This window comes from Eleutherodactylus coqui, chromosome 2 (genome assembly GCF_035609145.1).
Source record: "Eleutherodactylus coqui strain aEleCoq1 chromosome 2, aEleCoq1.hap1, whole genome shotgun sequence".
Classification (NCBI taxonomy): Eukaryota; Metazoa; Chordata; class Amphibia; order Anura; family Eleutherodactylidae; genus Eleutherodactylus; species Eleutherodactylus coqui.
The window spans coordinates 328,510,373-328,582,314 of NC_089838.1; the positions used below are offsets into that span (position 1 = coordinate 328,510,373).

At 48.0% G+C, this 71,942-nt stretch overlaps 2 protein-coding genes across 2 annotated transcripts; both read right to left on the minus strand.

Moving 5' to 3' along the window:
- Window positions 1-1,556: 1,556 nt before the first annotated feature.
- Window positions 1,557-25,022, minus strand: WRAP53 (WD repeat containing antisense to TP53). The gene is made up of 11 exons (XM_066593829.1): window positions 24,966-25,022; window positions 19,537-20,556; window positions 18,731-18,829; window positions 15,918-16,026; window positions 12,686-12,774; window positions 12,034-12,124; window positions 11,830-11,962; window positions 3,699-3,907; window positions 2,452-2,555; window positions 2,225-2,359; window positions 1,557-1,953 (listed from the first exon to the last, which is right to left on the minus strand). Exons 2-11 carry the CDS (start codon window positions 20,406-20,408, stop codon window positions 1,782-1,784), a joined length of 2,013 nt encoding a protein of 670 aa, XP_066449926.1. The 5' UTR covers window positions 20,409-20,556; window positions 24,966-25,022; the 3' UTR covers window positions 1,557-1,781.
- A 7,884-nt stretch (window positions 25,023-32,906) lies between these two features.
- TNFSF13 (TNF superfamily member 13) lies at window positions 32,907-57,497 on the minus strand. The gene is made up of 6 exons (XM_066593831.1): window positions 56,852-57,497; window positions 42,359-42,437; window positions 35,920-35,967; window positions 35,185-35,303; window positions 34,946-35,093; window positions 32,907-33,990 (listed from the first exon to the last, which is right to left on the minus strand). The coding sequence occupies exons 1-6, from the start codon at window positions 57,032-57,034 to the stop codon at window positions 33,881-33,883; spliced, it is 687 nt and encodes a 228-aa protein (XP_066449928.1). The 5' UTR covers window positions 57,035-57,497; the 3' UTR covers window positions 32,907-33,880.
- Window positions 57,498-71,942: the final 14,445 nt, after the last annotated feature.

Genomic DNA, 71,942 nt, shown 5'->3' on the forward strand with positions numbered 1-71,942 from the left:
GGGGCAGTATTATAGTAGTTATATTCTTGTACATAGGGGGCAGTATTATAGTGGTTATATTCTTGTACATAGGGGGCAGTATTATAGTAGTTATATTCTTGTACATAGGAGGCAGTATTATAGTAGTTATATTCTTGTACATAGGGCGCAATATTATAGTAGTTATAGTCTTGTATATAGGGGGCAGTATTATAGTAGTTATATTCTTGTACATAGGGGGCAGTATTATAGTAGTTATATTCTTGTACATAGGGGGCAGTATTATAGTGGTTATATTCTTGTACATAGGAGGCAGTATTATAGTAGTTATATTCTTGTACATAGGGCGCAATATTATAGTAGTTATATTCTTGTACATAGGGGGCAGTATTATAGTAGTTATATTCTTGTACATAGGGGGCAGTATTATAGTAGTTATATTCTTGTACATACGGGGCAGTATTATAGTAGTTATATTCTTGTACATAGGGGGCAGTATTATAGTAGTTATATTCTTGTACATAGGGGGCAGTATTATAGTAGTTATATTCTTGTACATAGGGGGCAGTATTATAGTAGTTATATTCTTGTACATAGGGGGCAGTATTATAGTAGTTATATTCTTGTACATACGGGGCAGTATTATAGTAGTTATATTCTTGTACATACGGGGCAGTATTATAGTAGTTATATTCTTGTACATAGGGGGCAGTATTATAGTAGTTATATTCTTGTACATAGGGGGCAGTATTATAGTGGTTATATTCTTGTACATAGGGGGCAGTATTATAGTAGTTATATTCTTGTACATAGGAGGCAGTATTATAGTAGTTATATTCTTGTACATAGGGCGCAATATTATAGTAGTTATAGTCTTGTATATAGGGGGCAGTATTATAGTAGTTATATTCTTGTACATAGGGGGCAGTATTATAGTAGTTATATTCTTGTACATAGGGGGCAGTATTATAGTAGTTGCATTGTTGTACAACATTGCAAGCCATGGAGTGAACAGGTTTAATTGACAAGTAGATTTGTGGTTTTGACTTGTATTGACATCATGTAGTGTAATTTACAAACAACTGGAAGGTGACAACAGCACACACAATTCCTCAAAAACGCCAGAGGAAGGAACCAGGAAGGCAAAATATGCACGCTTCCGTATATTAAGATCTGTGTATGCACTTGTCATTTTACTTGACAAAGACCACAGACACTTGGTGGTTGAAACGTTGTGCTTTTACCTGGGTGGATTAAAGTGTTTTCATTTGCAACTACCTCCTTGGATGCTGCTTCTATTCCACTACATTTTGGTTTATGTATTGTAATTTAGGTGTAAATGAGATGGTGGTGAATACTACCCATGTTGTCCCCTAGTGGTCGGGTTGTATAACACACCGCTCATGTTTTGCTATGTATTTTGTCTGCAGTTCGTTGGTCATGCAGGTACGTAGATGTAGTAATTAGTTGCTGCTTAGATGGTATTTCGGATCTGCAGCTCCTTGCAGGGATTCTCTCCGCCATCACCCCACTCCCCTATTCCCTGCACCCCGATCCCATCAAATATCAGCCTGATAGAACTGCACAGGACCCTTTATTGCCTTCAGGTTGTACACAAGTTATAAAATATATACAGATACCCACAAATGTACAAAATATAAAAGATGCCCAGATGTAGAAACCAGTCTGTAGGGCAAGTGGAGGAAGTCACCCTCCCCATTATACAGGGCGTCGGGTGTATGGGATATGATCCCTGCTGGGTACAACTGTCCATCACAGTCAGGCTGGCACATTCTGCCCCTCTATTTGGCATCACTGCTGCCCCTTCCACACCACCAGAGCTGCAGCGCGTTCTCTCCACGGTTGTCGCGCTTCGCTCGTACTTCCTGCTGGGATTCCTCTCCACTGTCTTCTGACTCCGAGAACCTCCGCTGCCCCGACGCCGTGGCCAGGATGGGTAGAGATGGGTGCAGGCTGTGGGCAGCAACATGAAGATCATTAGCGATTGATGCAAGCAGAGATCTTGACAAAGATAAATAATTTAAACACAAAGAAAGCTGCAATGATCATTTTGTCATTTTTTTTTCTTTATGGCTGAATATGTGAAAAACTAACATTCTGACGCCCCCTGGTGGCCAATGCGTCAGCTTTCCTGAAACTTGGTATTTCATGGAAAATTGCTTTTAAAAACAAGATGCAGAGTAGTTTGTGGGATTTCATTCTGCGCTGACTGACGTTCTCTTACCTGATACCATTTACGCAGTCTTTCTGCGCCCGGAAGTGCAGCGCCGGTGATAGAACGCCTTCCTCCGGGGAAGTTAACATGTCCCAGGCAGACACGACCCCCTGCGTGTCTCCACTGAGCAGGTATCGGCCGGAACTGTGGGGGCGAGGAGAGCGGGAGATATTAAATATATCAGAATAACCCTTTACCGTGATTTGACAGGCGAAAGGGGCAGAGCCAGAACTTACCTTTCCATATCAAAGTACATCCTCTGGTTGGTGGTGACGTCACGCCTTAGAGAGGTAAGCACCTTCCCCGGGTGACGGACGTCCCAGCACAAGATCTCGGGGTCCTGCAAGGGGTGTTTGTTAGTATCTGATCACAGCCATTACTTATTGGGTTTCTTAGATACAGACATCCTTAAAGGGGTGTACCACAACTTTACAACTGCTTGACTCCCGCTCTGTCCTTCCTGGTTGCTGCTGGCCAGGACATGCGATCTCTCCAGCCAATCACTGGCTACAGCAGTTACCTTCCCTAGCCAGTGATTGGCTGCAGCAGTCACATGTCCTGGCCAGCAGCAACCAGGAAGGACAGAGGGGGAGTGAAGCAGTTGTAAAGTTGTGGGACAACTCATTTAGAGTTACTGGCCCTTTAGGCCGCCTGCAGACGGCCGGGTCGGATCCGGCAGCGAGAATTCTCGCTGTGGGACCCGACCCGAGCGCCTGCACAGAGCAGCGCATACTCACCCGCGCCCCGCAGCTCTGGATCTTTCATGTGCCGGATGCCGACGCATGCGCAGATCGGAGCTGGCGGCGGGTGAGTAACGTTTCTGTGCGGAGTTCTCGAGCCCCGCACAGAAATAAGACATGCCGTGGTTTGTTTGCCGCACGAGATTTTGCGTGGCCAAATCGCGGCCGTCTGCAGTGGTTCGCACTGCTGCCCTGCAGTGGCGGGGTCCCAGGATCAAATCCGCATCAAGGTCAGATTCAAACCTAGATCTGCAGCAGTAGCACTCCGTCCTCAATGCAGGCACAGTATTTTGTCCATTTTTGCAAAAAATTGGATGGGGATGATCCTATCCGATTTAGCAAATATTGGCTTTATCATCTTGCCGACCCTGATAAGCAGCACTACCCGCGTCTCCTCCTCCCTGTATACAACCATAGTGACATCAGAAGAAACAGTGCGATGACTGCGCAGGTGCAGCTCTGTTTATTTCAGCGGGACGGATGTAAGTGGCGTACAAGGTGTCGCCTATATCTGGCGCCTCCGTTGACGATGAATGGAGTGACATCGCGCATGCACAACCGCAGCTTCATTCAGTCTATTCCCCACTAGCGGGTGCAGTAAGCCCCCGTTGTCAGGGTGGTGGGGGTCTCAGCAGTGAGACTTCCACCAATCAGACTTTTATCACCCGTCCCACGGGTTTTCTGGTACAACAACTGAGTATTTGGTAAAATCTACATAGTGGTACAATGGGTTAATAAATTACCTTTCTGCCTCCGGAGAAGATGCAGCGGCCGTCTGCAGAGAAGAGCAGGTGGGTGACCCCTCCGATGGGGCCGTGCAGGACGGCCAGCATCACCCCCTCATCGTAGGAGTAGAGGCCCAGACTGCGGGAGTAGGAGCCGCAGGCATAGATGTCCTGAGCCGGGCTGAAGGCCATGCAGGAGATGATCCCCGGCTGCCCCAGCTTCTTCTCTGCAGGAGAACAGGACGGAAACATCATACAGGGCCACAAAGTCATTATACGAGGGCCACAGTCCCACCCCTCAGAGACAGCAGCCAATAACAGAGCCCAGCGATGGATCCCCGCCCCGTGACGTCCCGTAAACCGTGAGGGATTTCAGGCGTAAACACATACATGGTGTAGAGCAGCAACTGAGGAGCGAGCAGAAGGAGGAGGACGGGACATCCAGGCCTTCATGATACAAACCGTATTCAGACCTCAGTCCGCTGCATCACAGGACATGCCCGACCAAGACTGGAGCCTCTGGTGGAAACGCTGCCGGTGATGCAGGGGGCCGAGGTCTAGAATAAAGTGTCATGAAGGCCTGGATGCATCGCCCTCCTCTGCACCACATATCCCGTACGGGAGCTTTTAGATCATGCAGTCTGGATCCTGCGTCAGAGCGCGCAACATTGTTGTTCCCAGGGGGATTGGCCTGCGGTGCCGCTGCTACAATTTAGTTTTTTTTGTATTTCAGGTGTAAACACAGACCAGAGCAGAGGGGCCGGAGCAGCGGCGGGGCCACAGCCCAGAGCAGGGGCGCCGGAACAGCGGCGGGGCCACAGCCCAGAGCAGGGGCGCCGGAGCAGCGGCGGGGCCACAGCCCAGAGCAGGGGCGCCGGAGCAGCGGCGGGGCCACAGCCCAGAGCAGGGGCGCCGGAGCAGCGGCGGGGCCACAGCCCAGAGCAGGGGCGCCGGAGCAGCGGCGGGGCCACAGCCCAGAGCAGGGGCGCCGGAGCAGCGGCGGGGCCACAGCCCAGAGCAGGGGGGCCGGAGCAGCGGCGGGGCCACAGCGGAGCGCGGGGGATACAACAAGTTGTTTGCGTTGTAACTTCCTGTGCACTAACCTGACAGCCTCTTTAACCCCTTCCTGCTCCAGGGTGTAAGTTTACGTCCTGGGAGCGGGATACTTCCCGCAAACCGGGCGTAAACTTACGCCCTGCACTTACAGTGTCGCCGCGGTGACACAGCAGTGACGTCTGCTAACATTGTTAGCGAACAATCACTATGTGCGGGCCAGGGACAAATCACAGTGGTCCCGCCCCAGCGATCGCTGTGATCGGTCAGTGAAGAACTCACTGACCAATCACAGCTCAGCAGCAGAGAGCCTGCTGTTTATAGTGTAGTGAGGTGTGATCAGTAGTGTAGAGAGGTGTGCTTTGTAGTGTGATCGGTAGTGTAGCTGGGATCTGTAGTGCACTGAGTGATCTGTAGTGTAGCTGGGATCTGTAGTGCAGTGAGTGATCTGTAGTGTAGCTGGGATCTGTGGTGCAGTGTGATTAGTATGGTAGTGTAGCGCATTTCGTAGTCCCCCTTCCCGTCATTAGTCAGCGTAGTTCTTTGGCTACCCCGGGATTCAGTTTGGTACTGAAGGGCTCAGAGCGAGGGACATTTTTATGTTTTTTTCCCGGATGATTCTATTGCCCATGTAGGGACCCAAACGAATTTGTATGCCCAGCATTTTATACAGCAGAATCCCACCTCCAGCTACGCAGGACCCGATACGTGGACCCCTGTGGATGCATCAGACATAAAAAAATGTTGGGGTCTTTTTGTTAACCATGGGTCTGGTAAAAAAGCCGACGGGCGTACCGGAGTACTGACATTTTGTATCACACTCCTATGTTCCGCATGGAGATGTCAAGGACACGGTTTGAGATGATCCAAAAGTTTTTACACTATAACGATGATGCAGAGTGCCCCCTAGTGATCATCCCAATTAGGATCGCTTGTATAAAATCAGGCCAGTAGTGGAACATTTTAATTTTAAATTTGCCCAGGTATACACCCCAGAAAAAAATATTGCAGTAGACGAGTCCCTGGTGCACTTCAAGGGGAGGCTAAAATTCTGCCAGTACCTGCCCAGTAAGCGGGCACGGTATGGTGTGAAATTGTACAAGCTGTGCGAAAGTACATCAGGGTACACCCACAAGTTCTGCATTTATGAGGGGCAGGACACCAAGACTGAGCCCCCAGAATGCCCCCCCGTGCTGGGAGTAACAGGGAAAATAGTGTGGGAACTGGTGCACCCACTATTAGACCAGGGTTACCATCTGTACCTGGATAACTTTTATACCAGTGTCCCCCTGTTTCAGTGCCTCGCTGGAACAGTGGCATGTGGTTCCATCCAAAAAAATCATAGAAGCCTCCCTAAGACGCTGCTTGGGCAACTGCTCAGAAGGGGTGAGAGCCGGGCCCAATGCAGCGACAATGTATTGTGCGTTAAATATAAGGACAAGAGGGATGTCCTTATGTTGACGACAATACACGGCCACAGCAGTACCCCCTGCCCAGTACGAGGTACCAGTGCAGAGACCCCCAAACCAGACTGCGTCCTCGACTATAATAAGTACATGGGAGGGGTCGATCTATCAGACCAGGTACTGGAGCCCTATAGAGCCATGCGGAAAACACGGGTGTGGTACAAAAAACTGGCCGTGCACCTCGTACAGATGGCACTGTATAATGCCTACGTGCTGCATCGGGGTGCAGGCCATAGGGGGACATTCCTTCAATTTCAGGAGGAAATCATCAAGGATCTAATATTTGGGGACCAGGAGGTGGGGGAGAGGCCCAGTACTTCTGGAAGCGAGGCCACAAGAATTGTACCAGGGCAGCATTTTCTCAGTGAAATTCCCTCCACTGCGACGAAGGGAAGGCCCCAAAAGAGGTGCAGAGTGTGCTACAAACAGGGGATAAGAAAAGACACCGTATACCAGTGTGAAACGTGCCCCACACAACCCGGCCTCTGTATAAAACATGGTTTTAAGATCTACTACACCTCCCTGATATTGTAATTTTATTATTGCCCTGACGTGTTACCCTGATGTACTTCGCACAGCTTGTACATAAAGCCACATGCTAAGTCCTTCCCTTCTGAGCCCTGCGCCCTAAAAACAGTTTAGATTCACATATGGGGCATTCCCCAGTTGGGTAACATCATGGGGTACTTTATCTCTTTCTGCCCCTGGTAAAAAATAATAATCTGGGCCTAAAGCCGAACATTATGGGAAAAATTAGAATTTTTTGTATTCAACTCAAACTGTTAAAAAAAATTCCTCAAACACCTGCGGGATCAAACCGCTCCCTACACCCCTTACTAAATCCCTGAGGGGACTCGTTTCCAAAATGGGGTCAAGGCGTGAGGGTTTCAAATGTACGGGCACCTCAGGGGCTGCAGACACTACATGGGGGCTGAAAAGGGGTCCAGCAAAATCTGCATTCAAAAACTCAAATAGCGCTCCCTGTCTTCTGAGCCCTGCCATGTGCCTGAGCAACAGTTCACATCCACATATGGGGCAGATGTCTACAAACGGCAGAATCCTGGTAACACATCCCGAGTTTTGTTTCTCTGCCAACTCCTGCTGTTTTATAGAAAAAAATGGTTTTAAATTGAAAATCTCTGATGCACTTTTGTTTAATTCCTGCAAAACATCTAAAGGGTTAATAAACTTCATAAATACTTGAATTCTTTGAAGGGTGCAGTTTTTAAAACGTGGTGATGTATGGGGGTTTTCTGCTACACGGGCTCTTAAAATCCACGTCTAAACGGATTTGGCCCTTTGCTAGTAAATTTGAAAAATGCTAAATTTATATACTTTGTGGAGTCGGAAAAAAATAAAATAACGCTTAAAAATGATTGCAGTACAAAGCAGGCCGGTGGGGAGTGGGGATTAGTAACGAGTTTGGGGCGTTTGACTGTCTGTCTTACAAAAAGAAAAATTCAAAGTTTGAAAATTGTCAATTTTTCCAAATTTTCTGTAAATTTCGATTTTTTTTTCCTAGTTAAAGGGGTTGTCCCGCAGCAGCAAGTGGGGTTCAGCACTTCTGTATGGCCATATTAATGCACTTTGTAATATACATTGTGCATTAATTATGAGCCATACAGAAGTTATAAGAAGTTATTCACTTACCTGCTCCGTTGCTGGCGTCCCCGTCGCCATGGATCCGTCTAAATTCGCTGTCTTCTGGCGTTTTTAGACACGCTTGCGCAGTCCGGTCTTCTCCCTTCTGAATAGGGCCGCTCGTGCCGGAGAGCTGGTCCTCGTAGCTCCGCCCCGTCACGTGTGCCGATTCCAGCCAATCAGGAGGCTGGAATCGGCAATGGACCGCACAGAGCCCACGGTGCACCATGGGAGAACACCCGCGGTGCATCGTGGGTGAAGATCCCGGCGGCCATCTTGGTAAAGGAAGAAAGAAGTCGCCGCAGCGCGGGGATTCGGGTAAGTAATAAACTTTTTTTTTTTTAAACCCATCCCTTGGGTTTGTCTCGCGCCGAACGGGGGGCCTATTGAATAAAAAAAAAAAAAAACGTTTCGGCGTGAGACAACCCCTTTAAGCCAAAGTTTATTGATGCAATTTTTACACTAACGTCAAGTACAAGATGTCACGAAAACAATCTCAGAATCACATCGATACGTAAAAGTGATTAGCACATGAAGTGACAGATGTCAGATTGGTCCTTAAGCCCAAAATAGGCCATGTCATGAAGGGGTTAAGGCGCTGGTGGGAGCAGAGGATGGATTTCAGCAGAATTAGTTAGATTTGCCTCTCAGGACTCCCAGAAAAGCTGGGTGATTGTGTAAGACAAGGGGGGGTTGGGGCTCCCATTGATTTCACAGGGTTTTCAAGACACGGAATACTTGCAGGTCACTGCAGACGGGTCAGAGAATAGAAACCTTGCAAAACGGAGGAAAACTGCAGGCATTCTGGTTTCCTGAAATACCCTTAAAATCAATGCGGACAAAAATATGGAAACGTTTAACCCCTTCGTGATCGGCCCATTTTCTGCCTTAAAGGAGATGCCTCGAGGAAGCAGTGAATTTTTTTTTTTGCCCAGTCCCCCTAATTAAACATACATTACTAATTACCCCTGTAAATGACTTTCCTAGCTGGTTTCTACTTACCGTTCCAGCAACTTATAAAACTTTTTCCCAAGATGGCCGCCAGCTCTTTTCGCATCACTTGCTGTAGCCCGACGTGCGCGCTCCCGAGACGCTGCCAGCTGTGTCTCCATGGCAACCAGACGCCCCGCAGCCGCCGACCGGACCCCTGGAGTGAACACGGCCGACCAGTCACCCACCGCCAGGCAGAAGGTAACCGGCGCAGCCCCCCCCCCCCCCCCCATCACAGCGGCAGCCCCCCCCCGGCCCAGCGCTAGTTCCCCCGGCGCAGCGACAGCCCCCCCCCGGCACAGCGGCAGCCCCCCCATCGCAGCGACAGCCCTCCCCCCCCGTCGCAGCGACAGCCCCCCCCCCCCCCCGGCGCAGCCCGCTCCCGGCGCAGCGGCAGCCCCCCCGGCCCATCACTTGCCGGGACAGCTTCTCCGGACAGCTCGGCAGCTCTGCACCTTCCTCTAACAGAGGAAGGTACAGAATGGCCGCTCCAGCGCGCTCCCGAGCAGTGACAGCTCGTCTGCGCATGCGCAGAAGAGCTGTAGCGGGGAGCACACTGAAGCGGCTCGTGCTGAAAGGAGAAGACCGGACTGCGCAAGCGCGTCTAAAAAAGCAAGCTGCCAGCGAATTTAGACGGAACCATGGAGACGAGGACGCTAGCAACGGAGCAGGTAAGTGGAATAACTTCTGTATGGCTCATATTTAATGCACGATGTATATTACAAAGTGCATTAATATGGCCATACAGAAGTGTATAGACCCACTTGGTTTCGCGAGACAACCCCTTTAAGGACCAAGCGATTCTTATTGTTGCATTGCCAGAGCTCGCCGAGCCATATAAGGGCTGGTTTATATATATTATACACACACTATCATAGTCAGTAGCTTGCTCCCCTAGAAGTTGTCGGGATGCATGAAACTTTGTGTTATTGTTGTACCGCCTCTGTTGTGGGGCTCCTGTGGCCCCCTTGTACGTGCGGCTTAGCATTATCCTGCTGCCTCTTGGAACACATGTGGCTGCAGGATGTCCTGAACATAACGCTGAGCTGTCATTGTCCCTCGTACCACTACTAGGGGTGACCGACTGTCATATGTGATGGCCCCTCAGACCATCACACCAGCAGGGGGCAGTGTGCCGCTCCACAGTAAAGGCAGGATTGAGGCGCCCACCCCGAGGTCTCCAGACACGAACACGGCCGTCGTCAACGCTCAAACTAAACTTTGATTCATCACTGAAGACACCCGGTCCCCCTCCGTAGTGTCCAGTTTCATCATTTTCGACATCACCGCAAGCGGAGGCAATGGTAGGTGTCAGAGGCCGTACATGTAATGGGGGCCGGGAGACCAAAGTCCTTCAGCCAAGCGCTTGGAAATGGTTCCAACAGACACAGGGGTGTAACAATGGCACCACCTGTCTCTGGATGGCGGACAAAGGAACAGTCAGAGCTGCTGGTGCTTGTTGGACGATCAGATGCTCCTCTGTACTGGCGGTCTGTAGGGGGCGTCCTGAGCCCGGCCACCTTGTGTGCCCTCACACATCCACTGGTCCTAACACCCCCTAACAGTCTGGTCAGACGCTCCTCTCTACTGGTGGTCTGTCGAGGGTCCTGAGCCCGGTCACCTTGTGTGCCCTCACACATCCACTAGCCCCGACACCCCCTAACAGTCTGGTCAGCCGCTCCTCTCTACTGGTGGTCTGTAGGGGGTCCTGAGCCCGGTCGTCGGGTGTGCCTCATCCCAACACTTCCTAACAGTCTGGTCAGACTCTCCTCTCTACTGGTGGTCTGTAGGGGGCGTCCTGAGCCCAGTCACCTTGTGTGCCCTCACACATCCACTGGTCCCAACACCCCCTAACAGTCTGGTCAGACAATCTTCTCTACCGGTGGTCTGTAGGGGGCGTCCTGAGCCCAGTCACCTTGTGTGCCCTCACACATCCACTGGTCCCAACACCCCCTAACAGTCTGGTCAGACTCTCCTCTCTACTGGTGGTCTGTAGGGGGCGTCCTGAGCCCGGTTACCTTGTGTGCCCCCATCCACTGGTCCCAACACTTCCTAACAGTCTGGTCAGACGCTCCTTTCTACTGGTGGCCTGTAGGGGGTTCTGAGCCCGGACACCTTGTGTGCCCTCATCCACTGGTCCCAACACCTTCTAACAGTCTGGTCAGATGCTCCTCTCTACTGTTGGTCTGTAGGTGGCATCCTGAGCCCGGTCACCTTGTGTGGCCTCACACATCCACTGGTCCCAACACCCCCTAACAGTCTGGTCAGACGCTTCTCTCTACTGGTGGTCTGTAGGGCGTGTCCTGAGCCCGGTCGCCTTGTGTGCTCCCATCCACTGGTCCCAACACCCCCTAACAGCCCTATCAGACACTCCTCTCTACTGGTGGTCTGTAGGGGGCATCCTGAGCCCGGTCACCTTGTGTGCCCTCACACATCCACTTGTCCAAACACCTCCTAACAGTCTGGTCAGATGCTCCTCTCCACTGGTGGTCTGTAGGGGGGGTCCTGAGCCCGGTCACCTTGTGTGTCCTCACACACCCACTGGTCCTAACAGTCTGGTCAGACGCTCCTCTCTACTGGTGGTCTGTAGGGGGCGTCCTAAGCCCGGTCACCTTGTGTGCCCTCACACACCCACTGGTCCCAACACCTCCTGTTCAGTAATCTATAAAGTGCGAATCTAAAATCTGTGGATGGAATACAAATACAGCGACAGATCACGTGACGCAGATTCTATGTCGGGACATTAGCAGGCAGATGAGCCCCACTAAAAGGAGATAATCCACGTGCAGATCTGCAGCACCACGTGGCAGTAACCACAGATCATGAGGCAAACGCCACACGGATCGCGCACGTGGCCTGAGGGTTTACTCACACATCACGTTTTTTTGCGGCAACTTTCTGAGAACCGCTGCACAAACTGACATGTAAAGTAATACCTGTAGGGGGGTGGGGGTTGGCACAACAACAACAACCTCCCAGAGCTCGCCCCCAATACTTACGGAAAGTGGGGCGACATTCGCAGTCTCTTCCAGGCCGAGAAGTGTCAAAGACTCGAACCATCTTATCGAACCCGCAAAACAGCCGAGAACCGTCCGGCGAGAAACACAGCGAGTGAGCGGCGGTCAACTCGTCCTGAGGAGGAGAAGCGCAATTATAGAAGTCAGCGAGCGCAGAAAGGGCGGTGAGCGGCAGGCGGGACTCACCAGATGGTTGTAGGCGCGGTAAGAAGCCTTGAGGTCTCCGGTGAAGGCGTCCCACATATGGATGGGGTTGTCTCGGCTGCTGCTGGTGACACTGAGGGAGATAATAGAGTCAATGTACTAATACACTGCAACAAACCCCCAGCTGTGCGAGCAGCTCTGAATAAGGACAGCTGTCCAGGCACTAGGTTCACAGAGATCGTGACACGAGGTGTTAATATGGCGCGGTGACATGGACCAGCCTGACAGCGAGCGCCGGTGAGACGGGGACAAAGCAGGCAAGTTAACTTCTTCGCAGTCCCAATAAGTAACCAAAGAACTGATTGAACCGCAGCGTAGGAGAGCGCCACCAACAGGTCACTTACGTTTTTCTTCATTAAAGTCAGTTCGTGGACAACAATATTTCGGCTGCGATCTGCGCCAATATTCTCCAGAACTGGGACCCCCAATTTAACTGCAATTAGACTATAACCCCCAACACACAATCCAGGGGACCCCAAAAACAGAGTTGGAACTGTGATCAACTGTAATGTCCTATCATGTGAAAGCAGCAACCAACCGCTAGGAGCCACAGTGACGAGCACCGATGGGCTATACGACGTGTTATAAAGGAGCACTACAAGTGTATTATATGGTCCCACATACAGACACTTACAAGCAGGAGGCCGGATCACAGGAGCTCATGAGGGGGTACCAGCAATAATCGTAAACCGTGTCCCCCTCGGACATGCGGAGAACCGGAGCCTAAAAGAGAAAAGGGAGGTGAATATATAAGGGCTGAACATGGTATATAAGAGTCTGCTCCTCCCCCTGCAGGGTGATATATACAGAAGGGGGCTATGAGTCTGCTCCTCCCCCTGCAGGGTGATATATACAAAAGGGAGCTATGAGTCTGCTCCTCCCCCTGCAGGGTGATATATACAGAAGGGGGCTATGAGTCTGCTCCTCCTCCTGCAGGGTGATATATACAGAAGGGAGCTATGAGTCTGCTCCTCCCCCTGCAGGGTGATCTATACAGAAGGGAGCTATGAGTCTGCTCCTCCTCCTGCAGGGTGATATATACAGAAGGGGGTTATGAGTCTGCTCCTCCTCCTGCAGGGTGATATATACAGAAGGGAGCTATGAGTCTGCTCCTCCTCCTGCAGGGTGATATATACAGAAGGGAGCTATGAGTCTGCTCCTCCTCCTGCAGGGTGATATATACAGAAGGGAGCTATGAGTCTGCTCCTCCTCCTGCAGGGTGATATATACAGAAGGGAGCTATGAGTCTGCTCCTCCTCCTGCTGGGTGATATATACAGAAGAGAGCTATGAGTCTGCCCCTCCCCCTGCAGGGTGATATATACAGAAGGGGGCTATGATTCTGCTCCTCCCCCTGCAGGGTGATATATACAGAAGGGGGCTATGAGTCTGCTCCTCCCCCTGCAGGGAGATATATACAGAAGGGGGCTATGAGTCTGCTCCTCCTGCAGGGTGATATATACAGAAGGGAGCTATGAGTCTGCTCCTCCTCCTGCAGGGTGATATATACAGAAGGGGCTATGAGTCTGATCCTCCTCCTGCGGGTGATATATACAGAAGGGGGCTATGAGTCTGCCCCTCCCCCTGCAGGGTGATATATACAGAAGGGGGCTATGAGTCTGCCCCTCCCCCTGCAGGGTGATATATACAGAAGGGGGCTATGAGTCTGCTCCTCCTCGTGCAGGGTGATATATACAGAAGGGGGTTATGAGTCTGCTCCTCCCCCTGCAGGGTGATATATACAGAAGGGAGCTATGAGTCTGCTCCTCCTCCTGCAGGGTGATACATACAGAAGGGGGCTATGAGTCTGCTCCTCCCCCTGCAGGGTGATATATATACAGAAGGGAGCTATGAGTCTGCTCCTCCCCCCTGCAGGGTGATATATATAGAAGGGAGCTATGAGTCTGCTCCTCCTCGTGCAGGGTGATATATACAGAAGGGGGCTATGAGCCTGCCCCTCCCCCTGTAGGTTGATATATACAGAAGGGGGCTATGAGTCTGCTCCTCCTCCTGCAGGGTGATATATATATATACAGAAGGGAGCTATGAGTCTGCCCCTCCTCCTGCAGGGTAATATATACAGAAGGGGGCTATGAGCCTGCCCCTCCCCCTGTAGGTTGATATATACAGAAGGGGGCTATGAGTCTGCTCCTCCTCCTGCAGGGTGATATATATATATATACAGAAGGGAGCTATGAGTCTCCTCCTCCTGCAGGGTGATATATACAGAAGGGGGCTATGAGTCTGCTCCTCCCCCTGCAGGGTGATATATACAGAAGGGGGCTATAAGTCTGCCCCTCCTCCTGCAGGGTGATATATACAGAAGGGGGCTATGAGTCTGCTCCTCCTCCTGCAGGGTGATATATACAGAAAGGAGCTATGAGTCTGCGCCTCCTCCTGCAGGGTGATATATACAGAAGGGAGCTATGAGTCTGCTCCTCCTCCGGCAGGGTGATATATACAGAAAGGAGCTATGAGTCTGCTCCTCCTCCTGCAGGGTGATCTATACAGAAGGGAGCTATGAGTCTGCTTCTACTCTGCAGGGTGATATATACAGAAAGGAGCTATGAGTCTGCTCCTCCTCCTGCAGGGTGATATATACAGAAGGGGGCTATGAGTCTGCTCCTCCTCCTGCAGGGTGATATATACAGAAGGGAGCTATGAGTCTGCTCCTCCCCCTGCAGGATGATATATATAGAAGGGAGCTATGAGTCTGCCCCTCCTCCTGCAGGGTAATATATACAGAAGGGGGCTATGAGCCTGCCCCTCCCCCTGTAGGTTGATATATACAGAAGGGGGCTATGAGTCTGCTCCTCCTCCTGCAGGGTGATATATATATACAGAAGGGAGCTATGAGTCTGCTCCTCCTCCTGCAGGGTGATATATACAGAAGGGAGCTATGAGTCTGCCCCTCCTCCTGCAGGGTGATATATACAGAAGGGAGCTAGGAGTCTGCTCCTCCTCCTGCAGGGTGATATATACAGAAAGGAGCTATGAGTCTGCCCCTCCTCCTGCAGGGTGGTATATACAGAATGGGGCTATGAGTCTGCTCCTCCTCCTGCAGGGTGATATATATATACAGAAGGGAGCTATGAGTCTGCTCCTCCTCCTGCAGGGTGATATATACAGAAGGGGGCTATGAGTCTGCCCCTCCTCCTGCAGGGTGACATATACAGAAGGGAGCTATGAGTCTGCTCCTCCTCCTGCAGGGTGATATATACAGAGGGGAGCTATGAGTCTGCTCCTCCTGCTGCAGGGTGATATATACAGAAGGGGGCTATGAGTCTGCCCCTCCTCCTGCAGGGTGATATATACAGAAGGGAGCTATGAGTCTGCTCCTCCTCCTGCAGGGTGATACATACAGAAGGGAGCTATGAGTCTGCTCCTCCTCCTGCAGGGTGATATATACAGAAGGGAGCTATGAGTCTGCTCCTCCCCCTGCAGGGTGATATATACAGAAGGGGGTTATGAGTCTGCTCCTCCTCCTGCAGGGTGATACATACAGAAGGGAGCTATGAGTCTGCTCCTCCTCCTGCAGGGTGATATATACAGAAGGGAGCTATGAGTCTGCTCCTCCCCCTGCAGGGTGATATATACAGAAGGGGGTTATGAGTCTGCTCCTCCTCCTGCAGGGTGATATATACAGAGGGGAGCTATGAGTCTGCAGGGTGATATATACAGAAGGGTCTATGAGTCTGCTCCTCCCCCTGCAGGGTGATATATACGGAAGGTGGCTATGAGGCTGCTCCTCCTCCTGCAGGGTGATCTATACAGAGGGGGGGCATGAGTCTGCTCCTCCTCCTGCAGGGTGATATATACAGAAGGGAGCTATGAGTCTGCTCCTCCCCCTGCAGGGTGTCTCCATACCATTTCCTGCAGTAGGTCCCATTCAGCAGAGTACAGCTCTGGAGGAAGGTTATAAATCCTCAGCAGGTTATCATCACTGTTGGTTAATATGCAGGATCCATCAGGTGCCCTGAGGAAAAGAAAAAAACAATTTAAACTTTATTAGTTCTTTAAAAAAAAAGCGCAAACTATTAAGGAAATTGAAGAGTTGGTGCTCAGAGGCTCCACCCACTGCACTTTTACTATCAAGTCAGGTGGGCAGGGCAAAGATGGTGATGAGGGATTATCAAAATAGACTTATCTCTTTGTGATCAACTCTGTTGGGGGTCTCTTGGGCTTCTTGAGGTAATCTCTCCAGACAGCTGGGTTCTCATTAACCCCTTGTAGCACAGCAGTAAAGCCCCATTTACACACACAGGTGATCGCTCAAGATTTATCAGAAACTGACAGTTTCTGATAAATTTTGACCAATCATTTTGCATTAGCTACTAATAAGCCCATTAATAGCTAACTAGCTTCATTTGCATGTATTTAGAGAACTGCAGGTGGTCTGTTCTCTAAATAAATCACTATTGTTCTCCAGTGGGACAGCAGCTGAAAGAACGTTATCAGCGCTGCCCGCAGAGAACTCAGCGTGCGGTCCGTCTAATCAGGGACGACAGATTTTAAGGAGAGCTGAACTCAGCGACGGACGAAAACTTTGGAGCGAATTTTGGGCGATAATCATTGCGTGTAAAAGGGCCTTAACAGCCTTGTAACAGAGAACACCCCCGGTAGACTATAGGGCGATAATCATTGAGTGTAAAAGGGCCTTAACAGCCTTGTAACAGAGACCATCCCCGGTAGACTATAGGGCGATAATCATTGAGTGTAAAAGGGCCTTAACAGCCTTGTAACAGAGAACATCCCCGGTAGACTATAGCTGAGCAGAGCTTACTGAGCCGTCAGAAGAGCAAACCGTGGGATCCCCAGCAACCCCCGCAGTGTAAGTGCTGTGTACTTGTGGAGACACGGACGCCTGCGGGATTCCCCTTTACTAAGTAAACAGCGGATGTGCCATATAATCTGATATAATTACACCGGGGAGAAAGCCTTTAGATTTTCCTCAAATTTGCATATTTGTCATAAAAAGGAGAAATTCACGGGAAATTCCATCTGCTGTTATACCCGGAAGAGAAAAAACACAGAACACAGTGTGGAGGAAACTCACCAAGACCCTGCGACTGTCGACCTGCAAAGGACCGTTGCTGCTGACCCCTGACCCACCATGCCCATACCCAGAGTCATTGTGCCAACTACTAAACCAATGAGCAAAGCAAGACCGCCACAGGTAATAGTCAAGAGCCACATCTACTACGGTCAACCCATAGTGCCGCCCACCACCCCTACCATAGAGATGTCAACTATAAAGCCGCCATCCCAACCAAGCATCCAAAGTGCTGCCCAGAAAGATGCACAACTACAAACCACACCATCTACAGAGCCACCGGCCTTACCGTGGACCCATAGTGCCTTCCACAAAGCCACACCATCTACGGACCCATAGTTCTGCCCACAAAGTCACACTAACTACAAAGACACCAACCCAACCATGGGCCTATAGTGCTGCCCACATAGCTACACCAAGTACAAAGCAAACCAACCTTACCATGGACACAGTGACTTCTCAAAAGCCGCATCAACTATAGAGACACCAGCCCAACCATCGACCCATAGTTCTGCCGACAAAGCCACACCACCTACCGAGTCACAACTCCAAACATGGACCCATAGTGCCGCCCATACAACTGTGTAAACTATAGATCCACCACCCCAACTATGAACCAACAGTTCCACCACCAAAGCCACACCAAGTACAGAGCCACCACCCAAACCCATAGTGCCACCCACAAAGTCACAGCAATTACAAATAAACTACCTCAACCAGTACCCATAGCGCTTCGAGAGCTACAGAGTGACCACCCCAACCATGAACCCATATCGCCCATACAACTGCGCCAGCTACAGAGTGATCACCCCGACCCTGAACCTATAGTGCTGCCCATAAAGCTGCGCCAGCTAGAGTGATCACCCCAACCATGAACCCATAGTGTCGCCCATACAGCCGCGCTAGCTACAGAGTGAGCACTACTACCATGAACCCATAGTGCCGCCCATACAGCTGTGCCAGCTACAGTGACCACCCCAAACATGAATGTATAGTGCCACCCATAAAGCTGTGCCAGCTACAGAGTGACTACGTCAACCACGAACCCATAGTGCCGTCCATAAAGCTGCGCCAGCTATAGAGTGACCACCCCAACCATGAACCCATAGTGCTGCCCATAAAGCCACAACATATCTACAAAGCTGATCCCGGAACCATCACCACCGCAACCTTGGGCTCATTGAGGATGGCACCAACTACAGAGCCATAAAGCTGATCACTAAGCCAGCCACTGTGCTGCCCACTTAGTAATCACTGACCCACTGGGCAACAATGAACGAGCCATGGCATATGGCCAATAATAGGCAGCCACCACCTAGATACTGTGCCAAATGCTGAACCATGAGCTCCGACCACCGAGCCAGCTTCTGATCCTACAGGTGGAGTCTGGAGTCAGTTTATAGGTATGACAGGGGGCAAAAGTGGAGCAACCGAACTCTTGCGGCCATTGGCAGAGTAATATGGCCGCCTCTCCTTTCAGTTTGGATACTTCAGTCAAACCAAAAATGTCACTTTTTTGTGTATTTCCCCCTTAAGTCTCAGGTTACACACACCCCTATCTCTCCAGACAGCACAGAGGAGGCGCCACTCGGAAAACTAACCCCTGTGGGCTCAGAAATGGACTTACCACTTGCACCCTTTGAGGAAGTTCTCTGGGACATTGGTGTACTCCGCCCACGCGCCCGTCAGTGCCCATGGCTGCTGGGAGAAGTCGTACTGCGGCGGGCTGTAAGAGAAGTCACTAGGGTTACTATGTTGTACAATGTAAGCGGGGGAGGGACAAGGTGAACTCATAGGGCGTGGCCTGTATGACTGCGGACCCTTAACCCCTCGAGGATGTGGCCGACGTTCACCGTCCAGGATGAATAAGTGTTACTTTGGTAGATTGGAGTTTTGTGGGTGCGGCGATACCAAATAGGCGTTTATTTATATTTTTATTACTTATCTGGGCGGGGGAGGGGCGGCACTTTCACTTCTTTTCTTTTTGATCACTCATACAGTATAATGCAATACCACAGTATTACATTATACTAAATCTGGACAGGAAGTCTATGCATCTATCCATGGCCTTCAGAAGGACCCCGGCTGCCTAGCAACCGATAGCCACCCCACAATTGCATCATGGAGGGTGTGTGGGGGGGGGGGGGGAGGGGGTCTGTTCAGGACTCCGAACAATGATCTGGGCATTTAAATACCACTATCAGATCTGACAGCAGCATTTAGAGGGTTAACAGCTGTGATCATGGCTGTTATGGGCAGGTGTCTACTGTCAGACAGCCGGCACCCGCCTTGTATGGAGCGGGTCAGCTTGCCCTCCCGCTCCATATAAACCCCACACACCCAGGATGTGAATGTACGCCCCCTGTGGTGTTAAGGAGCAATTATCCCCCAAAAATCAAAGACCTTCCACTGTAGGACACATCTCTCCGATACCTGTAGACGTCTTCCGGAGTCTCCTCAGCCACAACCTCCACCTCTTCTCCCACTTTCTCCTGGGTCGTCCCCTCGGCATCTTCTTGGCAGTCAGCACAGACGGGGCCGGTAAGGTCAGGGCGGGACTTCTTGGTTGGCGGTCCACAAGTCTCACCCTCCGCGCTGACCTCATCATCCAATGATCCAGTGCAGTCAGTAGTTATTGAGTGGGCCCCCGCCAGCTCCTCAGCCACTACCGATGGGGCCCCCGCCAGCTCCTCAGCCACTACCGATGGGGCCCCCGCCAGCTCCTCAGCCACTACCGATGGGGCCCCCGCCAGCTCCTCAGCCACTACCGATGGGGCCCCCGACAGCTCCTCAGCCACTACCGATGGGGCCCCCGCCAGCTCCTCAGCCACTACCGATGGGGCCCCCGCCAGCTCCTCAGCCACTACCGATGGGGCCCCCGCCAGCTCCTCAGCCACTACCGATGGGGCCCCCGCCAGCTCCTCAGCCACTACCGATGGGGCCCCCGCCAGCTCCTCAGCCACTACCGATGGGGCCCCCGCCAGCTCCTCAGCCACTACCGATGGGGCCCCCGCCAGCTCCTCAGTCACTATCGATGGGGCCCCCGCCAGCTCCTCAGTCACTACCGATGGGGCCCCCGACAGCTCCTCAGTTATTAAGGATGGGGCACCCGTCAGCTCCTTGGCCTCTAAAGATTGGGCACCCGTTAGCTCCTCAGTCACTTCCAATTGGGTCCCCGTTAGCTCCTCACCCACTGCTGACGGGGGCTCCATAACCTCCTTGATGACGTCTTCTTTTCCTTCTCGCATCTCCTCTGTTTCATCATTTGCCACATCGCCCGCACCAGGTCCTGCGCCTTCCTCCATATTTCAGGCTCCTCCCCCGTCCGCGGTCACAACACCTGCGACGAGGCGTTAATAGGACTCATCAGACGGCAGCGTGTCTATAAAAGTTCTGGAACTTCCTGATAGACTTGATGTTTCAGGTTCTCCTCATTTTCAAGATCTCTGCTTGCTGCCAATAAATAGGAACATTAGAGAGTCATGAAACAGTCAAAAACTGAAACTGCTTAGGTTACCCGTAGCAACCAATCACAACACAGCATTCATGTCCAGAGCAGAATACACTATTGAGAAGGGAAAGCTGCTCTGTGATTGGTGTTTATGCACAACAGGCAATTTTGCTTTTATTAGACGGTTTTAAAAATCTGCCACACTGTGGGCCAAAGAACAGTCCGGACCTCCCGGCCGAGGGCTCGTCACCCTCGCATCCACTCCGGACCTCCCAGCCGAGGGCTCGTCACTCTCGCATCCACTCCTGACCTCGCTCCCCTCCCAGCCGAGGGCTCGTCACTCTCGCATCCACTCCTGACCTCGCTCTCCTCCCAGCCGAGGGCTCGTCACTCTCGCATCCACTCCTGACCTCGCTCTCCTCCCAGCCGAGGGCTCGTCACTCTCGCATCCACTCCTGACCTCGCTCTCCTCCCAGCCGAGGGCTCGTCACTCTCGCATCCACTCCTGACCTCGCTCTCCTCCCAGCCGAGGGCTCGTCACTCTCGCATCCACTCCTGACCTCGCTCTCCTCCCAGCCGAGGGCTCGTCACTCTCGCATCCACTCCTGACCTCGCTCTCCTCCCAGCCGAGGGCTCGTCACTCTCGCATCCACTCCTGACCTCGCTCTCCTCCCAGCCGAGGGCTCGTCACTCTCGCATCCACTCCTGACCTCGCTCTCCTCCCAGCCGAGGGCTCGTCACTCTCGCATCCACTCCTGACCTCGCTCTCCTCCCAGCCGAGGGCTCGTCACTCTCGCATCCACTCCTGACCTCGCTCTCCTCCCAGCCGAGGGCTCGTCACTCTCGCATCCACTCCTGACCTCGCTCTCCTCCCAGCCGAGGGCTCGTCACTCTCGCATCCACTCCTGACCTCGCTCTCCTCCCAGCCGAGGGCTCGTCACTCTCGCATCCACTCCTGACCTCGCTCTCCTCCCAGCCGAGGGCTCGTCACTCTCGCATCCACTCCTGACCTCGCTCTCCTCCCAGCCGAGGGCTCGTCACTCTCGCATCCACTCCTGACCTCGCTCTCCTCCCAGCCGAGGGCTCGTCACTCTCGCATCCACTCCTGACCTCGCTCTCCTCCCAGCCGAGGGCTCGTCACTCTCGCATCCACTCCTGACCTCGCTCTCCTCCCAGCCGAGGGCTCGTCACTCTCGCATCCACTCCTGACCTCGCTCTCCTCCCAGCCGAGGGCTCGTCACTCTCGCATCCACTCCTGACCTCGCTCTCCTCCCAGCCGAGGGCTCGTCACTCTCGCATCCACTCCTGACCTCGCTCTCCTCCCAGCCGAGGGCTCGTCACTCTCGCATCCACTCCTGACCTCGCTCTCCTCCCAGCCGAGGGCTCGTCACTCTCGCATCCACTCCTGACCTCGCTCTCCTCCCAGCCGAGGGCTCGTCACTCTCGCATCCACTCCTGACCTCGCTCTCCTCCCAGCCGAGGGCTCGTCACTCTCGCATCCACTCCTGACCTCGCTCTCCTCCCAGCCGAGGGCTCGTCACTCTCGCATCCACTCCTGACCTCGCTCTCCTCCCAGCCGAGGGCTCGTCACTCTCGCATCCACTCCTGACCTCGCTCTCCTCCCAGCCGAGGGCTCGTCACTCTCGCATCCACTCCTGACCTCGCTCTCCTCCCAGCCGAGGGCTCGTCACTCTCGCATCCACTCCTGACCTCGCTCTCCTCCCAGCCGAGGGCTCGTCACTCTCGCATCCACTCCTGACCTCGCTCTCCTCCCAGCCGAGGGCTCGTCACTCTCGCATCCACTCCTGACCTCGCTCTCCTCCCAGCCGAGGGCTCGTCACTCTCGCATCCACTCCTGACCTCGCTCTCCTCCCAGCCGAGGGCTCGTCACTCTCGCATCCACTCCTGACCTCGCTCTTCTCACAGCCGAGGGTTCGTCACTCTCGCATCCACTCCTGACCTCGCTCTTCTCACAGCCGAGGGCTCGTCACTCTCGCATCCACTCCTGACCTCGCTCTTCTCACAGCCGAGGGCTCGTCACTCTCGCATCCACTCCTGACCTCGCTCTTCTCACAGCCGTGGGTTCGTCACTCTCGCATCCACTCCTGACCTCGCTCTTTTCACAGCCGAGGGCTCATTACTCACGCATCTTCCACTTCTGACCTCGCTCTTCTCAGAGCTGATGGCTCATCACTCTCGCATCCACTCCTGAGCTTGCTCTTCTCCCAGCCGAGGGCTCGTCACTCTCGCATCCACTCCTGACCTCGCTCTCCTCCCAGCCGAGGGCTCGTCACTCTCGCATCCACTCCTGACCTCGCTCTTCTCACAGCCGAGGGCTCATTACTCACGCATCCACTCCTGACCTTGCTCTTCTTACAGCCGATGGCTCGTCACTCTCGCATCCACTCCTGACTTCGCTCTTCTCACAGCTGATGGCTTGTCACTCTCGCATCCACTCCTGACCTCGCTCTTCTCACAGCCGAGGGCTCGTCACTCTCGCATCCACTCCTGACCTCGCTCTTCTCACAGCCGAGGGCTCGTCACTCTCGCATCCACTCCTGACCTCCCGCTTCTCACAGCTGATGGCTTGTCACTCTCGCATCCACTCCTGACTTCGCTCTTCTCACAGCCGAGGGCTCGTCACTCTCGCATCCACTCCTGACCTCGCTCTTCTCACAGCCGAGGGCTCGTCACTCTCGCATCCACTCCTGACCTCGCTCTTCTCACAGCCGAGGGCTTATCACTCTCGCATCCACTCCTGACCTCCCGCTTCTCACAGCTGATGGCTTGTCACTCTCGCATCCACTCCTGACCTCCCGCTTCTCACAGCTGATGGCTTGTCACTCTCGCATCCACTCCGGACCTCGCTGTTCTCCCAGCCGAGGGCTCGTCACTCTCGCATCCACTCCTGACCTCGCGCTTCTCCCAGCCGAGGGCTCGTCACTCTCGCATCCACGCCTGACAATCTGCAGCAGACGCTACGTGAGCAGGACAACGTCAGGACGGGACTTCAAACATTGAATATTATTGTGTAAAAGTCTAAAGAAAAAAAAAATATGTAGTTTTGTATCGTTGCAGCCGCACCGACCCGCAGATAAAGATCGCAACGTATCAAGTCATTTCTGCTGCTTGATTAACGCTGTAAGAAAAAAAGACTGCAAAAAGACAACGGCAGAATGGAGGTTCTCCCTCCCGGCCTTCTGAAAACATTTCTGCAGTGAGCGACCGCAGCGCAACGGGGCGTTCAGACGCGGAATCTGATATGGATTCTTCCAAGTGGGGTGCGCTCTAACGCCGCGGCCGAACGTCAGAGTCCTGGCTATACAAGTGGATCTACATGCAGATTTAACCCTGGTCAGCGAGCAAATCGAGCAAGAAGCCGCATCCAGAAGGGACGGGATTTCTTTCTTGCCCACGGAGTTGAAATCTGTGTGAGGTGAACGACCCCGGCGGCGGAATCCATCACCGAATCCATGCAAACCCCCCCCCCCCCTCCTTACCCTGTGGAGATCCGACCTCGGGAGATGAATGATACATTTAATAATGACCGCAGCATCTCGTGGTCGGACAGGACCGGGAAGGGGTCTGCTGTCAGCCGGTCGGCCCCACTGACGGCACGTCGCCGCGCTGCCCGCATGCAAGTCCTGTGCAATTACATCAGTTATAACTCTAGGAAATGGAGAATGGAAAAAGACTGACTGCAGCCTGACCACTGGCACACTGTAACAACCCCTCAGCTGTGTGCGTGGGGGTTATGATACTGGATGTACACATTTCCATTCACTTACCATTTTCCAGTTCTCTGCTGGCTGTCAGTGAATACAACCACATACATTTCAGGCCGGTATCCCGCTGACAGGTTGTTACAGTGTATCAGTGAGGACAATCCTCGCTCCAGGCTGCGCTGACACACTGTAACGCGTGTTGTATGACTTCAGGTCCACAGATCTCTGCTTACAGTCAGTGAATAGCACAATTCTCATTCCCAGGCTTCTCAAACCCAAAGCTTCTCACAGCTGGGGTTTTGTTACAATGTATCCGTGTGAATAAGGGCTGGCGTTCAGCGTGGGTCTTCAGGGTTTGGACATGCATCCCCATTCATTGACAGAAAGCAGAGATCTTAAACCTAATTCTACAGCAATCGTTCTCCCATTTCACGGCGCGACCAGCGGTTGTCCGGCGCTCAGTCCGCCATGCTTACTCGAGAACGTTATCATACGTCTCTCATCACTGCTCCATTTAAAGGGGAGGTCCACTGTCACCAGTGCCTAGAGACTGCAGGAGCGCCGCAGGCGGCCATTCCTTATACTGCGGGTCTTTACTGACACTGCAGAGCTGCCTGTCACATCTCAGCCTGAGGACACACCGGTGACTACAGCCCCGCGCACCCACCATACTACCAGTTAGTTACCTCCTCGGGGTCCATGTGCGGCACCAGTCTGACAACAAACAGGCGACACTTCCGCCCACCGCACTCCTACACCAATCAGCGTGTAGGATACAGGAGGAGCCTAAAAAGCGTCCAATAGGAACCAGCGATGTTCGTACAGCAGCGAATAGAGATGGAGGGACGTAACTAAACGAGCGATGGCCGGGAAAAGAAGTAACCAATGAGAAGCCGAGGTGAAATGTTCCTTCAACATCCGGCGCACACCGGAAGGCGTCCCGTCGCCATGTTTGTTCAGGGAAAAATCCATTTTTTGGGGGTAGTTGGTGCGGTAAGTCAGAGAGAGGAGGCGCTGCTCTTTAGTAGATACGAAAGTTGATGCTCCTAACCTGTCATATGTGATCCTGTCCGGTGTAAGCATATACTGTGTGATACTATAGAGTGTATCTAAGCTTATAACAGGTAATAATGTCCGTGGTATCTAAGCCTATCATGAGCAATAGTCTAATGAGTGATACTTCCAGTCTATCTAAGCTTATCATGAGTGATCGGAGGGTTCTAGTAATTTTGCCACTACTGCCGACCTGTACGGGGGATGTGTCAGTTAAAAAAAAGCCCAGAATCCCCCTTTGGACCTCGTTGGACATTGAGGTTTCCCTGCGTAGCTCCGCTGTCCGACGAGGGCCGACGCGATGCAGGACAGCTCTCCGGTATCTGACCTTCCTCCTACATGCTGTAATATACATTTGAACTAAGGTAACCAGATTTTCCCAGCGACAAAAGGGTGTGGTCAGGGGCGGGGCTTAACACAATACATACATTTACCTCTGTCCTTATAGATAGTACAGGGAGCCAATTCTGCAGAATTTTCTCATCCAAATCCGTCAGAATCCGCACCATTGGTTTTATTAGATGCAGAAAAGCTGCAGAATTTGCCATTGAAATTCCCACTGTGGACATTCTGTAGCATTTCCACCGCGTGTAAACATACCCTAAGTCAGCGTGAGGTACGCTGCCACGTACAGAGCGGCCGCAGTAGTAATAGTGTCCCCTATACTGGTCTCAGTGGTAATAGTGTCCTCTATACTGGCCTCAGTAGTAATAGTGTCCTCTATACTGGCCTCAGTAGTAATAGTGTCCTCTATACTGGCCTCAGTAGTAATAGTCTCCTCTATACTGGCCTCAGTAGTAATAGTGTCCCCTATACTGCCCTCAATAGTAATAGTGTCCCCTATACTGGCCTCAGTAGTAATAGTGTCCCCTATACTGTCCTCAGTACTAATATTGTCCCCTATACTGCCCTCAGTAATAATAGTGTCCCTATGCTGGCCTCAGTAGTAATAGTCTCCTCTATACTGGCCTCAGTACTAATATTGTCCCCTATACTGCCCTCAGTAATAATAGTGTCCCCTATACTGGCCTCAGTAGTAATAGTGTCCCCTATACTGTCCTCAGTACTAATAGTGTCCCCTATACTGGCCTCAGTAGTAATAGTCTCCTCTATACTGCCCTCAGTAGTAATAGTGTCCCCTATACTGCCCTCAATAGTAATAGTGTCCCCTATGCTGGCCTCAGTAGTAATAGTCTCCTCTATACTGGCCTCAGTAGTAATAGTCTCCTCTATACTGCCCTCAGTACTAATATTGTCCCCTATACTGCCCTCAGTTATAATAGTGTCCCCTATACTGGCCTCAGTAGTAATAGTGTCCCCTATACTGTCCTCATTACTAATAGTGTCCCCTATACTGTCCTCATTACTAATAGTGTCCCCTATACTGTCCTCAGTACTAATAGTGTCCCCTATACTGCCCTCAGTAATAATAGTGTCCCTTATACTGGCCTCAGTAGTAATAGTCTCCTCTATACTGGCCTCAGTAGTAATAGTGTCCCCTATACTGGCCTCAGTACTAATAGTGTCCCCTATACTGCCCTCAGCAATAATAGTGTCCCATATACTGTCCTCAGCAATAATAGTGTCCCCTATACTGTCCTCAGTAGTAATAGTGTCCCCTATGCTGGCTTCAGTAGTAATAGTGTCCCCTATACTGGCCTCAGTAGTAATAGTGTCCCCTATACTGTCCTCAGTACTAATAGTGTCCCCTATACTGCCCTCAGTAGTAATAGTGTCCCTTGTACTGGCCTCAGTACTAATAGTGTCCCCTATACTGGCCTCAGTAGTAATGGTGTCCCTTATACTGGCCTCAGTAGTAATAGTGTCCCCTATACTGGCCTCAGTAGTAATGGCGTCCCTTATACTGGCCTCAGTACTAATAGTGTCCCCTATACTGGCCTCAGTAGTAATGGCGTCCCTTATACTGGCCTCAGTAGTAATAGTGTCCCTTATACTGGCCTCAGTAGTAATAGTGTCCCCTATACTGGCCTCAGTACTAATAGTGTCCCCTATACTGGCCTCAGTACTAATAGTGTCCCCTATACTGCCCTCAGTAATAATAGTGTCCCCTATACTGCCCTCAGTAGTAATAGTGTCCCCTATACTGGCCTCAGTAGTAATAGTGTCCCCTATACTGGCCTCAGTAGTAATAGTGTCCCCTATACTGGCCTCAGTACTAATAGTGTCCCTTATACTGGCCTCAGTAGTAATAGTGTCCCTTATACTGGCCTCAGTAGTAATAGTGTCCCCTATACTGGCCTCAGTACTAATAGTGTCCCTTATACTGGCCTCAGTAGTAATAGTGTCCCTTATACTGGCCTCAGTACTAATAGTGTCCCCTTTACTGGCCTCAGTAGTAATGGTGTCCCTTATACTGGCCTCAGTAGTAATGGTGTCCCTTATACTGGCCTCAGTAGTAATAGTGTCCCCTATACTGGCCTCAGTAGTAATAGTGTCCCCTATACTGGCCTCAGTAGTAATAGTGTCCCCTATACTGGCCTCAGTACTAATAGTGTCCCCTATACTGGCCTCAGTACTAATAGTGTCCCCTATACTGGCCTCAGTACTAATAGTGTCCCCTATACTGGCCTCAGTAGTAATGGTGTCCCTTATACTGGCCTCAGTAGTAATAGTGTCCCTTATACTGGCCTCAGTAGTAATAGTGTCCCCTATACTGGCCTCAGTAGTAATAGTGTCCCCTATACTGGCCCCAGTAGTAATAGTGTCCTCTATACTGGCCTTAGTAGTAATAGTGTTCCCTATACTGGCCTCAGTAGTAAAAGTGTCGGACAAAGGGTTAATACCTTTTTTACAGAACCCCACAATCCTCCACGCCACCTCATCTCTTGATCTTAGATTTTGTACAAATAAGGAGACTCCGAATAAAGCCCCTTAATGTGTTTTCATGTCCTGGCTGTCTGGGCTTTATTCTACACGTTGGCCCTGTATGGGGTCGGGGAGTGTGACAGCTTGGAGCTGCAGTGAGTCGTCCCGGGTCACGTGATCGCCGTTATTTATTGGATAACAACGATCATGTAAACATTTTTAAAAAATGTTAAAAACTTAGTTTCATTCCCCCATTACCAATACGATCGGTATGGGGAGATGAAACTACTTGCCTAAGGCCTCCGGATTTCCCCACTGATGGGATCTTCATCCACGAACCTTTCCCCGTCTTCTGCACATGTTTCTGCCGGCAAAATGGTGGCCGTATGCACAGAAGCTGGTCGGGACTGGGAAATTTAAAATCTCCTTGCAAAATGTTCCTCTAACTTTTTAGAAGTAATGTTATATTTGCATGTCTCCTAAAATTCTAAGAAAACACAATGTTTTTCAAATGTGCTTCCAGAATAAAGTAAGCAGATGGAAATATATATCTTAGCAAACTTTTGTGCAGTATGTTCGCACAGTTTTGACATATTTCAGGTACAAATCTGAAAAAATTAACATAAAAAAAAATAATTCCCTATTGTTGGTCTTTTCATAAATATACACACATTCTATTGGTCTATTTTTACAACTTAAATGAAGTACAACATGTGGTGAAAAAACAAGGTCAGAATTACTTAATTTGCAAAATCTTTACGGAGTTATTCCATGTTAAAGTGACACATGTCAGATTTCCAAAATTTGGCCTGGTCATTAAGGCGCAAACAGGCCTGGTCACTAAGGGGTAAACAGTTCTGCCACATTTTAAGAGTTATCCCCTATTAGGGGACCCTACCAATCACCAAACACACACACACTCTTTGTCAGTAACATCCCATTCCCTAGAAGTACCCTGTTGTACCGCCTCTAGCTTGGATACAAGATGTGATACAGGCGGGCATGGAGGCTTTAGTACCCTGTTGTACTGTCTCTAGCTTGTATACAAGATGTGATACAGGCGGGCATGGAGGCTCTAGTACCCTGTTGTACCGCCTCTAGCTTGGATACAAGATGTGATACGGGTGGGCATGGAGGCTCTATTACCCTGTTGTACCGCCTATATCTTGGATACAAGATGTGATATAGGAGGCATGGCGGCTCTAGTACCCTGTTATACCGTCTCTAGCTTGCATACAAGATGTGATACGGGTGGGCATGGAGGCTCTAGTACCCTGTTGTACCACCTCTAGCTTGTATACAAGATGTGTTACGGGTGGGCATGGAGGCTCTAGTACCCTGTTATACCACCTCTAGCTTGTATGCAAGATGTGATACAGGTGGGCATGGAGGCATACAGTTTCCGTATGGCATCCTGCAGTATTTCGCTCCACATTTCCTGTAACTCAGCCTCAAGATTGTGCAAACTCGTAGGCTTTGGAAGTTGGCATCCCAAATGGTCCAATACATGTTCTATTGGTGATAAATCTGGCGAACGGGCAGCCACGGGAGTGTGACAATGTTGTGTGGACGTTCCTAAGACCCCCTTGTGTGTGCGGCTGAGCATTATCCTGCTGCCTCTTGGAAGCCGCCATGAGAGGAACACATGTGGCTGCAGGATGTTTTAAACATTTTGCTGACCTGTCATTGTCCCTCGTACCACCACTAGGGGTTACCAATTGTCATATGCGATGGCCCCCCAGTCCATCACACCAGCAGAGGGGAAGTGTGCCACTCCACAGCAAAGGCAGGATTGAGGCCCCCCCAAGGTCTACAGACGCTAACATGACCGTTGTCAGCGCCCAAGCTAAACCTGGATTCATTGCTGAAAACAACCCGGTTCCACTCTGTAGCGTACAGTTTCGGTGTTCATAACACCACTGCAAATGGAGGTGACAGTGGGTGTCAGAGGCCGTACACATAATGGGCACTATGAGACCAAATGTCCTTCAGTCAAGAGCCTGGAAATGATTCTGACAGACATAGGGGTGTACTGGTGGCGCACATCCACTGGTCCCAACACCTCCTAACAGTCTGGTCAGATGCTCCTCTCTACTGGTGGTCTTTCGGGGGTCCTGAGCCCGGTCACCTTGTGTGCCCTCACGCATCCACTGGTCCCAACACCTCCTAACAATCTGGTCAGAACGACCGGTGGGGGCCATTTTATCGATACGACCAACCAGATTCTCACATCCCAAAAATGCGCACCTCTCAGACTCTGGTAACGGGGTGAAATCTCTTCTCTGCGTCGTAGAGGCGTCTAGTGGTCAACAAGCTCTACAGAAGTGGAAGAAGAGGTCACTACACACAAGGAGCCACCGAGAGCCTCTTATAGGACAAGGATGGAACCACTTTTAGGGCCTCCGGTGACAAGACCGTTCATCTAATCACCACAACTCCTATCAAGCTTGAAAAAGACCTGTAAGGGGCCGAAACGTTGCTTTTACAATGGACACAATAAAGGCACATCGGATTATCTAATTTTTTTACTAAGGAAGATTCCCGTGTGCTGCTTGTTATACTTTTTCTGCCTATGGTTACCTTGAATCCTCCTTGGAGTCAGGATTCCTACAGCAAGCTAACCACCCTAGACGACTTCCCTGCACAGCATGGTATGGTGGTTGTGCTGCTGGAAAATTTATATATTTGTTCATTTACATATCTGCCTGAGATGGAACTGCAGGCCGAGATTTGCAGCAAAATTGCAACTCCTAGTGGCTGGATTGTAGTCCGTCCATTCCACTTATTACCTTTGTACCCGCTCCAGCTCTGATATGTCCCTCTTGAGTACTGGAGCCCAAAACCGTCCCCAATATTCCATGTGTGATCTGACCAGTGACTGGTAAAGAGGAAGAATAATGTTCTCGTTATGTGCCCCCTAGACCTTGGTAGGTCGGCTGCGCTGGTCTGTCGCCCTCCTGCTATTGCTGACGGACATGGACGTCGCTGTGCCCCTTCTGCACGAATAAACTCTTTCATTTCTGTCAGCACTAATGGAGTTAATTCTCCACAGTGCTGTGTGCTTTCCATCAGCACTGCAGGAGTTAACCATCCTCCACGCTCTCGGTCCAGCTGCAGGGTTAATAGGCGACTACTCTCCTATTTAAACTGGGCTGGGGAACTTACTCCTTGCCAGAGTATTGGTGTTGTTTTGTTCCTGCTAGCCATTATGATCTGCCGTGTACCAACGTTGGACCTGTTTACCGGACTTGCCTGAACTCTACCTGCCTTGACCCTCAGACTTGTGACCCGGATCTTGCATGAACACTGCCAGCCCCGACGTTGGTCTGTATCCACGCTGTACACTTCTGCCTATCTCATGGTGTGTTGCACCAGTGTCGCCGACCCCTGTGGGTCAGCCACGGACTACACTGGGACTACTCCAGGAGGTAGCAGCCTGGTTGGTTTCCCACAGCAACAGGCCAGATCCCTGTACAGGGATTAAAGGGTGAATACCGGGGAACTGCCAGGATAACGCCCTCAGGTTTAGCCCAAAATCAAACCGCTTCGTTGACACAGTGGGTCCACACACAGTGGTCGTAACAACCTCTTTTGATGCCCCCCATGATCATGATCCTATTTGCCTTGGCAGCAGCTACTTGACACTGGTTGCTGCAGTTAACTAAAATCCCGAAGTCCTTTTACATGTCAGTGTTCCCCAGTAGTCTCCCATTTAGTGTGTAATGAGTGGGTGTGTGTTTATGTGAGGAAATTCTGGGTAGCAGGTTTTTAATTAGTGTGAAGAAAAGCCATTGTCTTCTGCTAGCATGAGTAAACAAGTAGTTATTGTGTTAGCAAGGCAAACAATCACCCCTCAAGTAGTTTAGTCTTTCAAATGACTGAACAGATTCTATTTAAATGAAACGAAAAGTGAATGACCTAACAACTATTTTTATGCAGGATGAAACTCAGCACTAAACCGCAAGTGTACGAATAGGGCACGATGGCCGTGCGTTTTACATGTAACGATTATTGCTCACTTTTGCTTGTTTGAACGAATTTTGAGCAATAATCGTTGCATGTAAATGGGTCTTTAGACTGGTGACATTTAGTGAAAAGTTTACATCATCACTGCATCTCGTCTGACATTTCATTTTCCTCTGTGAACAGACTTGAAAAAAAAACTATTTATTAGATTTGTTTTCTCCTCATCACCCTCTACAATTTTCCCTACATTATTTATTAAAGGGCCAATGCTTTCAGTATTAATCTTTTTTTTTACTAGTTTTGTAATTAAAGAACAGTTTAGGGTTAGTTTTACTCTCCAGGACAATAAGTCTGTCTGTCTCCATCTTTGCTGCTTTTTTACATTAATTTTTTCCCTTTATAGGTTTTTAGTGCTTCTTCACTGCCTTCGTTTTAGTAGTTTAATTATAATAATTACCTCATTATGATTTGCCACTTCATCTATTTGCCTCGGTAATAGATTTTCGGTGGCTTCTGTTATATTTGGTGTCTATATAGAAAACCTCTAGGAGGATTGTATTGTTGTTTTTCTCTCCATGTATCTCCCACTATACAGAATACACTGCAGGGAGTTAAGCATTACTTATGTGTTACTACTTCAAAGCCTACACACGATATATCATCTCTCCTAACATCGTTTTCACCTTGAGACCCCGGAACTCCAACAATCAAAGAATCAAATCTGGAGAAACAAGTTTTTCTTTTCTGTATTTTATTATAATAAACATAAAATAGTAGAAAAACTTAATTACTTGTAGTGTGCGTGGTCATCAATAACGGGAAGTAACAGGACAACCAAGTTTTGTTTTAGGCTACATTTACACGCCGTCTTCACCCCTATTTGGAGGGTTCCATCCCAGGACTCCTGCTGGATAGACAACAACAGCATCCAGACAGAAGTATGATGGCTGTATAGTCTGGTGGTAGTAAAATAGAGACCAAAGCTGCAAACGTTGGCCTCTGTTTTAGCAGGTTTCTGTATATATCACGCATTATGGGGAGGAGCGGACTCTTAGCCCCCTTCTGTATATATCACCCTGCAGGAGGAGGAGCAGACTCATAGCCCCCTTCTGTATATATCACCCTGCAGGAGGAGGAGCAGACTCATAGCCCCCTTCTGTATATATCACCCTGCAGGAGGAGGAGCAGACTCATAGCTCCCCTCTGTATACATCACCCTGCAGGAGGAGGAACAGACTCATAGCTCCTTTCTGTATATATCATCCTGCAGGAGGCGGGGCAGACTCATAGCTCCCTTTTGTATATATCACCCTGCAGGGGGAGGGGCAGACTCATAGCTCCCTTCTGTATATATCACCCTGCAGGAGGAGGGGCAGACTCATAGCTCCCCTCTGTATATATCACCCTGCAGGGGGAGGATCAGACTCATAGCCGCCTTCTGTAAATATCACCCTGCAGGAGGAGGAGCAGACTCATAGCTCCCTTCCGTATATATCACCCTGCAGGAGGAGGGGCAGACTCATAGCTCCCTTCTGTATATATCACCCTGCAGGAGGAGGAGCAGACTCATAGCTCCCTTCTGTATATATCACCCTGCAGGAGGAGGGGCAGACTCATAGCTCCCTTCTGTTTGTAACATTCTCTATGGAGAAGAACAAACGTATTATTTGCCTTACTTTTGGTACCCTGTAATATAATGTACCCGTAACTGGTTTTTCTGTTGCTATAATAGTCCTTTGGCAGTTTGCAGGGTGGTCTACAATCTGATAATACCAAGAAATGTGGCTTGACTGCTGATGTCCAGACTGGCATTTATCCGCGGTATTACCAGGGTGATAGTTTGTCCCTTGTGCAGCCGGAAAACACCTAAGAGAAAGCAAAATACAAATCTCAGACATCATCTACACATACTTATAAGACATTGAACGTTTGTCTTGGCTATGTCTATCCTCCAAACCTTTTCTATAAGCATAGCAGTGAGGGGGGTCCCACATTTACAGTACAAAAAAACAAAATCAGAATGGTGTAGTCCTTTGTTTGATACTTTATGGAAGTTATTGCTGGGAAATAAGGAAACGGGAAAGGAAAAGCATTGATACCTTTGAACTTTTACAGTCGTCAAATACTTGGATGTCAAGCCAAACAAGTGAATCCATAACCAAGTCCAACTTCTTGAATAAGACTGAAGACATGGCCTAAAAGTCAGCCAAGCCCACCAATTTGGATGGGAATCGGCTAATTGTCTTGTGTCACTTGGGCCTCCCAACTCTATCAGCTGCAGATATGGAAGGGATTTGAACATGCCTGAATCTTTGATTGCCCTGTGTTCATGTTGATGGTTGAGTCGGAAGAAATAGTAGTCAGCTGACAGTGATTTTTTTATGTGTATGGCCATCTTAAGACTTTATCTTATTCTGGGCATGTAATGCTCTTTTGAAAACACATGCTTGGAAGAGTTAGAGGAAGAACATACCAGACACAATCATTTTAGAGATCAAGAACCCACCACAAAGAAGCCTAGAGACCCCAACAACAAAACTCTGATAAAAAGAAAGTTTCTTGAAGTCAGTTACATCATTATACTTATAAGAGCGTGATTGTTCCCAGCAAGAGAAACCACGTAATCTTGTAGATATGATACATTTTAATGGTGAAGAAAAATACATGATGTAATAGCGAGCTTGCGAACCTCTCGGGTTCTTCGTCAGGCTAAAATGGAATAGATCTGAAGAGGCATGAATATTTATACATACTTATAACATACAAGATAAGAATAGTATGCCACACCATCTTACACCATCATTGTAATATGATGTCTTACCCGACGTGTAGCAAGTGTTAAATGCAAGACTTTTCTCCCCCGGCATACTCTGAATGCATCTGAGAAGGATATCACTCTTTTCCGAGTCTCCATCTGTCTTTCGTATTATTATTTGACCCATGGTGTACGTCGTATCCTTGTAAAACACCTAGGAGAGGTGCAAGAGATAGAAAACATTGGCTTGGAGAGGAAAAGATGAAAATGGATTATGCCAAGAGATGGAACTGGTAATATCATACCTGGCTGTAAATTAGGTATATCCCAGAGTGCTTCACCTGAACACTTTTGCCTTCAACCTGCAGAGATTTCCCCTCCTGTAAGAACACGTCCCAAGAGATTTCTGTACAATCCTGGAAGTCTAAGGTAACAGAAGAAGGGAGAGATTTGAAGAAGTTTCAGAAAACATTCATTAGTGAGAGCCTATGTTTTAAGACAGTGGTAAACAGTCATTAACTGTTCCAAAACTATGGCTCCCTACCAAAAGCTGTCAAAGCATGCTCGAAGTTGTAGTTGGAAAATGACTGGTTGGAAACCCCTGCGTACAAAGGACATCATCTACTATGTGTGGCAATGCAAACAGAAGATCTCTGACCAAGATTCATGTAAAACCTTCCACTTGAAGCATGAATTCACAAACTGAAGCTATATCTTATTTTGGGCATACCGTGAGAAGATCTCATTTATCGGAAAAGATAAGCGTGAAAGGAAGAGTTGAAGAAGAAGCAAGATGACAGATGAAGACAATCGTAGAACCATAAGAAGTCTCAAAATCCAACTGAAAGACAGAACATTCTGGAGAAGATTCTTCTGTATGGATGTAAAATGAACAGCCCACTCAGTGATTTCTATGTTACTCTCTAGTTAATCGATGGGGTCTCAAGGGGACTATGTGCATATGTTTTTACAGTAAACTATGCAGGGTTTGCGACATCTAGAAGGGAGCACATATTTAAAGTATCATAGGAAACTCTCACCATTGGAATATATCGACTTTGGCACCAGGTGAAGCACACAACGATTTCCTGAAAGACATAGCACAGTATAGTGTAACAATGCAGAATTTTTTTTTTTTCAATTCTTTTTCAACTGTTTGATTTAGGGGTATGAGGGCAAATGCACCAAGATTAGATTTTCACTGTGGACTATTAGTTGACTGAACACTTGGAATCAAAATTATTCAATTGCCATTGCAAATTAGGTTTATTTGCCATATTTACAAACTTTCAGCTGTTTGCAAAAAAAACCCAAAAACAATTAAACAAGATTAATTTAAATAGCTCAGCTCAACTAATATAACATGTTCACATTCACCACAAAATGCCACTTTTCATTACTACTACAATAGTCCCAAATTTATTCAACCTCCTGAATGGGATCCCTCATAAGAGCACACTTTTTGCAAATTAGGTGTTCTCAATCACACCTGATGCAACTAATAAGGGTATCATTAGTTGTATCAGGTGTGCTTGAGATAAAACATCAAATACCTGTGACGTTTGATTGCATATTAGCCATATTTTGAAGTTAAGAGCGCGGTCCAAAAAGTTAAGAGAAGAGATCATTGCCTTGTGAAAACAAGGGAAAGGATATAAAAATATAGAAAAGGCACTGGATGGTCTGAAATTATAGTTTGACAGTTCAAAATTGAAGGTACACTGACAACACTGCCTGGACATGGCAGAAAAGGTGGTCAAAAACTCTCCTGTGACTGCAAAAGACCAGCAGCAAGATTTGGTGGCAGCAGGGAGTGAGGTTTCCATCTGCATAGTAAGGGTCATACTAAATGTCTCCATGCCTGAACTCCCAGACATATACATCCAGCTCTATGCACTCATAAACACAAGAAAAGACGGCTCAAATATGCTTAAAACCATATAACTAAGCCACAGAAGGTTTGAGTTTCTGTTCTGTGGAGCGATGAAACAATACTGGAACTTTTCAGGCCTAGAGATCAGCGCTATGTCCAGAGGATGAAGAATGAAGTATACACTGGATGGACCCCCTTGCCTACAGTGAAGCATGACGGTGACTTGGTGATGCTCTGGGGTTGCAATGGAAACCTGCAGAATGTAGAGGGAACGATGGATTCAATCAAGTTTCGGGAAATCCTAGGAGAAAACCTCATGCCTTCTGTGAGGGAGCTGAAGCTTTTGCGTTATTGGACCTTCCAACAGGACAGTTCTCCCAAGCAGACCTCAAAGCCCACCAAGGCTTGGTTTGAACAGAAGTCCTGGAAGACTCTCTGGAGTGAAAATCTTTGCTGGGGTATGAAGAAGGCGGCTCCAGCACTCGAACCCCAGAATATTAGTGACCTGGAGGCCATTGCCCATGAGTAACGCGGTAAGACTCTTCAGAAACACTGTCCGAATCTGCTGTCTGGTTATGCATCACGTCTGCAGCAGGTCAAAACAGCAAAAGGTGCTCCATTCTGTCATCCTTTTAGTGACATGTTGTTTGTGTTAGTGGTAAAATGTTCATCAATACATTTTGTCTATATCAATAAAAATCTAAATTTACTGAAAACTGGAAAAATTCACAATTTTCAAACTTGAGTTTTTTTCCTTGTCAGGGCTCAGTCAGACGGGCGTTTTTTTTTTTTTTGCAATTTTTTTTTGCGCAAAATGCATGCATGAAAAAATTTGCATGACTGAAGCATGCGTCATGCAGGAAAAAAAACGCACAGTTCCGCTGTGTTTTAAAGAACAATAGCAGGCAATGGCAAGTCCTGTGTTTTTGAGAAAATTCTTTGCGAACGCAGATAGCCGTGTGTTAAAATACGGTGTACTATAATTTGCGTCACAGACTTTTGTGCACATGTAAAAATCGGACATGTGACCGCTGCCATTGAAAAGCATTGGTTCTAATGGATGCGAATCACAAACGCAGGAAAAATGTGCAAAAAACAAACGCCCGTCTGACTGAGCGCTAAGTGTTTTTTATTAGGACTCCCCAAAGTATAGAAATCTACTGTAATTTTTCACATTTACCAGCAAATTTCAAAGGGTGATTTTTCTAAAGGACCAATTACATTCTGACGTGGATTTTAAAGGGGTTGTCCCGCGAAACAAAGTTGGGGTATACACTTCTGTATGGCCATATTAATGCACTTTGTAATGTACATTGTGCATTAATTATGAGCCATACAGAAGTTATTCACTTACCTGTTCCGTTTTTTGGCGTCCCCGTCTCCATGGTGCCGTCTAATTTTCAGCGTCTAATCGCCCGATTAGACGCGCTTGCGCAGTCCGGTCTTCTCCGTGTTGAATGGGGCTGCTCGTGCTGGAGAGCTGCTCCTCGTAGCTCCGCCCCGTCACGTGTGCCGATTCCAGCCAATCAGGAGGCTGGAATCGGCAATGGACCGCACAGAAGACCTGCGGTCCACCAAAGGGTGAAGATCCCGGCGGCCATCTTCGCAAGGTAAGTAAGAAGTCACCGGAGCGCGGGGATTCGGGTAAGTACTATCCGGTTTTTTTTTTCAACACATGCATCGGGTTTGTCTCGCGCCGAACGGGGGGGCTATTGAAAAAAAAAAAAACCTGTTTCGGCGCGGGACAACCCCTTTAAGAGCCTGCATATGAGGAAACCTCCATAAATTACACAGTTCTAAAACTGCACCCCTCAAAGTATTTAAAATGGCATTTGGGAAGTTTATTAACCCTTCCGATTTTTCACAGGAATTTAAGAAAAATGCATAAAAAATTAGAACAGTTCCATTTATTTTTTTTTGCAGATTTTTGATTTAAAACCATTCTTCCTACAACCCTGCAGAAGTTACAGAGAAACAAAACTCAGAATGTATCACCCAGATTCTGCAGTTTTTAGAAATACCCGATATGTGGAAGTAAACTGCTATTTGGGCACACGGCCGGGCTCAGAAGGAGGAGCGCTATTTGGCCTATTTGTGTTTTCAGCCCCTGAGGTACCAGTACATTTAAAACCCCAAGACCTGAGCCAATTTCGGAAACTACACCCCTCAGGTGATTCATCAAGGGGTGTAGTGAGCATTTTGACCCCCCAGGTGTTTTGTGGATTTTTAACATTTTTTTTATTTGAAAACAAAAAATTCCAATTTTCCAGTAATATGGAGATTTAGCCCCAGATTTTTAATTTTTGTCAGGGGCAAAAAATAAAAATAAAAATCGCCTCATCATGTAACATAGAAACATAGTATGTTAGGCTGAAAGAAGACAATGCCCATCTAGTTCAGCCTGTTTCTATTCCCCCCTTGTAGGTCCAGAGACTCCAATGACACAGAAGCCAATTTAGCCTATTTGGGGGAAAAAATTATTTGGACCAACGTTTGATAGTTCCTCCCTGACTCCAAGACCCGGATCAACAACCCCGCTGGTCACCAAATGTCTATATCCTGTAATATCATAGTGCTCTGAAATGTGTTACCCAATGTCTCCCAAGCATGGAAAAGCCCAATATGTGGACTTAAACTGCTGTTTGGGCACATGACGGGGCCCAGAAGGAAACGAGCGGCGTGTGGCTTTAAGTATACCCAGTCCATCTGGGTAAATCATACAACGGTTCAACGCAATAATAGAATTACAGTTCCCAGGAAATGCAGCATATTGTGAAGTAATCTTTTATGCACAATGGGTTGTGTGGGGTGTCACAGTGATAAATGGTGCCCCTCCTTATCCATCATTTATAACAAACTCTGCAACTTTTTTTGCGCCCTTCCCTTCTTACCAGTGGAGGGAATCTCACTAGAAAAATGGTTCCCTGGTACACTATGTGTGGCCCCACTTCCAGGAGTACTGGGCTCCCCCTTCCTTGTCCCCAAATATTAGGGTCTTGATGATCTCCTCATGAAATTCAAGAAAAGTGCCCCTCTGGCATGTAGGCATTATACAGTGCCACCTGTATGATGTGCAGAGCCAGTTTTTTTATACCACACACTTATTTTTGGCATGCCATTGTACGGGGTGTGGTAAAAAATATCAGTGCTCTAGTAGCCCCTAATGCTCAGCTTCTTTACTAGCCCTATACATAATTTTTTTATTTTTGATGCATCCACAGGGTGCATTTGTGGGGTTTGAAAAACTGGAGTTGGGGTTTTCTCGGATGAAATTATGGGCATATAAAATAGTTTGGGTATAAACAGTCAATAAAATAATCCTAAAAAATAAGACCTTTATAAAATCCAACCCTATGAGCCCTGCTGTATTAAATTGTATCCCTGAGATCCCAGTTAAGTTAAAGGTCTGGGGTCTGAAATTTTCTGGGGTAATCCACTGAACATGAGATGAATCGGGGTCCTCTGAAGTGGCAGTCCTTGGATGCCTTATCGAGAGTGATAATAATAATCTTTATTTGTATAGCGCCAACATATTCCGCAGCGCTTACATAGACAGGGGGGATACAGAAAGACAAAAGTACAGACATTACAGAACCACGGTTACATAGTAATCAGTTGATGGAAACAATAGGGGTGAGGGTCCTGCTCCAACGAGCTTACATACTACAAGCATTGGGGTGATACAGAAGGTAAAGGGCTGGAGATGTGCACGGTATGGCGGGGTGGAGAGTGGGGGGTGATATACACATAGACAATGGGCAGACATTTAGCCGTGTGACGGCAGGATCAGTATGACTGCAGGAGCGGTTTATGATGGCTAGCAGGGATTGCAGTCAGTAGGTCAGGGAGCATGTTATCAGGCGGAGTACAGAGGGGTTTGTTTAGGGAATCGGTATGCCTCCCTGAAGAGGTGCATTTTTAGAGCACGCCTGAAGTTCTGCGAGTCCTGGATTGCCCGGGTAGCCTTTGGTAGTGCGTTCCAGAGGACCGGTGCTGCTCTGGAGAAGTCTTGGAGGCGGGAGTGAGAAGTTCGAATTAAAGGGGCGCTCAGTCTGGTTTCATTAGCAGAGCGGAGAGCCCGGGCTGGTTGATGGATTGAGATGAGGGAGGCGATATAGGGGGGCGCTGCGCTGTGGAGGGCTTTGTGGATGAAGGTAGTGAGTTTAAATTGAATTCTGTATTTAACGGGCAGCCAGTGCAGTGACCGGCACAGGGCAGAGGCGTCCGAGTAGCGGCTGGACAGAAGATGAGCCTGGCTGCCGCATTCAGGATGGATTGGAGAGGGTAGAGTCTGGTGCAGGGGAGGCCGATCAGCAACGAGTTGCAATAATCAAGCCGAGAGTGGATGAGAGTAACAGTGAGCGTTTTTAGCGTGTCCACAGTGAGAAAAGAGTGGAGTACAGGGGGTTCAGACACACTTGATGATGATGAAGAGGATAACGCCAGAAAAGTGGGGTCATCCTCACTAGCTGAATCTGACAGAATTATTGCGCAAGCCTCCTCCACATTAAACCTCCTGCGAGCCATACTATAGATTTATAAATTTATTATGCACCTAAAAAAAGCACAAAAAAGCCTTTTTATTGGGTGGATGACCTTAGGATACTGGGTGATCACTAGGATGGGTGACTACGGGACGGCATCAGGTACATGAACTTTTGGTGTTTATGGATGTCCGAAGAAAGGAAGTTCGGGCGCATTGAATTTCATTGCCAGATCCTTTTCCCCCCAGAGCTGTCTGGCTGTGACTTTCTCCATTATCCCTGATGAAAGCACATGAATGCCAAGGACTCGTGTGTATGGAGCTGCTGGGAGAAATAGCTGCCGGATCAACGAGTGTTCACCCTACAACTATTGAATGTCTACGGGCACACTGAAGATCACCCGAGCTGGCCAGACCTGATAGATAAAGATCATCTGGAACTGCTTATTTCAGCAGGATTGACCATCGGTTTTGCGTCAGTGGCATCAACCCAACAGTTATCCACTATGAACGGTCAGGGAGAGAAGAGAATGCTTAGAGGTGTCTGGCAGCAACTTATCTCCATATTGACATAGCCATGGCCTATCCAACCATGCATGTTTATGGGTAATTTGAAAAAGATTATGGCTGCAAACAAGCCTTTTGTCAACAGCTATCTCGTGTGTGCCGGCTAAAGTATGGCAGATGTTTACTTAGAAGGACCGTTGTTCCTTAAAAAAATTGAAGTTTAATTGGAAGCGCATTTCTGTGGCACAATGCACTTTAGGTTGCAGTAAACACCGCTCCATCTGCAGGATGACATTTGATCTCTCTGCTATGTGAGTTGTCAAGCACTTGGTAGCATTCTCCCAGTCACGTTCAGTCCATGAGATCTTTGTGTAACTTGGCATCGTAACACGGAAACTTCTCATGTGCTGAAGTGATGGCTTACCAGCGGACTGTCTCTAGAACAATGCTCATTACTTTCTTTGAGCGGACAATGTAATTTTAAGTCATCATTGCACAATATTTTATGTGTGCCAAGGGGAAGGATGAAGTGCTAACAAAAAATGTTGAGCCGTGAACAATGGGATCACGAGGAAGAGCATGGGCAGAAGGCAAAACATCTTCCCCGTCAACTCACCAGCGTGTCTCCGTTTCTTGATCCCTTGGACGTCTCTCTTCTGCCGTGAGCAGAGCTGAGTTTCACAGAACTTTCTGACCTGTAATGCAAAGGCAACAGTTAATCACTTTTGACATTGCTATGCTGGTCAACCGGTCAGTCAGAACGTTTTTTAAGCCGACAACTAGCAGTATCAGCCTCTTTATTAGCAGACAAGCACAAAAGGTAAAAGCCATAAGATCTTACCAAGATCGGCCAATGTTCTTATGTGTAAGAGAGGCCTTTGTATTCTCCCATTATAGGGTAAAGAGATGGATTTCAACATTTGGTCCCACAGAAAATAAGTAACTACCAATGGTGGCTGGACTTATTCCCCATCATCCCATTGAAGCAAACTTGTACACTTGGCCTAAGTAAGAGTTTACGGTACAGCCAGGTGAAACAGCTGCCAACAGATGAGCATTTGGCACTCAGCCAATCTCATGTTTTGCCAGCTTTAGCCTCTAAGGTGACATTAAGAGTGGACAATAGCCAAGTACCACCTGTGGAGCTTATCACGGGAGGAAAAGGTGCAGTGTATTTGTTTCACCTGAGGATGGAATGGCAAAGAGTTCTGACAGACCTTGTATGTCTTCATAAATGTTAGACAAAACTCAACCAAGACCATCAATTTTGGCAGGATAGGCCAACGAACAAATGTAATTTGATGCCAGGAGACTTCTCATTGATGGTAGATGTTGGGAGATAGAAAGGTTATGCACAGTGGCATGCTACCAATGTAAAAAAGACCATGCATATGCTATGGGGTCCATGGGATAGAAGGCCCCAGAGCCGATTGGCCCCACCCACTGTCCCACCACTGACTCACCTCCTGCTTCCCTTAAAGTCTCCAGCTAGCATTTAAGTTACCCAGAGACTTAGAGACCTAGGGGAAATAGAGACAGGAGATACCAGCACTATTGGGGGAGCAGTAGGGGGATGCCAGCATTATGAGGGGAGAGCAACTTTATGTGGGGCAGCAGAAGGAATGTTAGCACTATTAGGGAAGTGAGAGGTTCATTGGGGGTAACAGTAAGATGGAGTGAGAGTGCAGAGATGTGTTTTCATGGCGATCTGGACCCAGATAAAGAATGGAAATGGACATCACCAATCAAAGGAGACATCACCTGTGATCACTGGAGGTAACAACACTGTAAACGCTATCACTGTATAGAGTTGGTATCTATTATATGGTGGCCGCATTATTTAGAGGTATCCTAGAGCTGTGTCATTGTATCTCAGCCTGCCACATTATAGATCAGCTGCCTCTAACATAATTGTTTTTTGGGTAGGAGCACAATTTTGAGGGCTTGATTTCTGCGTATGCTGCTGGTTGTGCGTAGTAGATTTCTGGTGGGAGATATGCTAAGAGTGAATCAGTCTATTCTCTCCTTTCAGAAGAGACTACAAAGGATTGTGACGTTTCCCATAGACCTAAGACTGTCGTATAATCTATAAGGATCTAACATCGACGGGCGGCTCTACCACTCGCTACCGTGTACTTTCAGTTTTTACGTTCTAGACCATTTTCATAACATGAACGAGCGTGACAGGTGGATTTTTTTGGTCGTTGAATGCGGTGTTTTGGTCTAGGGTGTTTTTCTATGTTCTGTTGAAAGAAGAGTGATTGGAACAAGTGGTAGCCAATCAAAGGAAAGCTCTGAGGAGAGTAGTGAGGGACATTTATGAAAGCCTTTACACCACTTTGTGCCGTAAAAAGAGTTGCAAATATTTGTGCAGTCGGGTATTCCTGCAAAAATTTGCGACTTTCTAGCTTTCTACATCAGCCCCACCACTTTTTTGAAAAGTGGGCAGAGCTTTCAGGAGAGGGCGTGGTTGGCCCAGACCAACTGTTTTATGTGTAATTTAGGTCAAAAACTGGCCTAACTTATACCAGATATGTACACCAAGTCTGACCTGGCATACATTTCTGAGAAGGTGCATGGAGCTACCGGGGTTTCGCTGAATGCATGAAGAGGCCTACGTCTCTTCATGTATTCAGCGAGTCGGGGGAAATCATACTAAGCCCAGCGTCACAAATGCAAGGATTAGTAAATTTCCTCCAGTGTCTTGAACCAATGACTTGTCATTAAGGATGAGCGAGTATACTCGCTAAGGCACTACTCGTTCGAGCAATGTGCCTTAGACGAGTATCTCCCTGCTCGTCCATAAAGATTCGGGGACCGCCGCGGCTGACAGGTGAGTCGCGGCGGGGAGCGGGGGAGAGCGGGCGGGAAAGAGGGAGAGAGAGATCTCCCCTCCGTTCTCCCCCGCTCTCCCCCGCAGCGGCTCCCGAATCTTTAAGGACGAGCAGGGAGATACTCGGCTAAGGCACATTACTCGAACGAATAGTGCCTTAGCGATTATACTCGCTCATCCTTACTTGTCATGGATGACGGTAATTTTTCAATGGTACTCTTTAATGTACTGAAAAACTTTTAATAATTTCGAAGTGAAGTGGGAAAACACCACAATTCCACCATCTTTGGAGGTGTCTTGCTTTTACCGTGAACACACTATGGCAAAACTAACATGACTTTATCCTACGGGTCATTAGGATTACAACGATACCCAATTCATAGAGTTTTTTTTCTTTCTTTTGACGTACTTCTAAAAAATAAAATACAATTCTTTTCTGCCGCCATCTACTGACCGCCAAACCTTTTTTATTTTTTCATCAACATAGTTGTGTGAGGGCTCATTTTTTGCGCGATGGCCTGTTGTTTCCATTGGTACCATTTTCGAGTACATATAACTTTTTGATCACTTTCTATTCAATTTTTCCTTGGAGAATGGGTGACCAAAAAAGTGCAATTCTGGAGTCATGCATTTTTTTTCTGACAATGTTCACTATGCGCGATAAATAATGCGTTACTTTGATAAATCAGACCTTTGTAGATGCAGCGATACCAAATGTGTTTTTTTGCTTTGATTTTTTTATAAATATGTAGAGAGGTTTTTTTTTTTTACTTTTTAATACTTTATTGTAACAATTAATTAAACTTTTTAAGCTCATTTTTAGGGCCCATTTACACTGGACGATTATTGCTAAAACTTCGCCCATCGGTGATCGTTTTAGCAATAATCGGTGCGTGTAAATGGTCTCTTTTCGCTGATCATTAAAATCAAGTGAGCTTGATTTTAGCAATCAGTGCTAAATAGCTGTTAGCATTGTTTCCTCAGTGGAGAACAAAGGATCGGAGCTCAGCTAATAGCCTTGGGCTATTAGCATGCTCTCAGTGAAGGCTTCATTTACATACATAATTGGCATTTAATGAGCTGAGAAGCTACTTAAATACCAATTATTTTTTAAGCAAAATAATCGCTCGAAGCTGTCGCTTAAACTGTAGTTTGAGCGATCTTTGAGCGATTATCTGCTCGTGTAAATGGGCCTTTACACTTCCTTTTAGTCCCCTTAGGGAACTTCAAGTTACGGTCAAGGATAGGCCATCAATATCACAAGGTTGGATAACTTCATGAATACATTATATTAAACAGTAATGATAATTGTAAACATTTTTCACTTAATAAAAATGATTGATTTAAGTTTATTTTTGCATATTTTTTATTACCATTTACTAACTTTATTAAGTTTTTAACATTTTATTTTTGTTGCACTGGGAAGGCCTTTCATGTTGTAATTATTATTATGTAATTACGTCCCTTTACTGCCATCATTTATTTAATATGTACTGGCATTTGTTAAGACTTGTCTACAGGACTGCTCTGCTCTGGGGACCATCGTTAAAGGGGGTTGTGCCACAATAGACTTATCACCTGTTCACAGATAAGGTGATAAAATGCATCAGTGGGAGGGTCTCGCTTCTGATGAGACCCCCACTGATTCGGAGGATGGGGGTCTGGTGCCTCCTCTTCTCACTGCAGACTCACTGTGCCCCCTGCAGTGATGAGGAGACTGCTGAAGATAGCTGAACGCTTGCACTCGTCTATTTCCGCCTGCCCCATTGAAATTAATGGAGTAGCAACTGCACATGTGCGACCGCCACTCCACTCAATCTGACAACACTGCAGGTGGGTGCAGAGAGCCCACAGTAAGGAGAACAAGGTGACACTATGAGTAGATGATGAGAGTCTACTGTGGTTCAACCTCTTTAAGGGCTACAACTATATGAAGTCAAGCAATGTTGGGGATCACAGTAGGGAGACAAACAGAACCCCTTTTCTTAGTCTGCGCTATGGTCTAGGGGTGTAACTAAAACTTTCTGGGCTTCGTAGCAAATTTCCACCCTAAAGAAGCTCACACCAGTCCAGAAAGCCGTAGCAAAATTCTTTCCAGAGATACACAATTGCCACATTCGTATTTTGTCTGAGAACATGACAATGCTAGCATAGCCGAATCGTTATGGGGTCACCAGATCCAGTCTCTTGATAAAGAAAGCCCAACAGTCTTTTAGAACACCTTGTAGGGGACAGGGCAACCCAAAAGCCGACTTTCTAAAGGCCCATTTACACTAGACGATTATCGCTAAAAACTTGCTAATCGGCGATCATTTTAGCGATAATCGGTGCGTGTAAATGGGCGCGGGGCACCCGCATGTCGGGCACTTTTTGGTGATCGTTAAAATCAAGCTAACTTGATTTTAACAATCCCTTTTATCAGTCGTTCCCCAGTGGGGGGGAGGTGGGGTGCTGATAGCATTGTTTTACCCCCCAACCCCCCTCCCCCCCCCCCGGAGAACAAAGGATCTGAGCGCAGATAATAGCCTTGGGCTATTAGCTGCTTTCAGTGAAGGCTTCATTTACATAGATAATTGGTATTTAAGTAGCTGAGAAGCTACTTCAATGCCAATTATTTTTTATGCAAAATAATGGCTCAAACTGTCCTTTGAGTGATCTTTGAGGGGTTATCTGCTCTGCTAACTTAAATGGGCCTTAAGTCATCACAGGTTAGACAAGGCAGAGTAGGGGTTATTGGCTTAGGAAGCCTTTGTCAAGATTGTCAGTCTTTGGGGCTGTGCAGTGATAGATTTGGTCTCTACCGAGCAGAACAGGAAAGTTAAAAAAATGTACTCCTACAACCCCAAAGACTCTGCTTTTGCGGTAGATGCCCTCCTTCTCCAAATAGATGTGGTTTGCTTTCCTGTTTCTATATCCATTCTCAAAATCAGGGAGGACAAGGCCAGAGTTATTCTTTTGCTCAGAAAGGCTTGGTTCACATGATTGAGCATCATGTTGCCAAATGACCCGTGGTGTTGGCCGAGACTTTGAATCTGTTGTCCTAGAGCTTAGTTCTATACCCCCAGGTCAAAAACTTGTTCAGGACAACATGGGACTTGATCGAAGTTTAGTGCTAAGGTAGGGTCTTTCTGAGAAGTTGACAAACACTCTTCTGAAAAGTACAAAGAGAAAGAATAAGTTATAGAATTTACCATAAAGTTTCGAACACCTGGCTTCACCATTTAGTGTTAGACCCCTTTCCATTTTCTGAAGTTCCACTTCCTTGGGTTTTGAAATTCTTGCAATGAGTTTTATTAAAATGGTCTTAGTCTAATCACTTTTCAGGTACAGTTTCTGCTCGAGGGGCTGTTTTTTATACCAATGTTACAAAACAAGCATGGATAGGGAGTTTTCTTAGATCCATCCCCAGATCCTTTTTATCTAGTAATTTTAAAGTTCCTCCAAAGGATGTTAGTCTTGTGCTAGATACACTTGTCTCAACACCCTTAGAATTGTTAGACACAGGTTCCATTAGAATTTCTACCCAAACAATCGATTTTTCTGGTGGCTGTCACCTCAGCCTGAAGGACAGCCTAATTGTAGGCTTTGTTTGTTTAAAAGGACCTGTCAAGTTGTAAAGTCTGTGCCACCCTGTTAACGCTATCCCTGTTTTTTTTTCATACTTGCCTCCATTCACCCAAGCCGGCTCTTCTGTCTTTAAACCCATTTCCCAGAGCGGTCAGTGTGCCAAGTCAGCAGTCCCCACCTCTCACTGTCAGAGGGTGACATCGGACTGTCAATCAAGTCTGATGTCACCTATTGACAGTGAGCTGCAACGACTGACCTCTTGACATATTGGCAGTGCCAGGAACCTAAGAAGATCCCGTATTGGCGTGAATGAAGGTGAATTTGAAAAAACATGGGGATAGAGTAAGCCCGGTTTCGCATCTGCGGTGGAACATCAATTCAAAGGTTTCGTCCCAGATCCGGCACAAAATACCGAAAGAAATAGCTCTGCATGCAGTACTTGTTCTTTATGTAAACTGCTGGGCAAACTGGACGGACCCCATTATACTCTAGGACACCCATTTGGGGCTGTTCGGTTCTGTCATAAGATGGAATTGTTTGGCCTGGGGATTCCTCTTTCCTGCTTCCTGAATGGAGCAGGAAAACAGGTCCACACCGCAGATGTGAAAGTTGCCTAAGCGGGGCTGTGGCTGCAGAGCTTTGTAAGCAGCCCTGCTGACTTTGCACCATGATAGGTCTTCTTTAAAACCTCCAAATACCAACATTCTGGAACATTAGAGGGGTTATCCAAACTGCTTTAACCTTTCACCTCAAGGTTGTCTCCCGCTTTCATAAATCCTTATTGCCATCTTTCTTGATAATCCTAGAACTAAGGAGAAATATCTTGGTTGTCTGGACATCAGCAGATTCCTGGTTCGGTACATTGTAGCTAGTAAGGGATTAAGAAATCCTTTCATTCTGTAGAGTTCCAGGAGCCAATCAAAGACAACGATGCAAGCAAGCATATGATAACTAGATAAAACAGGCCATTTGCATGCCTTGTGAGTCAGTTCGAGAGTCTGTTTCTGCTGGCTTTAGGATTCATTCTATCAGAACCTTGGACTCAAAGGCCAGCAGCCAAGCTTCAGTTGAGGCAGTTTTCAACCCTTTCCAATCCACTGTCTGACGTCTGAAGACATTCTGATTGAAGGCTGTACAGCTCTGATGTCGAAAGACGTCCGGCAGAGTATTCTTACTGTATATTACTGGCCGCTCTTTTGTTGGGGGCCTCTCCAGCATCTCCCATACCGCAGTACTGGCTCTAGCCAGCAGATGGCGCCATTGTATAATGGCAGAAAGAGAAAGCCCCCTAGTAAACCCTGAATCCAAAATTGGACTGCAAAGGGTTAATGCAGCCCCTTGGTCGTCCTCCTTATACTTTCTTCTGCCGCTACAGGCTAAACTTGCTATCTGTATCTGACATTTCCTTTGGAAGGAAAGTGTTGCAAGCAGTGGTCCCACCCTAAGGATATCGCCTGTTTTCTCTCTTGATGCTATCAAGGGTGAAGGGGAAAATGATAAATACAATCCCCAGTAATTAAACTTTCCGGAATTCATAACGGCACCCCGCATTCCCTCCCTATTTTTTTTCTCACTTGGACGAGGGATGTGAATAAAATAATATTTCAGTTGTTAACCTGGATTCCTCTTTTGCTCCGTAACCACCGAGGCAGCGTAGGAGGTTCTACCTTTTTATAACTGCTGGCTTCCTGTCCTGGGGGTAGACGCTATCCTGGCGCTGTCTGGGAAAATCACATTACTGGCGAGAGTGATTATCATTTTTGGATTTCTTCCATAGTTCTAAATTGTGCCATTTAAAAATAGACCTTTTGCCACAAAACGCACGCCATCCTGCAGCTGCTTGGTGGGGAAAACGAAAGTTACAACTCTTGGAGTGCGGTGACACAAAAATTCCACAGCCCTTAAAGGGATTTCTTGAAATCTCATTCACATTGCCTGTAGTGTAACATGCTATGGATTTTCCAATTCAGCTGCTGAAAATCTGCAGTGTTTCTGCAACATGTGAACATACCGTTAGTCTGGGTTCACACGGGTGGATTTGCTGCGGAAATTCCGTCCGGAATTTAGCCGCGGCAAATCTCGGTGTTAGCTAGCCATGTGGACGAGATTTCTCAGAAATCTCGTCCACACGGAACGGCGAATCCGCTGCGGCAAAGCAGGCAGAAGCCGGCGCTGCGGTCCGGATTCCCCGGCCGCAGCATGTTCATTTTTTTTCTTCTTCCGCTGCATCCGCGCTCTCCTCTATGGGAGCACCGGCCGCAGCAGAAGAGCGAGCAGCCAGGCAGCTTCAAAACCAGCGGCTAAGTGCTGCAGGTTCTGAAGCAGCACTTCTCCGGGCGGAAATCTTGCGGTTTTTCGCAGCGGCCACACCGCAAGATTTCCGCCGGGATTCCGATGTGTGTGAACCCAGCCTTAATGAGGCTGCACAACCGATACAAACCCTTTCAGAAAGCAGAACAGCGGATCACCCTAGGTCCTGCTCTCAGGGGAGAGGTGCTGTCAACCAGACATTTTGGAAATGTAGCATTACACGACGACCATTCCGATAGATGGTCGTCCTGTAATACAATAATGGCATGAAGTTCAGTAGAGCTTCTTTCTGTTCTAGCTTAGGGTATATGAACAGGGGTTGTGTTCCTGGCATGACTCCAAGGGAGTTGACAAGTTCAGAAAACCTGTCAGGATCAATGGATGTAGATTCATTGAGCCACAGACTGGTTTAGTTTTTGGCCAAGTCCTGAGCTGGCACCTGAGGACCCCCGGTCTTCACTCTTTAACTCCACCGGTTGGGATATAAGCTACTGCGGAGTCCTGGAGCTGTTATTCAGGAAGTGGTGCCAGTACTGACTGTGGCAGTTGAAGCTACTATAGACCTACACACAGTACCTCAGGGTGTGAACAGGAGCATAGTCAGACAATCATTGTCAGGGCAGGCGGCACAGTTCAGGATGAGGAACAAAGCCAGAGATTGGTCACAGTATGGTAATTCAGGCCAGAGGTGAGGAGTCAGACGGTGGACAGAAGCATAGTCACAGTACCAAGCCAATGTTGGGAGAAGAGAGAGGAGCGCAGTCGGATTAGCTAAATGTTAGGAGTCAAACTTGAAAACGCACCTCGAGCGCACAGACCAAAAGGGCCTCGATGCTCCATAGTGTGAGGATGCCTGACATATCTACGGAACACTGGGGAATTGTAGGGACAATATTGAAAGTTATATGATGGCTCTTTAAGAACATAGCCGAGTACATGCGCCCTTTGGGTTGCATCTACAGCCAGTTCAGATGCTGTGAAGCAGCATCTGCAAGAAGGAGGAACAGAGTGCATGCCGCGGCCACCGAGAGAGGTGAGTTGGTAGCCGCAGCTGCATATTGTAACAGAAGCCCTTTTCATGCACGCTATTCTTCCTTTCTTGACTAGAGTTGTTACACACCTTATGACCAATGATGTGAATGTATGTTTATATAATGTGTGTCACCTGATGCGGTGAGAGTATGGAACATGCAAACCAACTCCAATCTATACTTGCCGGGTGCTGGCTGTGGAAAACAGTTGAAACGCACCCGCAATGGCCGTGATCTGCTATAACTCTGATTGTGACAGCTTAACCACTTAGATGCCATGGTCATTGCTGACTGTGGCATCTAAGCTGCTGGACATTGGTTCCTTCCATCACTCCACGTGCGATGCGATAACTGGGTGCTGATGGGTTGCAATGACAACTTGGAATCTAGTGAAGGCTCCCAGGGCTGCCATGTATTTAAGCCTGTTAAGCCCCTCTGGCAGGACGAATAGGTTAACATTGCCAGGTACAATATACTGCAATACAATATGATCAAGCGATTGCATGTTCAAACACCCTAGTGGCACAGAAAAAAAAATGTTTCATGAAATTGAAAAAAAAAAAAAAAAAAAAAGAATTAAAAGTTTAACAAACCGCCCTTTACTCATTTCTCACATAAAAACTCTAACAATGAAAAAACCTTATTGGCGCATTGTACCAGTCTGAACAATTCAAATATTAACTTATTCATCCTAAACAGTGAGAGGTGTAAAAATTGCAGTTTGTTTTAGTCACCCTACCTGCAAAAACATAGAATTAAAAATTACATGTACCCAAAATGTCATCTACAAAAACTGCAGCTCCTTCAGCAAAGAACAAGCCCTCCCATCACTGCATCAACAGAAAAGTATAACAGGGCTGGCTGTCAGAATATTGCCACAAAAAGCACGTTTTCTTTCTTAATTAAAAAAGTTTTTTTAAATTTTTTTAATTAGTAAAACATGCAGTGAAACAAATATTGTGCCGACAATAATATTAACGTCATTTTCACTGCATCGTTAATGCCATAGAAATGAAACCTAAAAAATACCGGCACAATTATGTTTTTATTCCATTTCGCCCCACTTTCTCAAACTTTTTCAATACGTCATATGGTACAATAAACGGTACCATAAAGAAATGACCCACCTAGTAAAAGCCTTCCTGCTATGGTTCTTCAAGGGTGGATTTGAAAAAAAAATGAAACATGTTGGAGTCCTTAATGAGTTAAATATTTTATTATTTAAATTTCATGCTGCCATATACTAAAATTATGAAATAACCCATTCTAATTAGATGTAAATGTATTCTTCGTACATCTGGATTAGATATTTATATTAAATAGGGATTTTTTTTATTTACAGAAACTCCACTTGTTACATTTTATTTAATTACTTTTGTTTTTACTGTCATTTTTATAAATGTTTTTATGAATTACATCAAACATTTAGTAATTAATATTTTAATACATTCTTGTTTTAGTGTTTTTAGAAATATGAATGTTTTTTATTCTATTACATTGTTGTATTTGTTTTAATATATCATTATTGTTTTTGGAGTTTTTGCAGTTATTATATTCCATTCATTTTCTATCTACATCTAGTAATTATTTCATCATTTAATATATTATTAGAATTATTATTATTGTTGCTGCTCTTGTCATTTATAATTCTATCGCAGTAGTTTCCTACCTTCCCCATACCACATATACATCATCCCTATAATTGTCGGCTGCACCCCCTTCTGTCATCGTATTTAATGAAGGCTTTGTCCTTACAAAGTTCCCCTGACCGCCCTGATTTATTTTCTTTCTTTTTAATGAATTAATTCTCTTGTAATCTTTATAGTCTGCTCCCGTTTAGTGAACACAAGTTAATATTTGCTCAGGATGACCTATTAAACATAAACAGATTACATTACAGCCAGACTGAGGTGATATTAGATAATGAGGACATACCATGCATAACGTTTACCGAACTAAATTAAAATACTTAGAGGCACAGAAACACCTGCCTGTCAAGCCAGGGGGCGCTGAGCCACCTCTAATATACATCATCCACTGCTGCTGAGCCACCTCTAATATACATCATCCAATGCTGCTGAGCCACCTCTAGTATACATCATCCAATGCTGCTGAGCCACCCCAATATACATCACCCACTGCTGCTGAGCCACCTCTAGTATACATCATCCAATGCTGCTGAGCCACCCCAATATACATCACCCACTGCTGCTGAGCCACCTCTAGTATACATCATCCACTGCTGCTGAGCCACCTCTAATATACATCATCCAATGCTGCTGAGCCACCTCTAGTATACATCATCCAATGCTGCTGAGCCACCTCTAGTATACATCATCCAATGCTGCTGAGCCACCTCTAGTATACATCATCCACTGCTGCTGAGCCACCTCTAGTATACATCATCCAATGCTGCTGAGCCACCTCTAGTATACATCATCCAATGCTGCTGAGCCACCTCTAATATACATCATCCACTGCTGCTGATCCACCTCTAATATACATCATCCAACGCTGCTGAGCCACCTCTAGTATACATCATCCACTGCTGCTGAGCCACCTCTAATATACATCATCCAATGCTGCTGATCCACCTCTAGTATACATCATCCAATGCTGCTGATCCACCTCTAGTATACATCATCCAATGCTGCTGATCCACCTCTAGTATACATCATCCACTACTGCTGAGCCACCCCCAATATACATCATCCAATGCTGCTGAGCCACCCCCAATATACATCATCCACTACTGCTGAGCCACCTCTAATATACATCATCCACTGCTGCTGAGCCACCTCTAGTATACATCATCCACTGCTGCTGCAATATGCTGTATCCTGTGCTTCATAGAGCTCTCCTAAATAGCTAACAGGTATACAAGGTATCAAGCCAGTCACTGCCGCAGACTAATGACTCTGCCTAAATAATAAAGGGAATTTGCTTTTCATGGACATTACAGGTACACAGAAAACCAATGTTATTGTTATTCAAAGTGGATACGAATTCCTCAAAAGTGCCCCATCTCCATCCCATATGATAAGCTCGTCATCGAAGAACCCGCCCCAGAACAGTGTGTGACTTGTGTAACGTTCCATCTCATCAGAAAATACCACTGTGGATTCCCACCACCCTAGGAATACATTTGCATAGCCTGGCGCACAGGCCGTGCCCATTGCTGTACCACGCAAAATTAAAAGGCACTGTCAAAACTAAAATAATTGTGTGAGAATGAATAATAATCGTTTTTCCACAAACCTATAGTGAGAGAAGAGAAGGGTCCCATGTGTATAAAAAATGTCTACCAGCTGTTAGGCCCGGTTAGAGCTTAATATTACTGTAGAGACTCTATACATCTATGCCAGCGAGTCATGCGTTACTGCAGACGGGGATATCATGTATCTTAGCTATGGTCTTTCGTATCTTTACAATCGCAGGGAAGTGTGCCGAAAAAGGGGATCAAAACTTTGTCCAAGTAAATGCTTGCATTTTGGGTTAGATTATCGCTCGTTAACTGATACTATTGGTCTGCCTGGGACTGGAATAGTCTTTTTATGCAATTTCGGAATCACATAAAAAGTGGCGATGGAGGGCGAGGGTTATAAGTAAACTTGAACTCATCACTGGATAATAGATTATCGATACATGCTTGTTCTGATGGATTATAACATTCAGTAAGATATTGGGTTATGGGATCATGGGATAATGTCTGATGGACCTGTTTATCCTCAAGGAGTCTCTCTAATATTACTGTACAGTCACGTTGCTCCATGACTACTATGTTCCTGCTTTGTATGAAGGGTTAATTACTATTTTATGATTAGTACACAGTTACTCGAGGGCCGCTTTCTCCTCTTGATTTAAATTAGAATGTATCATACTTTTCTTTGGTTTCTTCACAAATGTCTTTTGTGACCCAAACAAGTAAATTGGTCTAAACTGCTGTTTTGGCTGAAGGTCGGTGTATTTTTGGATTTTGCTTTTAGTCTAGTAAAGGGGGCGTGCTAACTGGTGTGTCTGTCATTTTCCTCTAAGAGGTTTATCAAAGTCTCCAGAGCTGCAAGATCATTCCCCTGGGCATCCTGTTTAGCTGGTATAACATGAAAATGAGCTTTCTTGAGAATACATTGATGTTCTTTACATAATTGAAATGTAAGAATGTGGGAGTAGGAGTAAATGACAGTCCTTTTTTGAGTTCTGATACCTGTGCCTCACTTAACGCCTAAAGAACCAAGCACCGTAAATTTACAGCACCTGGTCCTAAGCTTTAATCCTGGCTGGTGGTAAAAATATGGTACAGAATTAAAGCTCCTGCTCCTGCAATGTAACAGGAGTGGGTCGGATCCATCAACTATAGGGGATGTGGTTGCTCCCGAGCCCAGGACCCTTGGGGGGCCCATAAGGCCTATCCTCTCCATATAATAAGCCTAGTAGTATGAATAAAGCATTACAGTTGAGGGCCCTGTTACAGATTTTACACTGGGGCCCAGAAGCTTTAATTTACTCCTCTGGTTGGGTCCTTGGCTATTAGTCACAGCCAATGAGGAGACGGCAGAAGCCGTTTTTAACAGCGGTTCCGATTTGGAACTGCATCCTCCAACTTCAGGGGCGCTTTTGATGGCTGAGGGGTTGGGGTTCATATTAGCCAACCGATTGTTGATCTGAGTCATGGAAGAGCCAGGTAGGTATCGTCCCTTATCTCTTCACTGCTATTTGGTATCGATATACTTTGCCCTCAAGCTTTATTTAAGTACTGTCTGTCACTGGTAAGTCAAATGGGAGAATCCCTCCCTCATTATATATAAGAGCTATCATGTAGGTGGGCCTCTAATAACCCCTGAGGACACCACTATGTTTGCGAAGCATGTTAAGGGAGGGGGAGGACTATGTTTCTTTTAGCTCAAACACGCAGATCTGGAGATATTGTTTAAGCATAGTATTAGTCTGCAGCAGTGACCTGCGTGATACTATATATATATATCTACCTGCTATCTAGGAGGGCTATATGAAGCACAGTATACAGCAGATAGCAGCAGTGAATGATATATATCACAGGTGGCTAGGTGCTCCCAGGTTGGCTAGGCAGGTCTTTGTATTTGTAATCCCTATGCCTCTTAGTATTTTAATTTAGTTCAATAAAGTTAGACTTTAATAAGGGGCTTCAACCCTTTAGGGAAATTTGGTGTTAATTATTGTTAATACGCCCGGTGTACACCCTTGTGCAGATATAGCATTTACACAGCACAGCAGATCTGGAATCACTCTTACATGCCTGGATCAGCAATATACAACAATTGGCAAAAACAATTCTGAGGACTGGTTAACCATCTAAGTAAGACATCAGGAAGTCCTGCAAGAAGGCACTTACCTCCAACTGGGGCTGCTCTTTACTCTTCTGAAATACAGAAAGCTCTCTCTGCAGGTTTCCGAGATGAATAGACTGGTAGACCAATGCAATTAGGCAAAGGAGGACCCCCAACCATGATCCTGTCCCACCCCACAAGCCCCGCGCCAGGCCTGGAACCACATTAACTGTAACTCCATAAGACATGATGTTCCTTGCAACCAGTAGCAGTGGCAGGAGGTTCTATATAAGGTAGGGCAGCAACAGCGATCCGGAGATTATCGCACCATAATCCAACAATGAAAACTGGTAGAGTTGGTGGTGTAGAACCTTTCCTGGAGAAGACACGAGGTGGGAATGCAAAGAAGTTGGAAAGTGCCTCCAAAAAATTGTGCCGGAGATGATGCAAAACAAGAAACAAAGCCAAACCGAAAGAGGGAAAGTCAGAAACTGAGCAATGAAAATGAAAGTGACTGAAAAGAAAAGGTATTAACTGAAATTGTGGAGTGCGGAGAGAGAATGATGTTCTGGAAAGAGACAGCCCCAGAATGAGGAAGAAAGTCATATAACAGACTGCTATAAACAAGATGCTGAAGAGAGCTGACTTGCCAAACGGTAGTAGCAAGGGATAAGTAGAAGATATTTCATAAGCTTCTATCACCCCCCTCCCTCCAGGAGTTGCTTATAATGTCTCATTAAAGTGATAAGGTCGGGCAAGTCGTTCTCTCTCCTCAATAAATCCATTAAAGTCAAAGAGAGCCACGAGTTAAATGACTCACCAGGAAAATCCTTATATGCAAATCAGGTGATTTTTTTTGTTTCCTGAGAACGGCCAAGTTGAGTTGAAGACATTAGTTCCTGCCAAAAACCCGTCACATGGCTTAAGAAATGAAGCCTTTAGACCTAGTAGACGTAAGAGTATACGTCCATTCAGTGTAGTGTCAGCTCTGCGAACAAGCACCTTACATCTCTCAAACATGAGTAGGACACCAATATCGGTAAGTGACTTTTGCTATGTTTTTAGATTGTTTTACCATAATATTGATTTAACTTTTTAATGTAGGATTGAGCGTTATGTCTTGTTTCGTCTGCCGGGGACTGACTCAGGAACCCAACACACAGTCCGGTACCCACTTGCTATACTATAAAATGATATGGACACAAAGAACAATAACTTGGAACCACATATTAGGTTGATGTTTGGATGAACAGAAACAATAAAAAGCCCTACACTCACCATTCTGATGGCCCCCTTGTGCAGCCCACCACTCTGTTCCCGCCGTTCTGGAAGAGACTGTAGTGGTCACGTGACATTCAAAGCTCATGTGACTGCTCAGCCAATTGCTGGCCTCAGTGGTCATGTGCCATACATGCATAGAGGCCAGTGATTGGCCGAGCAGTCATGGGAGCAATGAACAGCATGTGACCACTGCAGTGTCTTCCTGCGGCAGTGCGCCAGGGGGAGGAGGAGTGGCATTGGAAAGGTAAGTGTAGGTTTTTTTTTTTACTCATTATCTGGTAAATGTTTTTCTACACTTGAAATAGCCCTTTAATGGTGTAATCACAAGAATATACTCTGAGGGTAACTCTTCTTCTCCCAGCCCACCAACACATATACATACAAGGCTAAATGTATGAATTATAGGCTAGGCTGGGAGTTAGAAATCAGATATAGCATGCGTATATTGGGGCCAAGTAGGCGCAGCTCTTATTGTGCTTTAGAAGCTGTAGATGCAATTACTTAATGGGCAATTACTTACCGGCAGCTGCTTTGCTGTAAGGCCTTATCATTCTCCACCTAAGACCAACTTAATGCCCTTTGACATGGGATGATTATTGGGCGCGGAAGCACTTAACGGTCGTCTCACCGTAATCGCTCTTGTGCTTTCATGCAGGAACAGTGATTGCTCAGTGAATGTAGTTGGAGTTGGCCGGAGATCGTTTACAGCTGCCCATCTCCATTCACATTAAAGAGGCTATTGTTCATAGATGAATGACTGCCTGTGTCCATGAACCGAACATTGTTTGATTTGTATGCCTGCTGAAACTGAATGGCGAACAATCAGCGAATGAATTATCATTCATTGTTCAGCAACTTCCATGTCCCATGATTCAGCGAGAATCTGAACGATTTTCAGTCCGTGTGAAAGGGCCTCTAGCCAACTCGGGCAAGATGGGTTACTAACGCTTATATTGACCAGCAGGCCCCTAGCCACCTGGGGTAAGAAGTGTTAATCGTTTATATTGACCAGTGGGCCCCTAGCCACCCGGGGTAAGATGGGTTACTAACGCTTATATGGACCAGCAGGCCCCTAGCCACCTGGGGTAAGATGTGTTAATCGTTTATATTGACCAGCGGGCCCCTAGCCACCCGGGGTAAGATTGGTTACTAACGCTTATATTGACCAGCAGGCCCCTAGCTACCTGGGGTAAGATGGGTTACTCGCTTATATTGACCAGCAGGCCCCTAGCCACCCAGGGTAAGATGGATTACTAAGGCTTATACTGACCAGTGGGCCCCTAGCCACCCAGGGTAAGATGGATTACTAAGGCTTATACTGACCAGCGGGCCCTTAGCCACCCAGGGTAAGATGGGTTACTACCACTTATACTGACCAGCGGGCCCCTAGCCACCCAGAGTAAGATGGGTTACTAACCCTAATATTGACTAGGCCTCCAACAAGGTGTGTTTGGCGTTAGTTCACAAGGAAAAGGACTGACTGGTTTCTCTTTTGACGACCTCTCTGGGATGAGATTCCTTTCAGGAAACCCTCTACAATTGGTTGATTGTGCCTTGTGTCAGTCCCAGAGCAGTTTGATGCAGAGAGCCAAGACCGATTCGGCATTAGAATCATAGAATGGTAGAGTTGGAAGGGACCTCCAGGGTCATCGGGTCCAACCCCCTGCTTAGTGCAGTATTCACTAAATCATCCCAGACAGATATTTGTCCAGCCTCTATTTGAACACTTCCATTGAAGGAGAACTCCCCACCCCCCGTGGTAACCTGTTCCACTCATTGATCCCCCTCACTGTCTAATATCTAATCTGTGTCTCCTCCCTTTCAGTTTCATCCCATTGCTTCTAGTCTTTCCTTGTGCAGATGAGAATAGGGCTGATCCCTCTGCACTGTGACAGCCCTTCAGATATTTGTAGATGGCTATTAAGTCTCCTCTCAGCCTTCTTTTTTGCAAGCTAAACATTCCCAGATCCTTTAACCGTTCCTCATAGGACATGATTTGCAGACCGCTCACCATCTTGGTAACTCTTCTCTGAACTTGCTCTAGTTTGTCTGTGTCTTTTTTAAATTGGGGTGCCTGGGACTGGAGACAGTAACCCAGATGAGGTCTGACTAAGGAAGAGTAGAGGGGAATAATGACCTCACATGATCTAGACTCTATGCTTCTCTTAATACATCCCAGAATTGTGTTTGCCCTTTTGCTGCTGCATCACATTGTTGACTCATGTTCAGTCTGTGATTTATTAGTATACTCAAAAATATTCTGCTGTGAATAGGATTTGGAAAACCCCATTAGATTTCAAGTCCAACGCCTTAAAGGGGTTGTCCCGCGCCGAAACGGGGTTTTTTTTTTTCAACCCCCCCCTGAGACAACCCCGATGCAGGGACCTAAAGAAAAATCCGCACAGCGCTTACCTGAATCCCCGCGCTCCGGTGACTTCTTACTTACCAGCTGAAGATGGCCGCCGGCATCTTCTCCCTCGGTGGACTGCAGGGCTTCTGTGCGGTCCATTGCCGATTCCAGCCTCCTGATTGGCTGGAATCGGCACGTGACGGGGCGGAGCTACACGGAGCCCCATTGAGAAAAGAAGAAGACCCGGACTGCGCAAGCGCGGCTAATTTGGCCATTAGACGGCGAAAATTAGTCGGCTCCATGGAAACGAGGACGCTAGCAACGGAGCAGGTAAGTGAAAAACTTCTTATAACTTCTGTATGGCTCATAATTAATGCACAATGTACATTACAAAGTGCATTATTATGGCCATGCAGAAGTGTATAGACCCACTTGCTGCCGCGGGACAACCCCTTTAACCACTCCACCTTCTTGATGTAGTGTTGCATGCTGGATTTAAATTTCGCTTTTTCAGTCAATGCTTTTGCTTTTGCAAAAACCTTCCACCACGGTATGGCTGAAGAGGCTGCCAGGTCTCTATCTAGTGCTGTCAGCAGGGTCAAAACTGATGGCAGACTCCCTGAAGGCAATAGTAATTCAATTACACACTTGGAAACACTTCACTCATCTATGGTTACACAAAATAGCAGAGAATTCCCCACGTGGGGCAAATATTACATCTTTGATTAATAATTTTGAAGAAGGATATCTGCATGAATGGTGTCAGATGAACCGTTTGATAATAAACATAAGACCCCTCAACTCAGTGGGGGATGTTTTTGTATCATTTTGGCAGCCAAGTATATCCGTAATGATTGGATAATGTTAACAAGTTGGAGGCTCTGATGTTTTGGAGGGAGACAATAAAATCAATGAAACCTGCAGGATCTTTTTTTTCTAGCTGGCGATAATGAGTTCATTTGCCAGAATGTAAGGCAATATATAAATGTGGTGAACTTTGAGATAGGCAATGCCGAGTTTGATCTTGTACTCTGTACCTTTAAATATAATCAGTGGCAATAAATTTAAGGGTGTTTTGAACCATGCACCTAGGAGAGGACTGCAGCATTCATTAGTCTTTGTATAACTTTGTGGACATAAAGGATCCGACTAAAGACTCATGACTCACTGTCTGCTGGTGGAGTCACTGTGTACATACATGACTTATCCTGTACTGATCCTGAGTTACATCCTGTATTATACTCCAGAGCTGCACTCACTATTCTGCTGGTGGAGTCACTGTGTACTTACATTACTTATCCTGTACTGATCCTGAGTTACATCCTGTATTATACTCCAGAGCTGCACTCACTATTCTGCTGGTGGGGTCACTGTGTACATACATTACTTATCCTGTACTGATCCTGAGTTACATCCTGTATTATAGTCCAGAGCTGCACTCACTATTCTGCTGGTGGAGTCATTGTGTACATACATTGCTTATCCTGTACTGATCCTGAGTTACATCCTGTATTATACTCCAGAGCTGCACTCACTATTCTGCTGGTGGAGTCACTGTGTACATACATTACTTATCCTGTACTGATCCTGAGTTACATCCTGTATTATACTCCAGAGCTGCACTCACTATTCTGCTGGTGGAGTCATTGTGTACGTACATTACTTATCCTGTACTGATCCTGAGTTACATTCTGTATTATACTCCAGAGCTGCACTCACTATTCTGCTGGTGGAATCACTGTATACATACATTACTTATCCTGTACTGCTCCTGTGTTACATCCTGTATTATACTCCAGAGCTGCACTCACTATTCTGCTGGTGGAGTCACTGTGTACATACATTACTTATCCTGTACTGCTCCTGAGTTATATCCTGTAGATCTTTTATTATAAAAGTATGAAACATAACAATAAAAGCAAACTGTAACAATAGTAAATAATAATAATACAACCGTATACAGAGATAAGGCCCTTCACCCAGAGTCCATGGTCCACAAACAAAAGAAACCCCATGTCTGGACTCCCCTCCCCCCTGCCGCACACTCGCACACACACTCAAAGCAAAACACAATATACCTAAAAGAAGAGCATCCAGCTATCCAGAAGAGAAAACTAAAACTAAAACTACAGGTCCAGCCGTACCGCACTGAAACCCCATCATAAACAAAATTAGGCAATAACGTAAACATAACATATATATATATATACCAATAATTAACTAAATATGAAAATAAAGACCAAGCCAACCGGCATACAAAAATAACTAAAGAAATAGTTTTTCAAAAATTTTTTTTTTATTTTTTTTTTTTTTTTTTTTTTTTTTTTTTTTTGGGTCCCCAGTGCAGCTCGGGGGCCATGCCTGCTCCATCAGTCCGTGCCCAGAGTTCTAAAGTTCAGGACGTGCCAAGCCACACCAGGGTTTTTTTTTTTTTTTTTAAATATATATAAACTGTACAACACTCTGCCTGCCGCAGCCTGGGGGCCATGCCCGCTCCACCAGTCCGTGCCCAGAGTTCAATGTTCGGGACGTGCCAGGCTACGGCTCAAGGCGTGAAACCACTCCCCCCCAACCCCCCACCCAACCTAACTACCACCCAGAACGTGAATATATACATATAAAACATACAATAACCAATATACATGACATACACGATATATATTAACATAACCCGAAAGCCTAAGGTTGGCTCTCCTGCAGCCCTACTTCACTCCATTTTGCCCAAATCAAAACAAAAAGCTTTATGGTGTACTCACAGCCCGCCACCGGGATTGGAGGTGATAAGCCGGGCACAGACATCACAATGTACTATCCCTTGCATTTTCTCCCTATTCTTTCCCTAATTTGCCCTAGACTGTCCTTAGTCTGCCCCTCAGTCTGACCCTTCATGGAAAACTGTCCCTGCCCTATCCCTCCTCTCTCCCTATCCTGTCCCTATTCTCTCCCTACTCTGCCCCTAGAAAATTAAGAAAAACAAACTGTCCCTAACGAAATACAAGCCCTCTCCATAGGAGAGAAGCTTTAGATGTGCCCAGCCTCTCATACTCCAAAGAACGCACCTTCACCAGGTCACCCAGGATGTTCCTACATACCGTATCCACGGGGAGGACTTTCAGCTCCGTCGAGATTAAACACCGTGCACTCCAGATGTGGAACCTGACCACTAGGCTAACTAGAAATAAAGTGCAGCGGTCCCTGCCACCAAGGCCTCTGAACGCTCCATAAGCCCACTCCGCATAGGAGAGGTGTGCCAGCTGAGGCCAGCCTATGGAGACCCCTACCCGTTGGTATACCTCTGTATTAAAGGGGCACTGAAGCAGGAAATGCTCCATGCTTTCCAGCACGTCGCTGCACTCCTGACGGGGGCAACCCCTGTCAATCAGAGGCCTGCTCTTCAAGTTACCCCTTACATACAGTCTCCCGTGAAAGCAGCGCCAAGCCAAGTCCCAAAACTTCAAGGGGACCCGGGTTGAATTCAGTAAACGTAACCCTCCCTCCAGGTCCCGACTTGGGCAGTCCTTGAGCGCCAGGGGCTTCTGGAAATGGGTCAACAGGACTCTTTCGTCGAGGAGCCTCCTCGTCAGAGTCCTGATCTCCCACATCCCCAGACCCCACCGGCGTATCACCTTCAGAACCAAGGTAGCGTAAGCCGGGAGATGTCCGTGCTGCGTGCGAAGGTCCTTCACTCGCCCTCCTGTCTCCCATTCCTGGAAGAAGGGCCGAAACCATCCCCTGCAGGAGTAGACCCACGGAGGAGCCCTCTCTTGCCAGAGGTTGCCTATGTTGATCTTAAAAAAAGTGTTTACAAGAAACACCACGGGGTTGACCATAGATAACCCCCCTAGTCTCCTCGTGCGGTATGTAACATCTCTCCTGATCAGGTTCAACCTATTCCCCCACAACATTAGGAAGAACAGGTTGTAGACCCGAGTCCAGAGAGGTTCTGGCAAAATGCATACGCTGCCCAGGTAGATGAATAACGGGAGCAGGTATGTTTTGATCAGGCTAATTCTTTCCCGAAGGGTCAAAGACCAACCCTTCCACTGATTTACCTTGTGAGTTGCACCATCCAGCCTGTCCACCCAATTTTGCATGGGGTAATCCCCCTGGCCGAATTTGATGCCAAGTACTTTTGCTGAAGTTTGGGGCACCGGAAGGGTGTCCGGGAGATCAAACGTAGGATCCCCCCTTCCTAACCAGAGACTTTCACACTTATCCCAGTTGACCATAGACCCGGAAGCTTCCGAGTAGCGGTCCACCTCCGACACCACAAACTCCGCCTCCTCTCTCGAGGACACGAAGAGCGTGACATCATCGGCGTATGCCACTGCCCTCAGGGTAGCCTCCGGCACCGCCCGGTCCATCCCGACCCCTGCTATAGGTCCACAATCAACCCTCCTAAGGAAGGGATCTATCGCAAACGCATACAACAGGGGGCTTAGAGGACAGCCCTGACGGACGCCGGACCCCACCTCAAAAGGGCGGCCGGGCCAACCGTTCACCAGCGGGAAAGTCTCAGCCCCTGCATACAATGTTCGCAGCCAATCAACAAACCCCACTGGCAGGCCGTATCTCAGAAGGACGGACCAGAGGTACTCGTGATTAACCCGATCAAACGCTTTGGCCTGATCCAAGGACAGCAGGTACCCCTCCCAGTGACCAGCCCTACCCTGCTCCACTGCCTCCCGGACACCGAGAACAGCGCTAAAGGTGCTACGGCCTGGAACAGAGCAATGCTGCGCCCCCGAGAGGAGCCGGGGTGCAAACTTGACCAGCCGATTAAACAGCACTTTTGCCAGAACCTTCCTGTCCGTATTGAGAAGCGCTATGGGACGCCAGTTCTCAATACGGCTCGAGTCTTTACCTTTTGACAGAATGATCAAGGCCGACCTCCTCATTGACTTTGGCAGAGTGCCCGAGGAAAGACACTCATTTAATACCTCCGTCAAGAGGGGACTCAAGAGGTCCCTGAAGGTCTTATAATACTCGGATGTTAATCCATCCGGACCTGGCGACTTTTTGGGCCGGAGCCCATCAATCGCCAGTCTAACTTCCTCTTCTCTGATCTCTTCTGTCAAAACGCCAAGAGAGGTGTCTACCCCTGGCCCAGGGACAGCTTCAGCCAGGAAAGCCGACATCACTTCCGAATCTAGATCCCTCTTTCCCAAGAGTTGCGAGTAGTAGGATCTGATGACCTCCAGAATCCCTGATCTGGATCGATTCAGGGACCCCGTACTGTCAATCAGTCCAGTGACCACTTTACTATTCACTGACATCCTACAGTTTCTGTAAGGGTCGGGCGAGCGGTACTTCCCGAAATCCCTCTCAAAAACCAAGGATGCGTGTCTGTCATACTGACACGTCTTGAGTAAAGATTTCACTCTGGAGATCTCCTCGCGGCTACCTCCAGTCGAAACGAGATGTTCGAGTTTCCTCCTCAGGCCGTTGTACAGGCGGTACCTGTCCAGGCATCTGAGGTTGGAGAGCTCACGGAAGAACCTCGCCGCCCTCCTCTTGAACATCTCCCACCACTCTGACTTACTGCTACAGAGATCCAGTAATGGTACCTGGCTCTGCAGAAAATCCTCAAAGGACTGTCTTATCTCTGCTTCCTCCAGGAGTGATGAATTCAGTCTCCACAAACCTCTACCCATCCGGGGGGTCTCTGCAACATTCAGAGAAAACAATATTAGACAGTGATCGGAGAATTCCACCTCAACAACGGACACTGGTGAAGAGATGGCTTCCTCCTTCAAATAAAACCTGTCTATTCTAGACCTGCTCTGACCCCTATAAAAGGTGAATCCCTCGTGGCCTGGGGTGTGCCGGATGTGGACATCCACCAGGCGAGCCTCGCTAGCTATGCTATTAAGTGCGACGCTGTCAAAAGTCAACCGCCTGTCTCCAGAGCCTCCCCTATCGCGGGCTCTTGTGACTGCATTAAAGTCACCTCCAAAGACAACTTGGCGGCTGGTAAAAAGGTAGGGCTTGATCCTCATAAAGAGACTCTTCCTGTCCTTTTTTGACTGGGGACCGTAGATGTTTACAAGTCTCAATTCTTGTCCCTTCATGAGGACATCTAAGATCAGGCACCTTCCCATTTCTAATTCAATAACTCGTCGGCATTCGACCGCTGCGGTAAAAAGGACCGCCACTCCGCTATACGGCTCGGCCGCAAGAGACCAGTAGGAAGGGCCTGACCTCCACTCCCTTTTTGCCTTATGTATGGCTGCTAAATCGGACAGCCTGGTCTCCTGCAAGAATAAAATGTCGGCTTCAACGCGGCCGAGAAAATCAAAGGCCGCAAATCTAGCCGTATCCGACTTAATGCTGGCAACGTTAATTGATGCCAGAGTCAGCGGAGTGGGTGCCGCCATCATGAGTGATTAAATTAGATGGCTTTCTTCCTCACACCCGCTTCTTCGGGGTCAGAGGAAAGCCCCTTGCTTCTTTTTTTGGACACAGATGTGTCCATAGCAAGGGATCCCCCGACCCCATCGTCCTTGTTTCCAGGCTCCAGAGTAGCCCCCTCCCCGGAAGGAACTATGCCTCCACGAGTAGGAGACTCAGCGCCCCCTGTTGACCCTTTCTTTGCCCCAGGCACCTTGCCCTTCGCTTCCCCCTCAGAGGAGGAAGAGATGTCTTGAAGGGCCCGGTACCTGTTGGAGAGTCCAACTGGAGGCGAGCTGGCTTCTCCTTCCAGTACTTTGCCAGGGGTGGGAGAAGATCTTGAATCCCCCCTTCGCTTTCTCCTAGTGGCACCTAGCTTACGCCGTTTCTCTAACCACCTCTTTCCTTCCTCATCCACACTCTCATAGTGGGAGGAATCTGAAGAGTTGGTATTTCTCTCCTCCCTCTGGATCCTCCTGTCCTCTTCATCCACTTCGCTGTCCCTCAAGGCCTCAGCCGCACAATTTGCTTCAGGAACAGGGGCCACCATTGACCCACCTGCTGTGGGCGCTCCTGTCAGCTCCCTGCTCCGTCTGCGTTTGTCCTGACGCCTCTGCTCAGCAGGCGTCTTTTGCCGGTTCTTCCCTGGCTCCTGAGCTCCTCCACCTCTGCTAGTCCCCTCACCCCCGGAGGCCGCACCATGGCCCCCATCCGTAGGGGCTGACACCGCATTGGCAAAGGAGCGTGGACAGCGACTGAATGGGTGACCGAGATCACCACACAGGTTACACCTAATCTCCGCACAGGAGGCGGCTAGATGACCCAGACCCCCACACAGAGCGCACTTCAAGGTCTTACAAGCGGCGCTCAAGTGTGAGGGGTCGCCGCACCTGTGGCAGAGCTTCGGCTGCCCCTGGTAAAAGGCCAGGATACGATCCCTGCCGAGGAAGGCTGCAGATGGAATGTGTGCCACTGAGTTACCTGAACGCTTCAGCTTGACCATAAACGTCCAGGCCCCGGACCATATGCCGTGCTCATCCCTGTTCTTTCTGGGCATGTCTGTCACCTCTCCGTATCGACCGAGCCACGTCATTATATCAAAACAAGAAAGTGACTCGTTACGAGTCAAAACGGTCACCTTCTTGACTTCGTTCTGGCGAGACACCACCTGGACGGCAAAGTCTCGCCAGCCGGGCTCGCTTTTCATCAGCTCGTAATTCCCCCAGAAGAGTTCTAGACCCTCTGGGCGAACGAAGCTGATGTCAAACTCAGACGTGCCGAAGGGATGGATTAGGGCAAAGATGTCAACCGCCCTAAAGCCCATCTTCAGTAGAAGCTCCACTACCCTCGCCCTCGGGGGGCATGTATCATTGCCCCTCCAACGAAGACGGACCACATTCCTACGACCTGCGTCCTGCCCGGGTGTTGGTAGGGACCATACGGTCTCCCCCCTTTGCTCTCGGAAGGCTCCTAAGCCGTGTCTCTCTGTCCAAAGAGATAGGTTCACCTCTCTTCCTCCAACTGTGATTGAACTCTCCCCCTTCCGTAGAGCCCCCAGGAGGCGCTGTTGCAATACGCCCTCTCTAGAGCCTGGAGACAAGGAGGACCCTTCCCCTCCAGCGGCGACACTGGCATAACTCCTACCAGCTGTCGTCGCCGCCGGAGGGGCGACTGGAACCTGTGATGTGCCCTGACTATCCCCAGAACCTGTGCCTATATTTACAGTAGGTTCCCCTGTGCTGAGAACAGTAGCTTCAGCCCGTACCTCCGAGTGCGTCGGAGCATCAGACTCGCGGGCTGCACCAGACACATCCACACCTTTCATACCAAGACCTTTCATTCCAAGACCCTCTGGACCGGACTTGGGGTTAGAAGCAGCTTTTTTATTTTGGGCCTTGGTAGACCTGGGGGGTGGCACTGCTGCCCCATCTTGCGCAGCTGCAACCACCGTAATGACCCCCCCATGGTCAGCACTCTGCATTCCGGCAGTATTAACATTTTTATTTTTGCTTTTTCCTTTACATTTGCCAGCAGCCTCCACATCACTGGGTGCCTGGGACCTAGGCTGGGACCTAGACTGAGGGACCCCTGTAGACCGACCTGTCGCACGGGGGACCCCCGATCCCGCAGCACCCTCCGCATCACTGGCCTTACTGGCGCTGGCAGTTCCGCCACTGCCAAACTCTTTTGCCACCTTGCCTTGTCCTGTGCTGGCCGCCCTGCTGGCTGTTTCTGTCACTGCACTAACTGAAACAGGGACGGGGGACCTGCCCAGTTTAACTACTTTATCCCTGTTCCCATGTTCAAAACCCACTGCAGAGTCAGAAACCGGGGTTCTCAGGGTGGGGGTGCCCTGATCCGACTTTGCAGCCAAACCAGCGCCCCCCGTCACATACACAAATTTCTCCTGCACCAAATTCTTTTTTTTTCCTTTTTTCGCCTTGATTTTCACTTCCTCCTCTGGTAAATCATCACCAAACTTAAGGCTGCTCATATTAGGGGGGGATTCCAACAGCCTTATCTGCTGCATTATTAAAGCGCCCCCATCGCTTTTATCTTCTTCTGGATCAGAATCCCCGGAGGTTAGAGGCAGCGCAACCTGCTCCGGCCGGAGGCTGCTGGTGGTTGTAGTGCCACTCTGGGTCTGCTCTCCTGAGCAGACAGGCTGCTCCCTCAGACTGTCCTGGTAGGTGTCCTCCTCAGAACAGTCACCACTGCTGTCTCCATCGCTGGAGTGATCAGCCTCCTTGTGACCGCTGTGTCCTGACGCCATCTTGGAGAACCTATCACTGTTTATTAATTTTTCCCTAAAGGGACCACTTTGCTCAAGAATCCTGTCCCTCTCCTCCTTGCACCTTTGTATGCAATCTTTACAGTCTTGTATGGACTTGCTGATTGCATCTCTTTTTCCTTTAGCGGCGGTCTGGTCCTTCAGTGACCTGGCCGACCGCAGCTTCTCCTTCTGCAGGAGGATTTCTCTCCCCGCTCGCTCATAATCCGCCATGCTGGTGGCCAGACGGGAGGCCAGCTCTACCACAGACTCCCCTTTCCGACGATCACTCCACTGCGGCTTACCTCCTTTGCTGAGCGTTTGGCTGCGAGTTTGACTGCGGGTCATCATTTCGCTTCCGGCGCTGTCAGATGCAGCTGCACCAACCTGCTGGGCCATGTCACTGCGCCTGCGACCCGGACCCTCTCTCTTCGCAGCTTTACTAGCTGCTCCGGCTTTCCTGGTTGTTGCTGCTGAAACCACGTATGCCGCCAGCGCCGCTGATGGTGTTGTCGCTGCCTTCTCAGCACTCCCCCCCCTCCGACCGAAGCCGGGGGAGGGGGAATTGCGGGACTCCATAGAACAAGAAGCCCAGCTACGTGCTCTGATCCTGGGCTCCAAAACAGGCTTCCAGCTGGGACTGCAACCACACCCTGGTTCTCTGAGGAGCTCCAACAAACCACACCTTACTCCAGAGCTGCACTCACTATTCTGCTGGTGGAGTCACTATGTACATACATTACTTATCCTGTACTGATCCTGAGTTACATCCTGTATTATACTCTAGAGCTGCACTCACTATTCTGCTCCTGAGTTATATCCTGTAGCTCTTTTAATACAACAAGATGAGGCCCTTCCCCCCTGGTCCATGACCCATCAACCAAAGAAAAGTCACTTTATACCCATTCCCCTCCTCCCTCCCCCACTGTACACTCACACACCCACTCATACTCAATATCTAAGAAAAATACTTAAAAGAGCATATCACTACAGAAAACTAGAACTACAGGTCCAGCCGAACCCCCTGAAACCACACAAATGAAATTAAATAGCGTTAAACAATAACATAAATAACTAACCAAAACATACTAACATAAAGACTGGGCCAACCGGCATATAACCAAACTACCTACATTTTTTTTTTGGGTCCCCAGTTCAGCTTGAGGGCCATGCCCACTCCACCAGTCCGTGCCCAGAGTTCAATGTTCGGGACGTGCCAGGCTGCGGCCCAAGGCGTGAACCCCACTCCCCCTAACTCCCCACCCAACCTACTTAACACCCAACATGTGAATGTGAATACATACAATATATACATAACCATAATAAACAATACACCGACATACACCAATATACATATTATACAATATTCATACAACCCGAAAGCCTAAGGTCGGCTCACCTGCAGCCCTACGTATTTCCATTTTGCCCAAACCAAAACAAAAAAGCTTCATGGTGCACTCACAGCCCACCACCGGGATTGGAGATGATAAATCGGGCACATACACGGCAATGCCCTTTTCCTTCTTTTTTAAAAAGGTCTCCCTATTCTTTCCCTAATTTGCCCTACACTGTCCTTAGTGTGCCCCTCAATCTGACCCTTCATAGAAAACTGTCCCTACCCTATCCCTCCTCTCTCCCTAGTCTGCCCCTAGAAGATTAAGAAAAGACTGTCCCTAACGAAATACAAGCCCTCTCCATAGGAGAGAAGCCTTAGATGTGCCCAGCCTCTCATACTCCACAGAACGTACCTTCACCAGGTTACCCAGGATGTTCCTACATACCGTATCCATGGGGAGGACTTTCAATTCCATCGAGAATAGACACCGTGCACTCCAGATGTGGAACCTGACCACTAGGCTAACTAGAAATAAAGTGCAGCAGTCCCTGCCACCAAGACCTCTGAAGGCTCCATATGCCCACTCCGCATAGGAGAGGTGTGCCAGCTGAGGCCAGCCTATGGAGACCCCTACCCGTTGGTATACCTCTGTATTAAAGGGGCACTGAAGCAGGAAATGCTCCATGTTCTCCAGCACGTCACTGCACTCCTGACGGGGGCAACCCCTGTCAATCAGAGGTCTGCTCTTCAAGTCACCCCTTACATACAGTCTCCTGTGAAAGCAGCACCAAACCAAGTCCCAAAAGTTCAAGGGGACCCGGGTTGAATTCAGTAAACGTAACCCTCCCTCCAGGTCCTGACTTGGGCAGTCCTTGAGCGCCAGGGGCTTCTGGAAATGGGTCAACAGGACTCTTTCATCGAGGAGCCTCCTCGTCAGAGTCCTGATCTCCCACATCCCCAGACCCCACCGGCGTATCACCTTCAGAACCAAGGTAGCGTAAGCCGGGAGATATCCGTGCTGCGTGCGAA

Coding starts and splice junctions, on each gene's coding strand:
- WRAP53 (XM_066593829.1), bottom strand. CDS start 20,408: ATGGAGGAAGGCGCAGGACCTGGTGCGGGCGATGTGGCAAATGATGAA. Junction 18,830..19,536: donor ACTCCGGAAGACGTCTACAG/GTATCGGAGAGA, acceptor CTTCTCTTACAG/CCCGCCGCAGTACGACTTCT. Junction 12,125..12,685: donor TGTGATCCGGCCTCCTGCTT/GTAAGTGTCTGT, acceptor TATCTCCCTCAG/TGTCACCAGCAGCAGCCGAG.
- TNFSF13 (XM_066593831.1), bottom strand. CDS start 57,034: ATGTCTTATGGAGTTACAGTTAATGTGGTTCCAGGCCTGGCGCGGGGC. Junction 35,304..35,919: donor AAAGTCGATATATTCCAATG/GTGAGAGTTTCC, acceptor CTGTTACCTTAG/ACTTCCAGGATTGTACAGAA. Junction 35,094..35,184: donor TATACCTAATTTACAGCCAG/GTATGATATTAC, acceptor CACCTCTCCTAG/GTGTTTTACAAGGATACGAC.